Source organism: Dermacentor silvarum, chromosome 8, assembly GCF_013339745.2.
Source record: "Dermacentor silvarum isolate Dsil-2018 chromosome 8, BIME_Dsil_1.4, whole genome shotgun sequence".
Classification (NCBI taxonomy): Eukaryota; Metazoa; Arthropoda; class Arachnida; order Ixodida; family Ixodidae; genus Dermacentor; species Dermacentor silvarum.
Window position 1 is genome coordinate 145,378,282 of NC_051161.1, and position 72,089 is coordinate 145,450,370.

A 72,089-nucleotide genomic window follows, 5' to 3' on the forward strand; every position below is an offset into this window, starting at 1 on the left:
CCCCAACAAAGACAACTCGACGCTTTCTTTTCCCCTCACCGCCGAAAGCTGCCCCTGAAGTCACAATGCCCTCCCCTCCTTTCTTATCCTTGCCCTTGGCTTTGTTTTCTTCCCCGGCCGCGTCAGTGGTATCCCCTTCGTGACTATCACTGACGTTTCCGCCACTGCTTCCCGGCGTGGCGGGTTCGGCTGTCTCTGCACTCGCATCGGAGCCAGCTCCGTTCGCAGTGCTCGCCTCGATGCGTTCATCATTGCTTTGCAGAATGGTGGCGCTCAGCTGGTTTTCTGCGTTAGCTAGCTTTTCTGCTGCCTCCTTCCTCTGCTTCTGCTCGATTTTAAGTTCCTTTTCTAGCTTTCCAACCCGCTTAGCTAACTTATCCTTGTCTTGCTCTAGGCGGTCTAGCCGCGACCCTAGCACACACATCCTACAGATAAAATCTGGAGACAGGGAGTGTTGTAATGCCCTCTAGCGGGCGGCATGAAGCTGCGTAGCTCGGCCACTTTTAGGCTCGAGTGGCCACTCTTGTAATCCGTATGTTACTCTATGGCGCCTCTTCCTTGCCTTCTGCGTGCAGTAACACTGTTTCTCGCGCAGCCTGCTCCCGGTCCAAGGCTATCTTGCACGCCTTTTCAAATGGCAAACTTTCTTCAGCAAATAAGGCGAGTTGTGTTTCTTCGCGTCTTAAGCCTGCCACTAATCAGTCTTGCAGTGCGTCTTGCAGGTACAGACCGAAATCGCAGTTCCTTGCTAAATGCTTTAAGGTCACTATGAAGTCATCGACGCTTCCTTGTTGCTCTTGTGCTCGCCTGTTAAATTTCCAACCTTCGACGATGACCAAACAGCTTGGGCTATAGTGCTTCTTCAAGAGCACTGTCATCTCTTTAAAGGTTTCGTCCCCAGGAATGGCGGGTACTACCAAACTTTTGAGCACCTCGTACGTTCCTAGTCCTATCACACTCAAGAATACTGCCAGCTTCTTTTCCTCTTTGATATTGTTTGTTGGGACGAGATGCTCAAAGCGTTCTAAATTGGATTCAAAATTCTGATCCTTCACATTGTACTCGTCTAGCTTCCCTAGTAGCACCATTTCCAGTGAAGTGACGGTATACTTATCGGTTCGCTCTCCCGATGACTGCGTCACTCGTTGCCGACTGTTGACTCTGTGATACCGACGATTTTATCCATTCCGTGCCATGGCTGCCGCCGCTTTCCTTTCCGTGGCTGTCGATCGCCGATCGTCTATGATACTGCTTCCGTACTGAGCTAGTGGAAGCGGACGGATCCCACCCTCGTCGCCAGTGCAATAAAGCGGACACGCAGCATTCCAAAAATCAAAAAGGATGACAGTTTATTTGACAGTTCACTTATATAGACAAGGCATCACGTGATCCGTAGCAAAAGGAATGCCCGCACTGGGTGCGCAGTGATATGCGGCGTCACGCTATAATAGGTACTACTCGCCATCTTGTTCGATATCGTTGTCTTCGCCCCGGATCATGGATTCCGCTCTGACCGCGTTGTGGAGGTCTTTACTTGCGTTCTTGGGAGCCGTGTCGGTGTTTAGTAATCCGTTACGTGGTTCTGCTTGGCATAGGACAAAGTTGCTAACTTCTTGTAGGGTAGCCTGGATACGCGCCAGCTGAAAGGTGATGTGTTGCTGCAGTTCTTGTGATACGTTCTTTCCACAAGTGATCATGGCCTCCTGTATCTCTTTTCGAACCTCCATTGTTACTATTTCATTGATTCATTCTTTCATAAGGGCCGTAGGATGTTTGAAATTCCCTGAGGTTTTGAGGTTTGATTGGCGGTGCCTTGTTCTTTGCACCTTTGTATGAGCTTGTCAATGAGGGCTTGCTGCTTTTCGAGTTCTGCTCGCAGATCTCGTTCGTTTTTTGTGCGTTGTTATACACGTGTGTTTCCTCCTGCAGCGTCTGCATACGTGACTCGCTTTTGTAGGTTGGGGGCACGGGCTCCACACGGTGATCGTGACCGGGGTATGACGTTTGCTTTTCCGTCTCTTGATTTGGAGTCACGTCTGGGTCTTCGTGTATTGGGCAGTGAGGTACTGCTTGATTCGGATAGTTCCGGGCAGTCGGAGTATGAATTTCAGTTCCATCTGCGCTGCTGCTCTTGCATCTTATTTTCGCATTGCAGTCTGATCTTGTACGGTGATGGATTTAGTTTAAATTAAGTCGGCAGGGCATCCCCGCAGTCTCATGGGGTTGTTGGCAGATTTTACATCTATATTGGCAGTCAGGGTGCTCTGGTTGATTTTCATCCAGCATTTATAGCAGAAGTTGATAAGGGTTTCCCGGCAGGCATCTTGGCGGTGCCCGGGTTCTCCGCAGGTTCCACAGTGTCGCACGGATTTCCTGTATGGTTTGCAGCGGTATTCACAGCAATGATATACGATGTTGTGTGGGACGTGCTTTCCATCGAAGTAGATAACTGCCGTTGAAGATCTTCCCAGCATGCGCACTGCGAAGACCGCGTAGCTTGCGAATGAGCATAGCATTTGTAATAGTTCGTCGCTCGTGCCCGGTGGGATGTCGTAGATTGAGCCTTTGCTGATGTCCTCCAGTGTCCTGACATTTGCTTTACCTTCGTAAATAGAACCTCCAAGCTAGATAGTGGTTATCTTGAAGAGCCTCATGTACGGTATGTTCTTGTTTGGTGAATTTGTAAGGATTATGTTCTCGACATGTTGAACTTGGATCCGGATGTTGTCATAGAAGTCTATTTAGGACCACTTACTTGGAAAGTTGCAATACCGCCTTCGGTCATGGAAAATATCTGTGTGTCGTCCATTAGCAAAGGCGGAAATCTCGGTTTTCTATAAAGTGCCACGTTTCCCGGGGTAGGTATTGTTGCTCCGTCTTGCTGCGTACGTTGTTTGTCTGCTTCCACGGCTGTGGATTTTGTATGCGCCTGAGTCTTCTTTCCTCTCCTCTCGCACGTGTGCCATTTTTCTATGTTGTTTATTGTCTTCCCGCTGGTGTCGTCATACCTCCATTCCGCTTGCAGTTGTTGCTGCTCTTGTGGCGCCTCGAGGCGACTTGCATCTCCACGCGGTTGTTTTCCTGGGCCTCTATTTTGTAGCGATGCTTTATGCTTTATTCTATACTTGTCTTATCATCCACCACTCAAGGCCCGCTGATCCCGTTGACAACGTGAGCGGAACAACGCTCTGACCACTGATCAAGCGCGAAAAGGCATTAGCATCGGAAAGGTATCGCAACAAAATACAGGCCCGGCTCAATTCTCGGGCTCTTTTAAACAAGGAATGCTTCTAGCTCCCGTTTTCGCCGACCTTCAAGTCACCTTGAGCCAAAAGCCAGAGCCGTGATCTGGGCACTAAAACGAGAACATCCGGGCATTGTTGCGAGAACAAAATGAAATCGTCGGGGCAACCAGTCAAAAGTTAAGAACATCCAGTCTCTGGCCCCAACCCTAAGCTTGTACAGGACCGCATTAAAAACACTAGTTACTGCTCAAACAAGTGGCCAAAAAACATTGCTTCCGTTTTCTTCCTAAGGTTTGGTCACAATATAACGTAAGCGGTAGCTTCTGGTACGCTGAACATTTATTTGTCATTTCCAATAGCGACGTCAAAAGGCAGATACAGTGCATTATACACTTGATTGTCATCTTTTGGTGCGGAGACAAGGTTTCCTGCACTCTTTTCAACGCCAGCACCCGCGCGGCGTGGACGGCTGTTCGGCCGAGACAAGACTTGCTACGAGGTTCAGTTCAAAACAGCTTCATTTCGGCCTAGTAAGCTTTCAGGCCTGCGTCCGGCACTAATCTACTTTGCCAGTAGCCCATTCACGCTTACATGTACTCTCGGTTATGGGAGAACTAGCATTTTTGCTTTGTCGGATGCGTCAGTCAGTGATAGTAAGCGATGGCGCCGAGTCGCCCTCAAAAAGAGCGAGTGGCGGCTCACGAGTGCTGGCGAGCCACGGGTCACGGATCACCCGCGTTCGGCCGGCCTCTCACCCCCTAAGGATTAGCTCCGTAAGCGTGGCGTGAAACCTTCAAACGGCAAAAAATAACGGTATTTCCACGTACCGCTCATAAACGTGGACTTACCATATGAGGCAAAACAAAACAAAAATGTATCACATTGGTTAAAAAATACTATCTTCAGCAAATGTCCGCGGAACCTGTCTGAATATGTTCATCCCATGTACGCGACAAATAGTATGTACTAGTTTACAAATATGATTTGTATGCTAAGTTGCAAATGAGATTTTTTTTGTCGTACTAACCAAGTGTTCCATTCATTCTATACTGTTTTTTCTATATGCTCTATGTGTTCGTTATATTTATTTTGTGCTATAAAGTGTCACTGACAAGATTACTAACACATATTTATAAATGACCCCACTACTAGCCTTTGGCTAAGGGGTCATACAGTGTTTGCACACAATTTGTATTAACTTTGAAAAAATAAACTTGAAACTTGAAACTTGATACCCTCCGGTTCCACATCCCTTGCCGATTACACAGTTTCGATGAATAAAAGGCGAAAGCTTGCACTAGGCCGCGCAAAGCTCAAGACAGCGAAGCTGGCCGATTTATTGCGTATTTTAGTTGTAGCTACGTTTTCTCTGTTTCTTTCTTTCTTTCTCTATCTCTCATTATTTCTCTTTCTTTCGCTCTCTCGCTCTCATTTTCTGTTTCTCTCTCCCAAAGGAAGTTGCTGTTGCAATCATCAGTACAATGCAACCATATGGTTCCATAAATGCACGCTCTGCAAGCGTGGATGTATAGCGCATTCTGCTGCTGGACGTCGTGCGGTACAGACGCAGAATGGAGGGCTCCTCGAGAGCTGCGACAGCGGCCGATGTTGGCCGTGGTGCACCAGTGCTCTGCGTTGCCCAAGGATTACCGTGTCATCTTGCCTCCGTTACCAACAGGTGAAGGACAAAGGCGCTCAGTTGTATTACACTGCGACGTTACTGGACGCCCGTATAGAATCGACGACTTCCGGAAGCCCTTGAAGGATGCTGGAATAATTCAGCAGGTAGCGGGCATTGGTGCATACCAAATGTCTCACGTCTGGCTGCTGAACTTGAAGACAGATGAGGCAAAGCAAGCGCTGCTAGACGCCGGACCGCAACTGGTGAAGAATCGGCCGTGCCTCATTATTGACCCGGCACGGCAAGAGCTCAGGATCAAGCTACACTGGGTCGCTTTCGACGTCACTTCTGAGACCATACGACGAGCCTTTCGAGAGTAAGGTGAGGTAAAAGAAGTCATCAGCGATCGGTGGAAGGCGGAGGACTTTGAAAGTGCCGAGTCAACCACTCGTCTCGTGCGTCTTTTTCTGCGTGAGGGTGTCACACCCGACCGCGTCCCGCATCAGATGCGCCTTGGTAGTGGCACTGCGCTTGTGGTTGCACCTGGACGTGCGCCGTTATGCCTTCGTTGCCACAATACTGGACACATCCGACGTGAATGCCGAGTGCCCAGGTGCGCAGCTTGCCGAGCGTTCAGGCACGAGCAGGATAATTGTACTCGCTCGTACGCCAGAGTTGCCAGCGCAGGCGGAGACGTGGACCGGAGCGAGATGTTCATGGACGAAGAAGAAGCGGAGAGCGTGGCTGCAGTGGCGGCGTCTACCAGCGACGCGGCCACAGCGGTCGCGTCCACCAGAGACGCAGTCTCGCAAGAGAACACGGCCGCAGACGCTCGGGCAGGAGACGCCACTCTGGCAGGCGCATCAACAGTACAGCACGAAGAGGAAGAAGTTTCGCCAGAACGCACTTCGGAAACAGACTTTTCAAAGCAGCAGCCGCCAACAAGCGTGTCTGGGACTGATGGGAAAACAGATGCACTCAGAACTGCAGCAAGCGAAGCCGTCGCGCCGCTGGGAGACAATGACTCGACGGACGAAGCTGCAATAGACGCCGTGGCAACACCTGCGAAGCGTCGACTCAACGAAGCAACCAAGACATCCCAAGACACGCGGCTGCGAGCAATGGAGCGGCGCGAGAACGTGCCCGGAACCAAGAAGCCTCGTGTGGCCAGCCAACAGCGGTCGGCGTCGCTTACACGCGGCGGCGGCGGCAAGTCGACGCCCTAGGCGTCGACTGGACTGTGGCATACTATACGGCAAGCTATATGGAGGGAACGCCGTAGGCTCGGTCTGGTATCACTCACCAATATGGAGTCCTTGGATAGGTCGTTAAAATTGCTACACTTAACGTCCGCGGGCTTAATGCCAAGAGGCGGCAAAATCAACTTTACCGCCTAGTAACGGAGCACGACCTCGATATTGTAGCCATTAAGGAGACCAAAGTGGAGGGAGAGGACCAGACTACAGTGTACTAGACTATTCTAGTACACTGTAACCAGACGGAGCGTATGGTGCGTCCTTTTGCGAGACGCTATGGAGTTTGTGTTGCCCGTGCGGTAGGCTTGTCTTCGGGGTAAATTTTGTTAATTCGGCAGAGCCTTGGCGCTGTAGTGCAGTCGGTGAATACCTGTGAGTCAGGCCGTTTCATTGTATGTGACTTTTCCCTGTTATCAGAAAATTGGCGTGTAATTTGTCTGTACGCACCAACTAAGGCTCAAGAGCGAAGGGAATTTTTTGAAGAAATTGAGCATACTTGAAGTGTGACCGTAGACTAATTTTAGCGGGAGATTTCAATTGTGTCTGTGCGGGTCGTGACAAAAGCAGTAGGAAGAAACACAATGATGCGAGTACTGACGTTTTGAGAGATATGACCACCGAATTTCATCTAGAAGATGTGGGTGAATGTCTTTGCGGCGGAAAATCTGTCATTTTTACTCACTTTCAGCGTACGAGCCATGCTAGACTTGACAGAGTGTACGTGTCAGCTGAGTTTATTCCTTCGTGTCGGGATTACAGAGTCACACTTGTTGCGTTTAGTGATCATTGTTTGGTTTCTTTCTGTGTTGGAAGACAAAGAAGGAATAATAAAGTATTTTTGGGGATCTCTGGAAATTTAATGCAAGCTTGCTGAAAGATGACGAGTTCTGTAAGCAGTTTCTCGAGGCTATAGATATAATAACAACTCAAAACTTAGCTGGGAACATAAATGGGAAGTTTGTAAGCAAACAATTAAATTAAATGCACTTGAAAGGGCCAGTGTTTTGAGACAGGCGGAAAAAGAAATTGAGTCCCGTCTTAGATGGAATCTGCAGCAATTATTGGAAGCGGAAAGTATACACAACTCGGTTACTTCTCAGAAGACATAAAAAGCATAAAGCAAAAACTTGAGTTGATAGACCAAGAGCGATACAAGGGAGCATTGATTCGTGCCAGAGCTGAGTACTTGTACACAGGTGAAATGCCAACAAAACGTGCCTTGGGAGTCGAAAAGAAATATGCTTCACAAAATGAAATAACAGAAATAGAACATAATAGGTAATTGCTTACAAACACGGAAAAAATAGCAAGTTCTTTTTTCGAATATTACAAATTACTGTTTTCTCGGTCTCAAGTCGACGCTGATCGATTAAAAAATGACTTCGTTTCATTGATGCCAACATTAGACGACGAAACCAAGGAAATATTAGAAGTACCCATAACAGTAGAGGAGGTTAAGGAGGCGATTGATCGTTTAAATAATGGCAAGTCACTGGGGCCGGATGGCTTAGGCGCTGCATTGTACAAGGCGTTTAAGGGGGTTATCGCACCAGTTTTGACTGAAGTATACAATGAGTCTTATGAGAAAAAACACCTTCCGCCGTCCTTTCTGTCAGCACACACGGTCTTAATATCAAAAACTGAAGACCCAATCAAATTGCGTGATGTTACATCGTATAGACTAATTAGTCTGACAAACATAGATTATAATGTAATAATGAAAGTATTGGCTAACAGGTTGCAGACAGTAATGAAAGATTTAGTCAGTCCGCACCAAACGTGCGGAATAAAAGGAAGGACAATTATGACAAACATACACATAGCACGATCAATCCTTGAATGCTGTGACGCAATGCACCGCAGTGTCGCCATGCGGCAGGATGACCTTGAGAAGGCATTCGACCGCGTGCCGCATGACTTGCTTCTATCTATACTTGATTATGTGAATGTAGGCAATGTGATCAGCGAAGGTGTGCGGATGGCTTACGCCGGATCTACAACAATGCTGATAATAAACAAATCAGTAGGAGAGCGCATACTGGTACGTCGCTCAGTAAGACAAGGGTGCCCGTTATCACCGCTTCTCTTTTGTATATATATTGAACCTTTTTGTCTAAGCGTAATTAAGAACGAAGCGATACGAGGATTCAACTTATATAAAGCCAAGGTCAGCTTTCTTACTTACGCTGATGACATTGCAGTTTTCTGTGTTGATCATGAAAGTGTAATGCACACTGTCATTGGTGTAAAAAGATTTTGTCACGCAAGTGGCAGTGCTGTAAACTGGGACAAGTGCCTTGGGTTTTGGCATGGGGAATGGGACGTTGCTCCCAGGGTGTTTATGAACATAAATGGCAAGAAACACCGACAAAATACTTAGGTGTGCCCCTGCAGTACTACTGTGACAGCGAGCCTTATTGGAAAAAAACAAACAGAAGTGTTGCGTGGAAAAGCACAGAAATGGAAAGGCTGGGATAAGTCCATTTTCGCACGGGCCACGACTTGCAACATATTTCTCGTAAGCAAGCTATGGTATGTAATGCAGGTCTTACATTGCAGCAGGTTAAATGTACAAAAAATGCACAGAGTGTTCGCGGTCTTTATTTGGAGCTCTGTATGGGGAAAAACGAGCCGTACAAATCTATTTAAAAGAGTGCGTGATGGTGGGCTTGGTTTAGTACATGTGTATGTAAGACAACTCGTCAGTCGATTTGTTTTTCTCCGAGATGTAGATGACACGTTTCTCAGAACTATGATTCAACTAAGGCTGGGTAAAGTGCTACGGGAATTTGTTGTGTCTTCGGTGTGTGAGCAAGGACCAGTACGGGGATATTTAAAGAAGTAGTTACATCTTTCCGTTTCTTATCGGTACGCTTTTCTTTGCAATACTTGACCGAGGTGTCACGTAAGAAACTGTATAAAAACCTCGTTGATGTGTTATTTCCAGTGCCATTGTACCGCGAATTATACTGTGTAGGCCCAGGAAAAGATGTCTTGAAACGCGTTAAAAGAATGCTTGTTGCGCCAAGGGTTAAAACCTTTTTTTTTAACTGCACACGGGAACCTTACCCGTTAAAACATGGCTAGAATAGGGGTTTATTTGTTCCGTGGGGTACTAACTGTTTATTATGCAAAAAGCCAGAGACCAATGAACACGTGTTTTTAGATTGCTGGAGCGGGGTGTTCTTCTGGACATCTTACAGAGAACTCTGAAAAAAAGAGTTGCCATTAAATCCGCATGGAATCCGTTATCTCACGGTTGAAAACGACGACGGCGTGCCTTTTGATCTTGTCATGCTCCTGGGCCTGCACAGCATATGGCGAACGCGGACGGCTGTACACAATGCAGATATTGATGTGCGACCCGTTCGCGAACATTTTTGCGAATCTGTGTCCCATTTTGTCGAAGTGCAGAAGGTGCAGACGTTTGTACGGGAGTGGGTTCCTAGATTGGAACTTTTGTTGCACATGACGAAGTACTGATGACATGTAGTCGGCAAACAGCTGACGGTTCACCGATATAAGATCCTGTTAGTATGTTCTTCTGCGCTCGTAAGATCTGTGACATACGAGGCAATAAAGAAAAAAAAAAAAACTGGATGTATAGCGCAGTGGTTACGGCGCGCGCCATCGAACCGTAGGTACCCGGGTTCGAATCTTGCCTTGCCAAGAACGTTCATCTTGCTTTATTTATTTCTCTTGGGTGGCGAGCGCCGACGCGGCAAGATGACGTCACGGCGCATGCGCAGTACCGCGGAGCCTGCGGCAGCTCGGCGGAGCCGTGTCTGTCTAGCGTAGCTTGGTTGTCATGGCTACGGCGCGGTAGTTTCGTGCCACACGCCCAAATTACGGCAGGCTTAAACTGCGGAAGACAACGACGCTCGAGCCAATAGTGATAATGATAACTTCGTGGTACACGCACAAATTACGGCTGGCTTCAACAGCTTCGCTGTTCAAAAAGCAGGCATCTGGAAAATTGCCAGAAAATGCCGAAGCCCATGCGAAGCGCGTCCGCATTGATCAGTCCCCTAGCGGTTCAATAAGCTAGTTAAAAGTATTTTGAGTAAGAAAAAAAAGAGAACAAGATAATGCGCCGTTGTTTCGGAGCATCAATGCGACACATAATGAGGACTATCACCTGCGACGCCTGTATTTTTAACATTAAGGCTCTCAAGCAACTTGAGAACACGAAAAATGTTGAAGAGGTTTAAGATTCGCCTTTTGGAGTGGGACGCGATAGCATCCGAACATCCCTGTCGGCTTCGCACGCTTCCCGAAAAACGCCGTTTATGTCACCGTAATGTTTACCGGGAAACGCTGGACCGCGAGCGCTAAGCACGAAGGCGAGCTTTCTGATAGACACGCGGCCTCTTGCAAGGGCCGATCTTGTTATTGTTTCGCACATTTCATATTTCAATCTAAGATTTAACATGAAAGGCATGCGCTCTCGGTGTTTTTTGTTTCATGACAATTGTTTGATGGCGTTCATTCTCAAAATTCCGAGGAATAACTATGTAAGGAATGTAAGTCGAAAGTGCGAGTAACTTTAGTGGTAGAAGACGTATTTAGTGCCACGTAGAATATTTTTCGTTCAGTAGACGCCAACCTACTACGGCACCGGACACGGGAAGGCAGACGCCAACACCCGATTTTCTGCGACATGAGGCCCTTAACGCTATCGCGTTAATGTAGATGACAGCGAATGAGGCATGCTTGCCGTGATAGTCGCACTAATTTCTGGAAGAGCACCCTAAAAAGGAATAGGAAGAACAGTCTGAAAATATCCAGGAAAACAGGACGTCCTAGCCAAGGTCGCCTTCTATTTCCGTGCCTTTCTACAACTAAATTAGAAATAGTAGTGTTCATCCTACCATTTTCCGAAAAAAATGTAGTAAATTGCTGACAGGAACCCTTCCCCGGCCTTCTTTTAAGGTTGACTTTGGTGGCATTCGTAGTTGTCAGGTCGCGGCGTGTTTAATTTAGCGCCGCTCATAAAACGCAACCATAACGCTCCGGAGCGCTTGAATATTCAACTTACTCGTATTGCGCAGGTTGCAATTAACCAAAACACATTGAAATTTGGCCGCTCATAACCCGTAATGCGTGCGCTATTTTTTTCCAAACAGAAACTTTGTGTAGTATAGAGTAGTACATATAAAGCGTAAACTGACCATAACGTAAAATGACGATGTTTCTCTTTTTAGCACATGCGAATGAATTTTTTAAGGCTGCATTTGATCCACGCGCATTAACCTTCGCAAAGAAATTTGCGATAAATTCTCGAAAGCAGCGAGTTCAGAGCCTGTCCCATTGCTTCTTTAGTTCTTCCCTCCGTAGCTATATATACACCAACCCGTCCAAATGTACGTTTTGTTAAACACTCACAAAAGCTTATAGCAAAGTGAGTGTGCCCACTTTTAGTTCGGCAACATCGTGGCAGTATGGCTGATAAGAAACAATGTAGCAAAAATATGAGCCTCGCTTCACTGCTGGCCGTTCAAAATATGACCGCGTCATCGATCGTTGAACGTGCGCGTGCACCACGTCCTCACTGCTCTTGACATATTCCGAATACGGCTGCTACTTCACAGATCTTGGATATTCCTTGGAAAAGGAAGTTGTGGGTTTGGCGATCGTCACTGCAACGCACTGAGCACTGAATGGTTGATATCACGAGCTTATGTTCACTTATGTTCAAAATGACTAATACCCCTGCCTCTAAACACCTTGGCGCCACTTTACTCGGTCTTTGACTTCGTGTTTTCTAGACCAAGGCAGTCTGTGGTGGCTGATATCATCGCGAAATTGTGCAATCATCAGGTGCTCACCTTTTTGCGTGCCACGCTCGCGCAGCAGTTGGCGCATAAGAAATTGTTGAATACGTTGGAAAGCTCGTGCACAAAAAAAAGAGAACAAAAGAAAACAAGAAAACACGTTGCCGCACAGCTTGTTTTTGCTCCGCGTCGTAAGCGCACAAGCAGGAAAGTTAAACCGGCACGACGGTGTCGCTGGCACAAGAAGGATACACTTGACTAACGCGCCAGGGCGGTGCGGAGCATCGAACGTCCCCGCCGCTGTCGGTTACGCAACGGCGTTCTTTGAAGGTTGCTGCCGCGAAACCGCGTTCGCTCGTTTTAACTCACAAACTAGGCTGCGCTCTAATGGGCGCTGGCTCAAGGCCAGGTGTCGATAAGGTTTCCTGATAGACGTAGTCGTGCTTCTGCATTCTTATTCTTTTTTCAGGGGAAGGAGGGTAGTGACGATGTGGACGGGGAAGGGGACAATGCCACCGCGGCCCATTTTCGCTGTAGCTTGTCTAGTGAAAAAGGTTACATTGCACATGAACATGCATTGCCTTGCGGTTTTTGTTTCAAGCGAGGCAGTGGAATGAGCGGTAGATTTCCATCTGATACGCGTAGCAATAAAAGATGAGAGTGGGAATGGAGAGCGATTACAGGTACTGAAAATGTGATTGAGATTAAGTGTAAGAATAAAATTTCGCCATCTAATCCCCCTATTGTTTCTCAATGTACGTGTCAGCGCGCTCGCGTGGTCTTATCATGCACTTCAAGGCAAACAAAGAAAAAAATTAAACCGAACACTTCCCTTCGATTTTCTTTGTCTCCCGTTATTATTGTATTATAATTTGTTGTCCGTCCACGTGCACTGTGGCATCGATTACGAATGTTCATGTTGCAATTGTCTCGCAAGTAATTTATACCAAGCTAATATTGCAATATACTACAGCGATGCTGCATACCTCTAGCAGCCAAAGAAATTTTCGTGTCGTTGGTGTACGCAAAAAACGCTTACAAAATTGAATAGAAGCAGCATATCTCCTTTGAAATCAGGCACACAGCATACAGCTCAGCACACGTTCTCAAAAAAAAAAAAAAACCGAACAAGCATCAAAACCAGATGATGGATGTTAAAGCGCATGTGCGCAATGCATGAGAACGCCCTCTGACGCATTCCGGTAAACGTTAGGTTTTCAGGGGTTGACGTCATTCAAAACCCTCGTGTGCAGTGCAAACCGTTTAATCTATGCTGATGACCTCTGCGAAAAATACGACGCACGTTCCTTCTCCCGTGCGTGTTTCCCGCTAAAGATTACGGTTGCGTAAGCTACTCCGACGATTGGAAAAGTACCCAACAGCACAGAAATCACGTAGTGACGTCACCACTGTCTAGCAACTCATTCAGTTCATTTCAGACTACCGTGGGTAGACCACGGAAAGTGAAGACGCCAGAAGAACAGCCTGAATATAATGTCGTTGTGAAGTAATAAAGGGTGTGGTTAAGTACATTCAACTTGTCTATGGTTTCACTCTTTGTAGAGCCACGTGTGTCAATTCAAGTGACGTCACAATGGGTAATCGTTGTGGGTGTCGTTTACAGCTTCGCTGTCCAACCACCTTCACAGCGTGGATTGGAGCCACATTTATTTTTATATCTGTAAACTGCATTTTGTGCCTCTTAATATTAATCGAGCAAAGCATTATTAATATTAGGTAAGTATTTTTGTGCAAGAGCACTTAGGCAGCCAAGACGCATAAATACCCGCGTTTTACATTATCTTTGTGAATGTTTCTTTCTCGATACTGAACGCTCTCTTAGGCAAAATGTTTCCTATATATTTCTCAGTTTCTGAACACGTTAGGTGCTCCCGCCTCTCGGATGGCCGCCTTGTGAGCCCTTCAAGGCTTTGTATGTAATTTCGACTTATGGCTAAATACGTAAGGAGAGAGAGAAGACATGGCTATATAGTTTAGCACGCGCTATGTGCTAGGCATAGTTGTTTAGTGACAATTAGGAAAGAAAATGTAGCATTATATTTAAATGTTTCTGATATATTCGCAGCTAGGTCGCAGGCATTGATATTCTCTATTTTAAGTGATTACCTATCAGTGTTCAGTTATTATCACCTGGACAAAAGTATTTATTTGCGGACTTCTCATTTCGTGGTCATCGGCTACTTACGATCACTTCACGTAATGCGGGTGCCGTACCTTTTCCCAGCAAATTTAAATGAAATGGCCAATTACTTCGGTTAATCTACTTTATACATGTTTGCGCTTAGCCATTAACAAACACAGTTGCGTAGGGGAAGTTTCACAAGACCACTTCTCAAAAATGCACGTTTTGCAATGGTGTTTTATCGGCTCTGCTTTAAATTTAGGAGTGAATAAAAATATTTGAAATTAAGAAAGCATGTATAGTATGTTATTTGCTTAACCTACTTCTTAACATAACACAGTTGTTAAGATAGTTATTGCTTTATATAGTTCGCTCGAAAATAGAATATGCCGCCCTTATTTGTAACCCTAGTCAGTTATACCTAATTAACAAACTTGAGGACATCCAACATAAAGCAGCGCGCTTCATCAGGGGAAGATATTCACGGTCCCATATTGTGACAGCTATCGAAGCCTCATTGAATCTACCTACATTAAAAAAGCAAAAGCTCATCGCGCTACTCTCGCACTTTCACATATTATATTTCAGTGATTCGCCGTTTATACATTCGCACATCAGACCAGCCCATCTCATTTTACCACGCTTGGATCACGCATATAAAATACCGCTCATGTTTGCGCGCACTAACTTGCTTCGTAGCTCACCGCTGTTTCTTGCAATTTATCATCGGAAGAAGCTGCCAAGCGATGGTGTAACTGTGCACAATCACGATTCATTTGTTATTGCATTGAAACGCCTGTTTAACGTAGAGTTATAATTTAGCTATATTTTCCGATGCCTTCTTTTTATAATGTTTATAATGTCATGCCGCATTTTTTCTACTATAATATATATTGTATTCTGTAATATATTGCATTGTATTGTATCTTCATGTTCAATTGCACGCGATCTTCATGTGCTTTTTTTATTTTTAGCTTGTGAACGTAGCCCCAATGTATTAAAATCACCCCCCCCCCCCTTTTCTATGTAGGCCCGCAAGGGCCCTTAGGATATATGAATAAATAAATAAAAGATTTTCCGTTGGAACGTCGGCTCTCACGTTGAGTCACAGGAACGTTTCTAGCAAGAAACGTAAATATTGCTCAGTTATTATTTTGTAATTCCATTTGTCTCTTTTAAATTCGTGTAAACATGTCTTGTTCAATTTGATTTTTATACCATTGGCTTTTTCCCTTTATAATCACTATTTCTCCCTTCATAGTAACTGTTTTCACTAGTACAGCTTGTATGGTCAGCTGAGTACGTTTCCTGTACTTTTATGACTAAAGTAGCTTTACTACACCGGTTTTTCTTCAATAAATAGCAGAAAAAATTATATGAACGAATTTTGCATTTAAGAGTGCAGCATTGCATTCTCCAGGAATGGGCGCACTGCCTGTGAAAGATTGTCGTCCTTAAACTGTAGTGTATACAAATTCAAATACTTTCGGCTTCATTCCGGCTTGCTACGCATCTAGCAGAAAAAGTCTATTTCATGCGTCAGTTGTGGTTACCCTGTTTTCTTTTATTTTATTCTAACCACGTGCTTCTCGACCTCACGCGTGGTGGTTCGCAGGCACTGGAGCGCTGCGCTTCTCATCTCGGAGACCACGCCCCTAATTCTCAGCAGCGCCACTAGATGGCAGAGCGTGTCCAGAAAACATGCACTAGAGAGAATCCCGGTGGCCGCATGATGCCTTTCTCAGCGTTCGCACGAACCGGCGCAGCATGCATTTTGGAGGAGACTGGCAGGCTTCGTAGCGGTGTTGCTAGATGCCGGCGAGTGTTCTTAGGGAGACGCGAAATAAGAATCCCACTGCAGTGCACGCCTCGTACGTGACTCGTTTCAGTGATGGCAAATACGCTATGTCATTACATTGATTACATGCTAACGCATTACCGTCGGCGGCGTTCATGAGATGGGTTCACAGCCTCTTTTTTCCCTGATTTTATGCAATAAATGCTCTCCGTGCTCAGCTGTGATGCGTGCTGAGATTGCCATGAGCAAATATCACGGATCTTTAATTTTTTTTCTTTCGGTTCTTGGCTTTGCACTTCCTTTTATTCAACTTATCATGCCACTCAGGAATGCCAAAATGACAAATCTAAAACCACGAATTTATAAATATGTTATATTAGGCATTTCATTATTACGTGTCGAATATACGGCGAATGTATTTTAAAATTGCTTCCATACATCTTGGCATGTATATGAAGGCACTGGGCTGTGCATGTAATAAACATTGTTCCGTGAAATTTACTCATTTTTCGGAAAAAGTTCATTGTGTGTAATTTATAGCCATCATATTGCTTTGTTTTCTGTCAAGATATATAGTGCTTTAATAAAACGTCAAATAATCACGTGAATAAAATTATTCAAACTCGCTAGAGATAGGAGAGACAAACACTTGGAGGCGTCAACCTTCAGAAACGCATATTTAATAGAACCGTCAGCAATATGTCATGCTATAATAAAGTATGGCTGTTCTGAATGGAAATGCCAAAGAAAGTTGAACGTCCCGAATGAGCTTCAGTGACTCGCGGTAGATGTTGATGGTGCTCGGCATATATATCCTTTTGCTCTACTTATTTTGCGTGTCTCAGTGGGAGCAGAGTGGTTAAATCATATACTTGCAATACTATTCTGCTAAGCAAGTAAGTAGAATGCTATACATGCTAGTTGAATTTCCTCCCTTAGGGCTTTCACAGTCCTTTCGACAATTTATCCAAGTACTTCGAGCGCAGTTGTCTCCTCATGATCTTTCCGGTGTCCGTCTTGGGAATGTGGTCGACAAAGACAACCCCGCCGTGCAGGTGCTTGTGGCGCGCCGCTTGCTCTGCGTAAAAAGCCGAAAAGGAAGGAGCCTCAGAGAAATTGTAAGGAAGCTTTTCACAACGACTGTCCTCTTTGCATGCGGAGGAAATTGCAAGAGATGTTCTGCATTTTTAGGAAATGCTTTAAGGATTTTCGAATGCTTTGCAGGGCTTCAAAAATTATGGTGCGTCCTCCAGATGGACTCAGTATCGTAAAATTTGATTAACTTACATATTACACAGCAAATAACACTAGCTAAATTTAGGCTGAATGAACATGGCATTTTCACTATACCATTAAAGGACCTCAGATATTTTTTGAACATTACCAGTAAACACGCAAATCGAATTCAGAATGCCGTCACGATCAACGATGCCAAACGCTGCAGCGTTACGCGCCGCGGGAGCTCCACAAAATCAAAAATACAATGCCGTCGTCCTCCCCTCGCCTTTCCGGTATCCCCAGCGGTCGTCATGACGTCAGCAGGAGGAATGAATCTGGTGATGTCAACGGCGGAAACGATGTCCATTGGTCGAACAAGAACCTGCGACTTCCGGTTAGTCTGCTAGCAGGTACGCGCGCTTTCTGCTCTTCCTCGTCGTGTTGCTCGTTTGTGCGCAGTTGCGAGACGGAAACTACAGCCCGCAACGCAAGTGCTAACACTGTCTCCATCGTTCTGTATTATAAAACACGCATTTTCGTACCATGTTACCCTCTGAGCAAACTTTCCGAGTAATCAGTTTTAGGTTTCTTGTAATATAGCTCTTGAAGTTTGCAGGTCCTCAAATTTGTATATGCTACTGATATCCTCATCTTAGTTCGCAACGTTACCCGTCTAAGCTTTGTACCAGTCTTCTTAGCTTACGTCAACACTTATATACACTTTCCTTCCTTCCGTTCTGGGTTTTAGGTGCCAAAACCAGTTCTGATTATGAGGCACGCCGTATAGTGGAGGGCTCCGGATTAATTTTGACCACCTGGGTTTCTTTAACGTGCACTACAACGCAAGCACACGGGCGTTTTTGCATTCCGCCACCATCGAAATGCGGCCGCCGCGGCCGGGATTTGATCCCGCGATCTCATGCTTAGCAGCGCAACGCCTTAGCTGACTATGCCACCGCGGCGGGTCTTATGTACACTTTAAGCCAACCTATCGCATTGGTATTTCTCTCGACTTCGCTCCCAAGAAGCCGGTGACAATGGTCGATGAACCCCTTGGTTTTTTTTTCCGCGTCGGCACGTTTACAAGTCCAAACAAAAAAAAATCAGTTTTACAGCGGTAAAAATTTACTCCACAATTTTACTCCTGCGTCCAGCCAGTGCATAAATTCAAAGAATCCTATGTCGTATATGGAAAGGGCTAGTTTCTGGGGTTTAAGGTTCTCCGCTTTGGTAGCTAATCGCCGAGCGCATTTGATATGGTCACCAGTAATTATGACTTTCGTTAATACTGGCAACCACAGTGGCACTGTGCGCATCGCCAGTTTATAAGCACCTTTCCCTTGTAGGTTATTGTTCACGGACACAGATTTACAGAGAGGATGGAAACCTGAAGTGCTAGTAAAAATAACAGATGCCGTGAACTCCACTAGCAACGAGTATGTGTCCATGTCAAAAGTCGTAACTGGGTAGTGCCACACTATTCAGCAAGTACGTTTTTTTTCGAACAGTAAAGTTTGCTCCTTCACGATCTCTCATCCTGAAACAAAGTTGCTGTATGCTTCAAAACTCTTGCAGGTATGACAGGAGAAGTTGCAGGTGCTATTGTGCCAGCGTACTTTACCAAGTGTCTTGCCCGTACCAGCCATAGGCTGATAATCATTGATCTAGCAGAGCCATGACGTTTTGTTTCAGTTAACTTTGTTGTCGGTATAAAGTAGCAGTAGCAATTGCTTTGCTGTGACGTGCGTATATTACGTAGTGTTATACTGCGGTGTTTTCCGTCTGTCAGGTATTATTTGTATCGTTTGTGCCCCAGGCAACACGTGCAATTCAGCTCGTAGCATTGTGCATACCCTTGCTGGATCCATATACCGATCAGCTGTAGTTCGTTCACGCAAATGCACCAACCTTCCAGCATATTTGACACTGATGTGTTTACGCTTTTCCCGGGCTTCAAGTTTTTCACGCAGCCATAACATATATAGCTCATGTCCTCTGTGTTGTTGATAGAATACTAGTGCACTCTGAAGCTAACATTGCAAAGCGACCTGGGTAAGCTGAAGAACTTCTGGGCTCATTGTCAAATGAAAATATAGCAAGCAAGACCAAGCTCATGATATTTAGTATAGGAACTAATCTAGTTTCTTATGTATATACCATAGATTCAGCCTATAGAGGCAGTCGATCCTTTTAGATATATTTCACTACATCTGACTACAAATCATTCATGGCATACGCATACAGACGATATTTATTTATTTATTTATTTATTTATTTATTTACAAATACTGCAATCCCGTTACGGGATTTTCGCAGGATGGGGATACAACATTATGACATAATTTGCAGGGCAAAAAGGGCAAATTATACAGACGATATCTTTAATAATACTTGTGAAATTTTGTATTCATTCGGCGTTCCTTGTCTCGCACGAGCGAAGACGGTAAACTTCGTGCATACGCATCTAATATATGCCTAAGAATGGAATATGCTTATTTTATATGCAGCCAATCTTCATTTCACCTCGTCAACAAATTCAAAGCCTTGCAGAATATAGAAGTTAATTTCATTAAAGGACATTAATCCTCATGTACAAGTACTTAATTATTCAAAAGATGCCTTGACGTGCACACACTGCAATGTAGACGTAAGGTACACTATCTTGCCTCTACTTACCTTCTTGTCGTGTACTTACGAACTACTATCTTGCGTCTTATGCTTACGTTCTTGCATAAATTTTTCATCATTCTGATAACTACACGAGAAGAATAAAACGTACCCTGCGTATTCGGCACGTAATGACCAGGATTTTAAAGTTCAACGTCCTTTTGCACGTACTGACCTCCTGAGATCTTACTTCTTGCATTTACCTATTAACTAGTAGAACAGCCTTCCACTCAAGGTTTCCTGCGTTACTAACATTGGGCAGTTTATTGAAGAAATAACCAATGTTGAACAAGAAGGTAAGTACAAATATGTACTCAAATTCAGTGGTGAATTTACCATTGTTGGTGTACATTATTCGCGCATCCAATTTGTTATGTGTACTCAGATTTCTTGTTTTCGTTTTCTACGCTCTTATATCATGTGTATATAACTTCTTCATAATACCAACTGCATGTAGCTATACATTATTTTCTACTGCAGCTGTTTTGTTTTCGTTATCTGTATCCTCCTCTCCCTCTACGCTATAGAATGTCTATGAAGGCCTTTAAGTTAAATAACTGACATGAAATGGAAAAAGGACGCCTATTGTGAAAGAGTTAGGCAAATTGAGTGAAGTTTCGAGTGTAAGTCCCAGGAACCATGTTGGAAAGTCACCTGAGCATTATACGGAGTATACGCTGCCATTACAATATAAATATTTTCTGACCAGAAACAGTTTATCGCCATCTGCACAATATAGGAGAATTTATTGTCACATAAGAAGTCAGTGTGCGCCCCGCGATAGGAAAATTTGGTGCGTCTATCGTGACTCCGACAACACGGTTTACCTCTTACAAGGCAGCCTTCATACTAAAGGAAAAGAGAAGGCACTATTAGTGTAGCAATTAAATGAGGGTTAGTACGGATGCCATCGCAGTGCAGCCTTTGCAGGGAGGCATCATCGCGGCTGATGTTTGTGGTGGGATTAAAACTTCCTACATGCGACCTAATGATTGTCCCTCGTGGTATCTTCGTGCGTGTCAAAACTACAAGTTCGTGACACTTTTGACAGGGTAGCTGTTACGCCCACATGTTGCATCACTGTTCGCTTAAGTTAACTTCTATGATGTGTTGAAAACATTGTCCAAAAATTAAAAGAGCGTCGCTTCACCTGCTCTCATCAAATCATATTCCATCATCACAAATCTCAACACACCTGCGCCAATATATGGGTTATTAAAACGACACGTTCATATTAATTCAAGCGATACACTTCGCACGTAACAACAGTGACGAACGGTAACACTGGACGGTAACTGTGAAAATGAAAAGTAAGCAATCATTAGACCAGCAATTAGCAACACTATTGACTTTAAGTGTGACTTCCTCACCAGCTACCAGCTGCTTGAGCTCTTCCGCTTCGACACGGCCTTCGGCCACAACGAAGGCCGTGGGTGCTTCACCCAGGTCCGGGTGGTCAATGCCTACTACAGCAGCTTCTGCCACCAGGGGGTGCTGCGAAAGCAGGGCCTCCAGCTCTGCCGGCGCGAGTTGCTGGTCCAGGCACTTGATCATGTCCTTCAGGCGCTCCACAACGTGCAACTTCCCGGTGTCGTCGCGATAGCCCGCGTCTCCTGCGATTGCGACACGCGTGATACAGAGGACTGTAAACTCCATATTGAGGTGATGTCAACGTTCCTTGTACAGAGCTGATACCAAACTAAAAGAAAAAAAAAACATGTGTGCCTGAATTTAAAAAAAAATGTCGCAGCTTCGCTCGAAAAGTGACGCATCAATTGCGATAGCAAATTAGTAGAGAGTGATTTGGAGTAGGGATAGTAGGTTTATCGACTGCATAAACTAGGACACATTCGCTCACTAACTGAAGAAACAAGCGTGGTGTCAGCGTGCACAAGCAAACATGAATAGATCACACTGAATGACCGCAGACGGCTGTCAAAACGTTGGCAGCAAGCGCAGCCGCCGCTGCGGGCGAAGGTTCGTGCGGTCTATTGCTTCAACGGAAACTGACGGCGAATGCACGGCGCATACAAAGGTCAGAGCTGTGTGGAGATCGCTTTTAAGAGACGATGCGGGTGACTGCCACAGCGGGGCAAAGTACAAGCGCAGTTGTTAGCATAGTAGAAGGTGCCACCCCCTCCTCCCTCCCGCGCTGCCTTCCCGCTTTCTTGCTTTCGCGTGGGAGATAGAGTGGCCAGTTCCCCTTGCGCGCGGTGCAAGATAAGCATTTGGTGCCGCAGCACAGCGTCGCCCTGCCTCCCTCCCTTTTATACCCCCACGGCCTTTCGCCCGACGGTCGCGTTTGCTTTCCGCCGTGCGTTCGCTCTCCGTGAGCGCGCGCGTCCCCCGCGCGCTTTCACTAGCGCATACGGCGCGCGCCGACGATTTTACCGCCCTTGCAGTTTATACGGAACCTCACGACGACGGCAGAAATCCTTCCGCTTCGTTTGCCTAAACTCGGGGTCGGTGGCTCTTCGCTGACGTTTGGCCTGCACATCGTGCTCCCGCAACTCGGGGTGTGCGGCTCTTCGTTGTCGTTTCGCCTGGGCTACGGAAGCCCTCACACTAGAATCGGCACGCTAGAATCGGACTACAATCTTCGCTTACCCACATTTTCTCGACAGGGGAAGGGCTGATCATTTTGTCTTTTTGGGTCACACGTGTGGCAAGGGTAGTTCAAGGGCGCCTTACAGGTCCCCGAGCCAGCAGGGGTATGTGCCATTGAGCTTAGACCATTTCTGCACTCTCACCAGGATAGATAAGCCCACATAACAGGGGTATGGGCCATTTAGCTTGGACCCTTTCTGCACTATCACCAGGATCGGCACACTTTTTAGCGTGACACCACCACCACCACCGCTACCGACACTTGTGAGGCAATACAAGCTTCCCTTGAAACAATACAAGGCGAGATGAGGCGGGTGGCGTTCAACTTCCGCACCTCCGACATAATTTGTGCTGTTTCTGTGCAAAAAAAGACATTGAATGTCACCTACGGCTGCCTTTAGATGGTGTTACTGGAAACAGGCACTCAAATTCTCTCTTTCTCGAATATTGAACTAAACTGATAATGGAGTTCAAGCTCCATTATCAGTTTGAGCCATTATCAATTGAGCCTACAGTGTATGTATTCTATGTAGAGGCACACCTAGCATAGAATCCTATTTTCGGCAGCCTGAATCTGCTTCTATACAATTTCGTTGTTTTAACTATGGAACAACAGTACAATTGTAAAATCTTCCAAAAAGAAAAACCGTAATCACAAAGATACCTCTGAATGAGATCAATCATTTTATTCCACATAATTCGGCAGTTGTTAATTACTGGAAAGTTACCTGCTGACTGGAAGATAGCGAAGGTGGCGAGTCCACAAAAGTGGAAATAAAAATTCAACTGTAAATTCACCTTGAGTTGCATTTGTTGCAAAATGCTTGAGCACATCACAGCTTGTCATGTTTACTCATCTAGAATCTAACAGTTTCTTTTTTCTAATCAGCATGGGTTCCGTAGGGTTTTTCTTGCGAGACTCAAATCCTTGAATTTACTACTGACCTGCATTTCAACATGAACTCTAACGTACAAACAGATTGCATATTCCTTGACTTTGTTAAGGCCTTTGATCGTGTAGTTCATTGCCGCTTGTTTTTAAAACTATCATCGCTAAGACTACATTCGCTTACGCTAACATGGCTCCGTAATTTTCTAACTTGGCAGCAATTTACTGCTGGAAACAATTGTTCTTCCTTACTTTGTTACGTTTCCTCTGGGGTACCGCAAGGCAGCGTTCTAGGCCCCTTACTCTTTCTCATCTACATCAATGACTTGTCTGACAACATATATCGTCTTGTATGCGCATATTTGCTGATGATAGTATTATTTACCGCCCAATTAACAAAATAGTGACCATCTCGCCTTTCAACAGGACCTTGAACTTATTGGTGAGTGGTGTAAGACCTGGTTAATGACAATAAATGTTTCCAAATGCGAAGTAATCACCTTTAGCCGTAAACTTCATAATTCTATGTGCCTTTATAGAATTGGTAACAACATAGTGGAACGTACTAAGCAGTACAAGTACCTAGGCACCTACCTAACCCCGAATGTTTCTTGGTCCGCAAGTATAACTTACATCTGTGCTAACGCATCAAGGCCATTTAGGTTATCTACGCCGTAGTCTGTATAATTCTCCCGCCAGTGTAAGTAAAGAGGCTTATCTCGCTTTAGTTCGTCCTCAACTTGAGTTTGCCTCCTTGATTTGGTCCCCGTATCAACAATATCTGATCAACATGTTAGAATCCATTAAGGACAGAGCCAGTCGGTTCATTACGTATGATTACAGATACCCGTCCAACACAACACAAATTAAACAAGACCTTTCGCTTGAGCCATTAATTACTCGTCATTACATTGCTATTTTATCTCTATTCCACAAATTCATTCACACCAGTATGACGTCCTTTGCACACCTTAATCTCGGTCAGCGAACTTCACGCAGACTCCATAACAACTTTAGCTTAGCGCGCTTATACGCTGATACTGACTCATTTAACTTATCGGCTCTCCCACGAGCTATCCGTTTGTGGAATGACCTTCCGGATAACCTTGCATCAGAGGGAGATCGCCCAGAGTTTCTCGATAATCTTAAAAAATATGTATGCTCCAAAATCTCATGTTTCCAATTGGCCATTTCCGCCAGTGACCTTGCCTATAGTACTGTTGCCGATATATCAATTTTTTTTCAATTGTTCTTTTTTTCTTCGTAGCACTGTTGCGGCTGAGTTTCAATTACTTTTTTCTTTATTTATTCTTTATTCGGACATATCCCCGTTAGCCCGAAATCATTACAGCAGGGGGGTTACATGCATGAAAAAAATACATCTTGATTCACACTGCCCAACTGTCCACATGACAGCCCATTCCAATGAGCGATAGTTTTAACAAAAAAGGAATTGGCATACAGGCCCGTCCTAGCCCGGTATTCTCTAATTTTGCACTGGTGGTCAGTGCGTGCAGATATATAGTTTGGTGGTTTTACGTACATTTCCCTATCAATTCCACTTTTTTTCTGACATATTTCATACAGAAGCTTTAGCCACAGTTTCTTTCAGCGAGACGATAGCGATTCCCAATTGAGCTCTTCTTTCATTGCTGTGCAACTGTATTTCCTCCCGTAACTACCCAAGACGAACGTGGCTGCTCTGCTTTGTGTTTTTTCGAGTTTATTTATGAGACATATCTGTGACGGGTCCCAAAGTGTACAAGTATATTCCAAAATAGGTCGCATACAAGTTAGGTACGCCGTGCTTCTAAGGTTAGAATTTGCACATTTTAAATTTCATTGAATGTAATTCAAAGCAACTGCCGCTTTGCCAACCACATAGTCCACATGTGCCCACCAAGAGGTGTCGCCCGACAGCATCACGCCCACATATTTAGTCATGAATTTCTTACTTAAAATATTATTCATAAGATAGTAGGTGGCAACGATTACATTTTTCTTCTTAGAAAACCGCACATGGATGCACTTACCCTCATTCAAAATCATTTTCCACTTAAAGCACCATTCGAAAATACGTTCTAGGTCGGCCTGCAGTTTGAGCACATCATGTTCATTATCAATTTTTCTGTACACAATCAGTCATCCGCGAAGAGCCGCATGTTAATACCCAAGTTAATGTCATTAATATATATGACAAAAAGAAGAGGCCCCAGGAGAGATCCTTGCGGGACGCCTGATGTGACTTCAAGATAACCTGAATTAGTACCATTCAGGACAACACGTTTACGGCGATTTGACAAATAGTTTTTTATCCAGCTAAAAACACAGGAATCAATATTTAACATTCGAGGTTTACGAAGCAGTAAAGAATGGCAAACAGTACCATATGCTTTGCGGAAGTCTAGAAATATTCAGTCTATTTGCCCATCCAAATCAACTACAGAAGCTAGGTCATCATAAAATTCAATCATTTGGGTCGTACATGAAAACCCCTTGCGAAATCCGTGTTGTCTGTTCGTAAGCAATGCGTTGTCCATTGGATGTTTCATGATAGCCTTGTATATTATGTGTTCCATGATCTTGCACGAAATCGAAGTGAGTGATATAGGTCTATAATTAGTAACTTCTTTTTTAGAGCCTCCTTTGTGAATTGAGACTACATTTGCTATTTTCCAGTCCTGTGGCATCTGACCAGTAGTTAACGACTTTTCAAAAATTAAATAGAGGTAAAGCGAGACGGCGTGAGCACACTGTTTTAAAATTCTTGGAGAGATACCATCAGGACCAATAGCCTTACTTTTATCAAGGTGCTTTAGTAGAGATTCAGTGCCGCTAACGCTAAGTTCGATTGGTTGCATAAGAGGAACGTTGCTATTTGATGATTATGGGCTGCATGCACATTGAGAAAGAAAGACTGATTGGAAATATCTGTTTAGGCTTGTCGCTTTTTCTGCATCGTCAGAAAGAATGCGTTCATTGTAAATAATTTCATTTATTCTAACAGGATCAGACCCACATCCCTTCAAATACTGCCAGAACGGTTTAGGATTTGTTTTCATTTTGTCATTTAATCGTTTAAGATTCTGTTCATTTGCTTTTTCCGACAGGCTCTTGTATTCGCGTGTTAGTTCTTGTAGCCTTTTAAACTAAGCGTGTGATTTTTTTCTTTTATATAACATCCGTGTACTTAGATTTAGGTGCGCGTTAAAGAACCCCAGGTGGTCCAAATTTCCGGAGTCCCCCACTACGGCGTGCCTCATAATCAAAACTGGTTTTGGCACATACAACCCCATCATTTAATTTAATTTTCTTTTATATGTTTGAAATACATGCCTTCGTTTTTATCTAGCCTCAATACGCGAAAGGTGATCCATGGTTTTTTACGCTTTTGGAGCCTAGCCGATTCAATACTTGGTATGAACTTATCTGTAAGATCTAACAGCTTTTTTCTAAATGTGCTCCACAAATATTCTACTTAGTGTTCCTCCGCAAAGCCTTCAAAAACAGGTAGAAAATGAAGAATTTTATCAGAAATTGATGCATAATCGCTCTTTTCAAAGAAGAAAACTCTTCTACTGACTCTTCTATTGTGCGCTGTACTTTCGTTTTAATCCCTGCAACCACAACCCGATGATCACTAATACCTGGAATGATATCAACATTACCAACTAAATTTGGCGAATTGCAAAAAAGAAGATCTAGGGTACTATTTATTCGAGTGGGTTCAAGGACATACTGAAAAAAGCCGAAACTATCAGCCAGGTTCTTCATTTCTAGATTGGTACGGTTAGCATTCATTAACTCGCATGCGCCGTTTTCCCACTTTAAGTCGGGCAAATTTAAATCACCCGTAAGCAACATTATTTGCCCAGATGCCTCCGAAACGATATCGTACAGCATTTCCTAAACACGGAAATCTGTACTTGGTGGTCGATAAAACGCTCCAGTGACAAAGGAAAGATTGTTAGTCAGTGTAACTGTGCACCAAACCGACTCGAACCAGTCATGACCGATGTTCAGCATCGAAGACGAAAGGGACATTCGAATGAACTAACAGAAAACCACCACCGCCATGACCCGGCCTGTAGTTGCGATAAGCAGTATAGTTGCAGGGGAACACCTCGCTATCAGTGATGGATGGGTGAAGCCAGGATTCAGTACCAAACACTATATCTGCCTTTAATGACTCCACCAATCCAGCAAACTCATCTATCTTGTTGACTATACTACGGCAATTTACCACTGCAATAACTAAATCACGATGACCAAAGCAAATATGATTTGTATGTCAGTTTTGACAGGGCAACAACTTCTTCCTTCTCATCATCCCATGTAAACGCTCTGCCAGTTACGATAAGCTTATCGGCCTTCAACTTAACCTGGTTTTTTTATCCGCCTTCTTTACTTTTCCGTATTCCCAAAGTTTCTTTCGCACTGCTCGAGTTTCAAATGAAAAGTCCTGTTCTACACTGTAAGAGGAGCGCTTGAACTTGCTTGCATTTTTCAACACGGCCATTTTTTCTTTATCGGATGAATAATTTACAATTATAGGTCTTTTCTTCTGTTCATAAAAGTGACCAACCCGATGTGCCCTCTGAACCGACTGCAGTTGGATTCCCAAATTAGTAGCGCAGATAGCCTTAACCAAGGATTCCCAGGTTTCGGACCAATCATTGCCATCTATCCCGTAAAACACGAGGTTCAATCTACGGCTTCTGTTTTCGAGGTCTGCATTTTTCTTTTGCAGAATTCTTACTTGATGACTTAGATCCCTAATTACAGTTGCATGTTCTTGTACTACCTTCATAAGATTGTCTATCTGGTCTTGGGTTTTGTCAAGCTTGCTGTCCATTTCAGCCATTTTGGTATCATGATTAGTTATCCTGGCATCAATGTTATCTAACTTATTCATGATAGTATCCTGTAGATTCTTCAAGAAATTCATTTCGCCTTTATCAAAAGGCCCAGGGTTGACCTCAATGTCACCGGAAAGTAGCAAGAGCAGAACGAGCCATAAAACGCGGTTCACAACGAAACGAAAACGTCTATCACATCTAGTGCAATGTACTCGCACTGTACATGCAACACTCGGCGCCGTGGGAGGAGCCGGCAACGCCATGACTGCTTTAGAAGTTTCAATTAGGTGGAGAGCACTAACCTGCAGAAACAATAGGGGTTGTTCGTTGTTGCGTTTATGGTTTTTGTTTTTCCAAATTTGCCATTGTTACTCCCTTGCTTTTATAGTGTATCCAGTTAATTTTTTGATTAATTCGCATTTTTTGCACTAATCGATGCTGTACTTTGTTAAAGTGTTATAGGATTTTAATTTTTATGTATGCATGTACTGTTCTGCCTCCCTTACAAAATGCCCCTCGTAAGGTACTCAAAATATGTGAGGAACTTATAAACAAATAAATAAAGAAATACTTTATGACCTGTTGTGTCATTGTTTTCATATCGTGCGTTAAATGAGCGCATTATCACCCTTCTTGAACCTCGGTATTTAATGCATAATTCCTTCGCTTGACGAATATCTACGTATAGTCGTCCTCCGCGAGTAACATTGCCGTGAGTGCTCGCGGATTGGTTTCGAATGCAAAAGTGTAGTCTTACGAAGAAATAAAGGGATCGATTCGGTTATGTCACTGGTTGGCTACTTTCTGCCCACATAATGTATTACGTTTGCACATAATAATACATACTAATTAATCAACGTTCCTTTTTTATGAAATATTTCTTATTTCAAAGGCTGGCGCAGTGATGTGAAGGTCTTTGCTCGCTACGTTGTAGAGCACTGCGCCAACCCATCTTAATTGCTCAGATGTTCTATTTTATGTCCGGCTTCCCGAACTGTGGAATTTTGTATGTTCTTTCGATGTGCTTCCTCAAATATACAATTTAAAAGAAATGGGTAAATATATACAACTTGCCAGATGTATTACTTATACACGAATGCCTTTCTTAGGAGTTTGTGAAAAACTTACTCGGTGTATCACTATCGGCAAATTTAATGAGTGTTTCACAAAAACCGCATCAGCATAAGCAAACGACACGGCAAGAACCTTTGTAATATGTTTCTTTGAACTGCTGACGTATTCTCCCTAACTGGTTGCTTGAACTCTCGGATTTTCTCTTGGATGTTCTCACTCTACTCGCACAATTCCTTTTTGGCTGCTATATTGCTTGGCTAAACGTGCTTCAGCTACTTATTTCATAAAATGATCCGAGAGTGGAACTCGATTTACAACGATAGCATTAACAGCCATTGCCTAGAGATTTTTCGTCTACTGTCCAGCAAATTATATTAACGATGTTTGAGTTGTCCATTAAACTGAACTGTGCGTGCCACTTAAAGGGTGTTCTTACAACATTTCATGTTGTGTCCTCTTCTATTTATCTAATACTTACGATTGCACGTTTGTTTTGATTTTGAGCGTTATTATTTCAATTCGCATCTTTACAGGACTTTACGTAATAAATTACAAGGGTGTAATTTATTACGCCTATAGGTCTGCCGGTGATGGGACGTACTTTGATGTGATGAGTCCTTCTATAGCCTCAGAAAGAAATACACGTCGGGTAATATTTAACGCGATTAGCATTATTTTCCTGCTTGCGCAATTCGAGGCTGCGTGGCCTGCATGTCCCTATACAGCCTAATAGGCCGTCCCAATGATCCCAGTTGTCTATTCCCTTGGGCCACAAGGTATGTCGTCGAAGTCGCGATGTCATTGTGGTCGCTCCATCGTCCTCATTCTAGCTTCGTCATCCGACTATCGTCGTGTCGTCAACCTCATACGATTATCGTCATCCATGGTCTTCATGTTGTCGTCATCAGGATTTCATCGTTCCTTCGCAATCATTTCAGAAACGCCATCCAATTCTCTTCATGTGTCGTCCTCAGACTGTCTTCGTCGTTTTATTGACGTCATTACTGCTTCGTCATTCCATCTTCGTCACTGCGTGATCATAGAGTCATTTTCATGCAGCCACGGTCATGACAGACCTTGGCAAGCTAGCGCCATAAAATAGTGGGCCCAGCCCGGAGACGCTGTATGTCGCATATAGTCGAAGCAATTAAAATTTCAGAATGACCGTTACAGATTCTAAACAAATGTGTCTTCAGCAATTCAGTTCACCGGGAGATGGTTTCTACGGAAAGAATATTGTGCAAATATTTCGCGATGCTCTAGGCTTTCACTGTAACTAATTACAAGCATGCGTTAGTCCTTTCCTTTGTATGACGTTCGATGATATTATAAAGCAGATCACCTTTTGAAATTTGTAATAACCCACACGGAACTACTCATAATAGTTCTGTTTTTAATTTTTAGTTGACGTAGCTTTATTATGCCCGTATCACTGTACTAAAATGATTATAGCTGACAGAGATAAAACAAAAACATCGCAACTGCCAAACACACAACGTGGTCTTCACCACCTCCAGTCGATACGATAATGCAGTGCAGGATTACGGGGATGGAAGGAACCTGTGGTGCTAACAAAGAAACAGCCAATATTGAGAACCTGCTTCTATAAACAGATTATGGGGTTTTACGTGCCAAAACTAGTTCTGATTATGAGGCACGCCGTAGTGGGGGACTCCGGAAATTTGGACCACCTGGAGTTCTTTACCGTGCACCTAAATCTAAGTACACGGGTGTTTTCGCATTTCGCCCCCATCGAAATGCGGCCGCCGTGGCCGGGATTCGATCCCGCGACCTCGTGCTCAGCAGCCCAACACCATAGCCACTGAGCAACCACGGCGGGTGCTTCTATAAACAATGTTATATGCATAAATCATGGGGTTCAAGCAATGATGAAAGCCTTTGAGCTGCGGCATTCATAATTCGCTTCCCTAGGCGCCACTCTATAAAAGTTCCACTGTTCCTACATTCTTGTGTAAAATAATTCAAATGCATCTTCGGAGTGGCCAGTCTATAAGTGACCATATTAAGGCCGGTAAGGATAGTTTGCTAAGTAACCTTTCACGACCGAATTTCACAATTAAGCTTCTGCGGTGCAATACTACTGATATCTTAGAGTTGTAAACTCTCTGCGCATAGTAATCTAACCTGATCGAAACCACCCGTCTTCGTCCAGAACTTCCGCTGTAGCTTCCGGCTTGTTATGGTAGCCTCTCATGAGATGCGGACCTCGAAAAGTGATTTCACCAACTTCGCCGGCTCCCAGTGGAAGGCCTGTTACGCGGTCCACAATCTGCGGTGCACGATAAATATGGCCAGTTATTAGCCACAAACAGACTGAAGAAAAAGGGTTTCATAAGACAGTTAACATTACTCATGCTGAACAGGATAGACATATGGTAAATGTAAATGGACGACAATTAATAGGAAAGGTAAAAATAGATGATTAAAAAAGTACATATGAATGGTCAAGATGGTTTCCCAGATCCGAATACGCTGGCCAGCAGTGCTCTTATATGTTAAGTAGGGTTGCCACCCTTATCTCACAGTAACCGTCGCTTGAAGCATGCGCAACAACACCGACCCCGCAACCTCTCGGTTTCCATGCGTGGCCTGATAAAGAAGTGACTAAAAAAGCTCATATGCTCAGTTTGTATCCGGCTATCATTTCTTGCATTTGCAACTGCCAAGTCGAGCTCCTTACGTTAAACACAAATCGCCACATGTTGGCCGCAGGAAGGATCAGTGAATGCTGTATATCGCTAGTTTGTCTCTGAGCCTCCAAGCAATCACCTGCATGGTATTTAAACGGCGAACGCTACACAAAAACATGTTCGCCATACAATACACTTTACGAGTTGTTGTTAGACGCCGAGAAAACGCCATTTTTATTATACGATTAAACATAAGCCCGTTTCACAGAAATCTGCTGGCTGCATGGCTGAAACCTAAAGAAGGCGGCCACCCCTCGTTTATATGTATACCACGTAGACACGTTTATTATACTGATCTGAGACATTGGTAAGTCTTCTCATACCTTGTACTGCACCGATGGTAGAGGGTGACCTGCGTCGGAAAGACCTATCGTGTTTGGCGCTGTCATACAGGCATAGCCGACGATTTCAGAGAGACCGTACCCGTTCCGTAGGCTCTTGGGCTGAAATACCTGGGCGGCAGGGATGCGCAAGTTGTAATTATTGCACATACAGAGTAATAATTATGATGAAGCTTTTGCGAATAATAAAACGCGAAGGCTTGGCTTAATTTAAGTAATATGACAAAGAAGCGACTAGTACACAATGCGCACTCTCAGACCCCATTACCCTTACTGGCTCTTCTAACCATTCTAGCTGATATCCTAGTTGACATAACGGGGAAAATGTGGACCTGGTTAGGTAACGCAATGCGCACAACAGAAGACAGGTGGTCTATTGGAGAAGCAGCTTGTGGACTAAAGGAACGGATACGCAGTAGAGCACGGCCGACAATTTGTAGCTGTGCAATCACAGCTACGAACATCGATAGCAGGAAATTTGCTGCAAAGACGGGATTCATATCTCGCAAGGAAAGCATAACTGAAGATGGTCGGCGGATGACTTTCTTATGTATCTGACGTGACATGGGCTAGTGATACTCATGACTTAAAAGGGGCCCAGAAACAATTTTTAACAAATCATAGAATGGCCTCACTATTAAAGGACATCGTCTCACAAATCCCATCCACAAATATATTTCGAATCTTTCAAGTATAAGCCAAGTTATCGCACAGATGCCCGGCTTTACTCTGTCCTTTCGTCTCAGCTAGCGTGCTGGAAGATGCACAGCGGAGAAGCCAAGAGAGCAAAGCCCCGCCTAAAAGTTTAACGTCGCGGCGCCGCAAGGGCTCGTCGCGGCATCCCGTGGCTACCGCGATAGGCTACGTTACGCAGCACACCACTGCCATCGCAGAGGCTACGCACAGCCAGCGTGGCCTCCAAGATGGCAGATTTCATTTATGTACCTTTATTAGTTTTAAACCGCAGCTTCGTAGCTTTAGTACCTTCCCGCAAAAATAGGCAAAAGTAGGACCAGAATTCTAAATATTGCTTAATTTCAGTCTCATTATTAGAAAAACTAATGAAGGTACACGAGTCAAATTTTGCGTCCTAAATGGAAATTCTTTGAACTCTAATTTTTCTAAAATGTAGCTTTCTTGAGCGTGTAGTTGCCGGGCTGTTTACAACAGAAGTTTGCGATAACTGACAATCTTCAAAAGCAAATTATCCAAAAATTAAAAATTCAACATTATTTTGCTGCGTCTAGGAAAAGATAAGTATCTCCTATAGCTACAGAGCAAGCCGCAATGCAGTAAATGCGGCAGTTTCTTCTAAATATGATGACAACTGAGACACACTTCACAAAAACCATGTATCTCATGCAAACATTAATTTCTCAATCACCTTAATCAAATTCTTTATATTATATAGAGTTCGAACCTACAAGAATTAGGCTTTTTTATGGTATATACGACAAATTTATAGCCTAAGCAGAAGAGCCGCCACGGTTGCTCCAAATGAACTGAGAACGGGGGGGTGGGGGAGGGGGGGGGGGGGGGCTCGTTTCGCGGGAGTGGGACGGCCAGCTGAAATAGTTTCCTGCGGTACGCATGTTAGACACAAAATAACACACATGTATTATTTATTGCGATTACTAGGAGCACATAGCTCGAAGACAGCGACCTTTTATTATTAAGTTATGCTAACTGACGCACTTTCAAACCGAATGTGGATCACTTATGCTGGAGTAATGAAAAAGTACATCATTCCATCCGATAGTTCTGCGAAAAAATGATCGCCCCTCGATGACCACGTCAGGAAAGAGTACGCTGGCATTGCGTCGATCAGCAGGAGCAGAAATAAATATTCAGTGATGAATGAAAATGGAGCCAAAGATGCCCTTTGGATGCATGTTTTAGGAAAAAACTAAATACGCGTTTTCTTGCTGCAATTAGCCTGCAATAAATTGTCAAGGGCGTGTGGTTATTATAAATATCAAGAGTGCATTGAAGAATGTTTCTTCTCATAGAAATCCCACCCCTGAGGTAATACCTCTTAAGTGGGGCATTTGAGTTGTAAATAAATAAATAAATAAATAAATAAATGGTGAAAGAGCTTATTATTCTCAGTATTGCGCAAGTGCGTCAAGTAACGTCACCTGAGGTACAGTCCCCAAGGATGAGACGTATTGACGCTGAAAATAGGAGTATAAAAGTGATCGCATTGCAACTGCATGCGCTACACCCTGTATTCTTGCGAACGCCCAACTCTGCAAAAATTGTGTAAGTACTGCGCAACGGATAAAATACGAGTGTCCCGGTCGCTCTACTTAATGGTGCACATACAAGGCATGTTTGACAAACACTGCTCGTCGTACCTTCAGTACCCTCTGGTACACTTCCTCGGCAGTTGACGTGCCACACATGAGTATCCGCTTTACGGTGGGCACGGCGCCTTCGTCCAGTTCGAATACAAGCTTGCGGAAAGCCGTTGGGAATGCTGCAAGGGATGTCACCTGGAAGGAGAGTTTTGGTGAAGCAGAAATATTTAATGAAGACGAAGCTTCCTGCGCGATATCTGCTGCATAAGTAGTGGAGTAATGTATAAATCACTGTTTTTTTTTTCAACACTCAAATTTCAGTGTTGTAGCACTCGGCACTGCATATTGCTTCACATCAACATTCGCAATAGCATTTCCCTGGTTCGGGTGCAGAAGTATACCTTATGCTTGCCAATGCGTTTAAAAAGGTGTGCATTTAAAGCATCAATAAGGTGGTTCACATTTCACTGTTAATTTGTTACATAATACAAGCAGTGCTCTTTCTTTTGTTTTTGCTTCCCGCCGTTATGAATGGAAGATACTCTGTCCAGACGAAAGCAAAATAAATTCAATTAACGCCGTCTGTTGAAAAAGTAACCCTGCTGCTTTTCACTCTAATATCCTGCCTACGAAAATTCTTTGAACTCCGCATCTCCACATGATGCCGTCCATTACGAGATCTGGCCGATGTCGTCTCACTGATGGCTCGAAGCTGGGGACAAATTGAAATCAAGAGACATGAGCAATTTCGTTTATTAGAACTGAACTCATTTGCTGTGACAAAAGCAGGCTGTCATGGCGGACAACACCACACTTTAGCGAATAAATAATTTGCAATGCGAAAAACGGCGCCGTAGTGGAATGTGAAGCTAATGATTAGGTGGTAACTTCACCACCGAGGAGGAGCGATGTATTGACGTAAGAGAAACGCTGGACTGACAGGCACAAGAAATTCACTGTCGTAGTCAATCAGACAGTAAAAGTGGTACAGAACCTGAAGAGCGCGACGAGGACAGACTAAAGCAAGCAATGGCGCCGAGAAACATTTTTTTACCCTTAAAAAAACTCGGGCTTTACATACGAAAGTTAGGATATCATTATCAGGCACACCGTAGTGGGGGACTCCAGATTAATTTCGACAACCTGCCGTTCTTTATAGTGCAAGCAACGCACGGTAAAAGGACGTTCTTGCATTTCGCCTGCATCGACATGCGGCTACCGCAGCCGCGGTTTCATTCCGCGCCCTAGGGCTTAGCAGCGCCACGCCTAAGCAACTGCGCCACCGCGGCAGGTTCTATCCACACTACGACTGCACTTTTACTGGAAATGCATCACATAGAGAATAGTGCAAGGGAAGGCGGTAGAAACAAATAAACACATAGCAAGTACTTGGACACTATAGTCCATTATTTTGAGATAGTCTTATGATGTGCAGGGTGTTTCATAAACACTTTTAGCAATATTTAAAAATAGCCGTTCTGAAATAAAAGGATAATTACGTCGGAGACGAAGGTGGTGCCGACAATGTGGTGATGGGTGATACGTGGTGATTAGTCACTAAATAACAACCATTCAATAATTAACTTTTATATGGCTCCTTGCTCCGCGTTGTCGCAGAGCCCTCGCTCTGTGATAAACGGTGTAAGCAGAAAGTCATTTCAAGGGGCGGTGCTTTGCGCTTGCTGTCGCCGGCCAATTTCGTTTTCGCGCACTCTGACAGCCGAAATTGATCGTACCACAGCTTCGCAGGTAATCGTAGTTTTTTACAGATGCAAAAGTTTATGTGGCTTGTACGCATAGCTTGGCTTCACTTTCCCAGTTACGAGGAACCCGCTGAAATTAGGAGTTCAGGAGGTAAATAATATACTTGTTAATTTGCGGCAAATTACCCTGTAACGCCCATCACCTCGCGGTCGCCACCGCTGACGGCATTTCGCCACAGAAATCGCCCTGTTATTTCAAAACGGCTATTTGGAAAAATCACTTAACATCTTCGTAGAAATACCCTTATATCCATGCATTTTCACCTATCATACACGAAGCCTACAAAAAAAGATAAATAATTCAAAGTGAATAAATCCAAGGGCTTATTGATCATACTTCAGTTGAGAAACAGTTTATAATATTTATTATCGGACATCCAATGGACAATTAGGAGTAATTATCAAAGTTTAAACGTATCATTCGTCAAGATGCATATTGGAAGTTGCAGAGAATAGCAAGAAAATCTCAGAATTAGATGTTTCCAGCAAAATGCACACGGCATGTTTATTTTCTTGGGCAAGAAAGGAATGTCCTGTGAAGAATTAAAAAAAAATACCGTGTGACTGCGCACCCTCACACTCTGGATAGCAGCGTCATCGAACAGACTTAGTGTGAAAGCGAGCTCGTAATCTATTGCGGGTTCGAGCGGCAACGATAACAGCACTCGTGTTGTTTGCGGGACATGCCAAGTGCTTCCGCCAATTATTGTGCATCAAGATCAAGGGAACGCACGGCCCGGAGTGGCGAGCCTCAGATGAACAATTTGCTTTCTCGTAAAGACTGTCTGATGGCACCGCTATCCTGTGTTCGCAGGTGCACAGCGACACAGCATTTTTTATATTTAGCAAACATTATCTCTTTGCCACAAAAGTTAAACCCGTGATATGCACGTCACTGGAAGTATACCCCATTTCAACCTTTCTTAAGATTTTCTTCGACTCACTAATTCACATTTGACAATCGGAAGAATTAACAAGTTAGATATTTACTTTTAATTATTTACTTGAAAGTCAGATACAAAAAAATTGCTGAAGGTTTCTCAACGCGACTCCGAACAATATGCACTTGGTCGCATCAGCGTAGAACCACGTCTTTTTTTAAGTGAATTGTGCGTGATTGCTGGTATACCCTGCACTGGTACATTACCGATTGATAAACGACAATGTTACTCAGCGCTATCACATTTCAAATGTGGCTCGTGGCTCCATCACTGGTAATAAAGAAAGAAGCAACGTTCAGGATCGAATGCATCAATCACGACGGCGTCCAGTGCCGAATTGGTGCAAAGGCTACCTGGTGTTTGTTGACAGTCTGGACGAACTCCTTTGCAGGTAGGCCACTCCGCGATGGCACCACCCGCGCACCAGAACACAGGGCGGACGCGGCAAGAATGAAACCCGCGGCATGAGTCACAGGGTTCCAGCCGAGGTACACATCTTCCTCGTAGAATATTTCCGCCTCCCTAGTCAAAGAGGTAAGGCAAACTGTTTTCAACACTGCAAATAGCGCAACTCAATACTGACATAACCAGAAGCACAGGGCACCGATTCACATGAGTGGACATCAACACTGTCCTCTTTTGAGCGTATTGCTTATCTCTAGTCAAAATGCACCAATCTATGTAAATTTAAAACTGGTGAAAATTGTGGTGGATGCGTTACGGTTTAATAAACAAACGTTTTTAATTTGCTAGCTGTGGTAAAGGTAAATATTAAACTCATGTTTTCTAGCTGCTGAAGTGTCCATTGCTACGTGTTGCTAGGCTACGTGATTCATACTTCATGCAGTGGAAAAGGCGCCGGAACTAGTAACGAACAAGACAGAAAAGAACGTCACTCTAAACCTGCTGCCGGAAAAGCGCAAGCTAATTGTTTAATTTTAGCATGTGAAGTGTGTGAAGCTTGAGATCGGCATTTCCCTTCTATTTGGTCCCGTCGAACGGAAAGACTGTAAAAAAAGGGCGAACAGACGGCAAGTTGGTTGTGGCCAATGGTTCTTGCATGACGCACGGAGAACAATGGGATAATTGGTGGTGAGCGGCGGATGCCTGTCACGTTGACGGCGCCGAGATGAGTCAGGTGCGCAGCTCGACACTGCTCGATTATACTCGACACGGGGAGGGGCGATTGGAGCCATGTGGCGAGGAGGAAAGGCGGGGGGCGTATGATAAGGCGACTAGCATGAAATAGTGCTCAAAGCTGACGGCAAGAAAAGCGATAATCGGTGCTATATTGCCACCAGGTCACCAGGTGCGGCAAGCGCGAGGCTGCGTTCCGGCAAGTAAAGACGAAGAAATTGCTTTTTGGTCTGCCATCTCCTTCGCTAGTGTTCGTCTCTGCCAGTGTAGGACTTCTCGTCATAAAGGCCTTCTGTAGCACGTGGCCATATTCAATGCGCAGGCTGTGACAATTTTGACCATCGCGGAAACCCCTTTCTGAGATTGTGGCCGATTGCCCGTCGTGGGAACCCCTTCCAGAGCGAGTGTTTGGTCGCCAAGTATACGGGAGCCTGAAGTGTCGCAGTAACGGCTTTCGGATAGCCTGTTTCTACGCTATTAGTTTTCCATAACGTCGTACGCAGTTACGAGCGTACGACCGGGCGACACAGCATACGTCAATTACCCTGCCGCCTTAGTTCAGAAGTTTCTCCTGCTTATTCGTTTTATTGCGATAGCAATTATATGGACACTCCAAGCGGATTTCTGCCGTCGGCGTCGTCGTCGCCCTTATGTTCCGTATAAAGTCCAAGGGCGATAAACGCTGGATGCTGTAGTGCGTGTGAAAGCACTCGAGGGAGGCACGGTCTTTCACGAGGCGCGAACGCACGGCGGAGAGCAAACGCGACGTCTTTCGTTGCGCGAAAGGCCGTGGGGGATGTTAGGGAGGGGGGCGACTTGTGCTGCGGCACCAAATGCGTATCTTGCGGTGGGGCGCAAGGGGAACTGGAATCTCGCAGGCGAAAGGGGGAAAGCGGGAAGGTAGCGCGGCAGGGAGTGGGTGCGGCTTCTGCTGTGCGAGCAACCGCGTACTGGTGCTTCGCGCGGCTGCGGGCGGTCGCGCGCACCATATCTTGAAAGCGATCTGCAACATCGCTCCAACGTATGCGCTGTGCCTTCGCCGCTCAGTTTCCGTTGAAGCGATAGACCGCACAAACTTTCGCTCACTGCTGCTGGCGCGATTGCTCATGCCAGCTTTTTGACAGCGGTTGTGCGCGGTCATCGAGTGTTATCTATTCATGTTTGCTTGTGTGTGCTGACACCATGGTTGGTAATTCAGTTAGTAATGGAATGTGTCCAAGTTTATATAGCCGATAAACGTATTCCCGCTGCCCCGACCAAGCGTTCTATCCTTGCTGCTTTTTACTAATTTGCTATCGCAATTGATGCTTCGCCTTTTAGGCAGAACTGCGACTTTTTTATTTGCGCCCACTGTGCTGGACCCTATTGCGTTACCATACGCAGTTTAAGTTTGCATTTCGTTTGTAACCCTCTCCCTCGTTGCGTTTTTATGTTGTTTTTAGTGAGAGGAGGAAACACCTTAAACTGTTGTAAAGAAAAATGTGCGTGGACGATGCGCAATGCTTGAATAGCAGGCGGACCACCCACACGATGATCCTATAGTACAAGATTTGTGATTGGTGTGCCGGCGGACCATACTCAAAACCGCTCGGTGGCTCCGTCGGATAGAAAACGTGTTCCCGCTGCCCCGACCAAGCGTTCTGGACTCAACTTGCGGTGCTATGCACCATCGGCTCTGTCGATATAGCGTCGCCCTATGTGTGTCAGTTCCTACTTGCATTTCTATGTATATCTTGTAATAAGTTGTGAATACAAAGTGCCTTCAAGCTTCATCTGTGTCAGCTTCAAATCCATCGGAAGCCTCCAGTGAACCTATCGCCGCTATTGTTAGCGGCACTAATCTTCCCAAGCGGAGACCGTCTCTGGCGGTGCGTTTCGGACGCCCCAGTTGGGAAGCAATTGACACGCGTACCCTCGAGAGAGAGAGAGAGAAGAACCTGGAGTTAACTGTCACTTATAACTACATACAAAAGCTAGAAAGAGTTCAGAATTTTGCCGTTCGTTTCCTTTTTAATGACTATGGTACGTTTTTCAGCGTATCGAGTGCGAAAAACACTTTGCGCTGGCACACACTTCAAAAACGTAGGGAAGTTCTTCGGTGAAATTTTTTTATAACATATTTCATTCAAGAACTGGAATTGACCGAACCAAATATATATTTATCCCTGATTATGTGTCCGTCCGAAGAGACCATTCGCTCAAAGTTAAAGAATACAGGTGCGGGACTGACCTCTTCAAAATGTCTTTCTTTCCCAAAACAATTTCTGACTGGAACAAATTGCCTGAGGAGATAGTGTCCATGACATCAAATGACTCATTTTCTTCCTTGCTGTGAAGTTTTTATGTTTAATAATTTTGTGTTTTTCCTATCTCAATGTTATTTTTTTTTCGCCGCCTGAGCGCGGTAGTACATTGTGCACCTTTTCCTTCTTCAACCCCCCCCCCCCCCCACTGTAATGCCAGAAATGGCGCTGTGGGTACTGTGATGAATAAATAAATAAATAAAAAACTTTATTCAGACCCCATGCTGGGTACTTTTTTAAAGAAAAGTGCGAGTATGCGCAAGCACATTTGTTCACCGATAAGACATGAGGTAGCAATAGACTATGAACTGTCAAAATCCACCCATATTTAAAAAAAACGCAAGATGAATCGGTGTTGATTGCAGCGCTGAGCCACCGACGTATCACTGATAGCATTATCTTGCTTATTTCTGTTGTAATAAGCCTCCATTATATCACTGGCTAAGGCATCTTTGCTGTTGCAGATGATGCGGATATTAGAAAGACTTGACTCACAAGTGCAGGGACGACATTGCATAGGCAAGTGTGGAGAAGTATTGCTCGAAGTTGAAAGCTGGTGCTTTCTTGATCTGTCAATCCCGCAGCAACCTTGTTTGGTGTGTGAACGAGACACACAGCGTGATGTGTGTCACTTTTTTCTCTATATTTTGTCTCAGCGCTCGTCTTGCAGAATTTCAACTAATTTCAACTATGTTATAACAACGGGCCCAAGTTTTTACCCTACTGGAGTGTGCAAGTTGTTCTGATGCAAATTTGTTTGATCGGAGAACGGGAGCGTTTCCTTCATTGGGCTCTATTTGAATTTTATGTAATTTTTATAGATAATCTCTAGGTTTCCATCATTTGAATTTTTATGGACTGGTTAAGATACCCGCTGTGTCATGACGCAACGCTACATGTTAAAGAAGAAACATAGCTTCTTCGCAACGAATGCCGGACATGCATTTCGCGATAGGCAAAACACAGTCAGGTAGAAACCAACTGTCTGAAGAGTGCGGCATCATTTTTGGATATATCTATCCCTCATCATCATAACGGCGACTATAATTTAGAACATTCAGGACCACGTTTGCGATGCAATCGTAGTGTGAAAGATTGTAGAATAAAATTATCCGAAATATTTAAATTTTCACTCTGGTTTTGTCCACGGAAAGCGCCCCGACACCTCCCCGAAGGAGTAATTCATTTCTGTGACAACGGCGAGCGCCGAATCAAATGAAAAGTAATCGAATTTGATATCTATAAGTCTAAACTGATTTACGAAATAGGTTATCACTGTGTTGATATGAAAGGCACTTTTTTAATTTTTGGTAATTCTACTTCTTTTCATCCAGGATCAGGTGACCTGGCGACAACTACCCTCGCCCAAGCGTTGGCTCCTAGGGACGCGTTTCTTGTTCATCCGTTGTTATTCAAATCAACAGCTTCGTTTGCCTCTCTTTTCACGTGTCCACTACATTACAGTATTTTAGGACTGTTTTGTTTTGCAAGTGCCAATTTATGTTAGAAACATATAACAAGATTGACAAACAACGGATGCTTTTAAATGAGGGGCACATTGCAAAACGGCCGTAATTCTATGAGCTCTATACATCAAGTGCACGAAGAGACAATGGTTATTGAATGGGTGTCACGCGACGGACGATATCATCAGAACCATATCTCTCGGTCAAATGGAGGGCGGGTGCTCTAGTTCTCACAATGGCCTATTTCATGCTTTATGTACAAAGGCGACCACACCACATATGCTCAAACTCTGCTTGAAGAATTACAACTCTAAGGCTTACTTTATTGAGGCACGATTAGTTCCTACTTCCCGAAAATTGTGTCATTTTCGTGCTTGCTACCATGCTTGGATACAACAAATAAAACGTATATATTTCAAATTTCGCACCCCAGGTCTCCAGGGGGTGAGACGAGCACGCTTCTTTGAAGCCATGGCTGCTCCATGGTTCTCGCTTACTAAGGGCTAAGGGTGTGCGTAGTGCGTGCCGGATTGCACACGTCACGTGGTCACAGAGATGCGCTCGTGGCACTGCTCGCGCGTTCGTCGTCGTTTTCTTCCACAGCTGGCTCCGATGCTGCTCATCATGCCGACGTTCCCATGCTGCCCTGCCTCTGCGAAGGCGCTAACGGCACTGGTCCACTACCCGGTAGGTGCGGTGATTTCGGTGAGTTCTGTCGTGCGATCCGATGGACAGTTGCCGCAATTCTTCCTAAACCTGTCTTAATCATAACAAAGGTGTGACAAATGTGCAGTCAGGCTTTTGCTTTAACGCTTTAAAAACGCGTAACAGTAGCTTAACTTTTTTTTAAATATATCTGGCGCAGAAGCGTAGATCCCCCGCCTGTCGCATCTGCAAGATTATATTTGTCGCCACGAAGGAAGCGAGCGCCGGAGGGAAAATGTGCTGGAGAAGAGAATCGCCGTGTTCCCGCCGTTTTCGTTTGTGCCTCGACGGCGCGGTGTTCGCTATGCATGTTCGCGTCGTCTCTTCTCTGCATGTGTAGCAATATGTGATTTCCCTGTGGCACATTAGGTGTTGCACCATCGAGATCAATGTAGCGACCGTGTTCGCGCCCTTTCTATTTGTGTTTCGGCGCCGCGTTGCTTGGTGGGCATGTTCGCGGCTTCCATACGCTTGCGCGTAACCCGCGTTCACTATCTGTCACGCGCCAAATGTTCTTTTGATACTGTATTGAACTATAAGAAAGGGAACCGAGGGGCCCGATTTTTGTTAATCATATCATAAGAAGCCAACAAACAGTGACACCAAGGAAAACATAGGGGAAATTACTTGTACTTACTAATTACATTAAAGAAATGATAAATAATGAAAACGAAAATGGACGAAAAAAACAACTGGCTGCAGGTGGGGAACGAACCCACGTCTTCGCATTACGCGTGCGATGCTCTCACCATTGAGCTACCGCGGCGCCGTTTTCCCATCCACTTTCTGGGGTATTTATGTCTTACAACTAGAATTAACCCTGGGAGTGTTAGCCAGCGCCACCACTCACAAACCCGGGCGGCGGATGTGGAACATCCTTTCTGCCGCAGGCATCACGAGTACATGAGCTTTTAGTGTGAAGGCAACTGGTCAATAAACCCACATATGCTACCTGAAGGCATCAATGTTGCCGGATCAATGTTGCCTTGGTGTCACTGTTTGTTGGCTTCTTATGATTGGTCACTGTATGTTTTTTATCGTGCAAGCTATTAACATCTTCAATCGCATTGTAAGTTCGCTTCGTGTCATAATCTACATTGCCAATTGTCCTTTATACATCCGTTTTAACACGTTTGTGAGCAGCCCCTCTAGCGTCATACTATTTTTTATGTTTTGTTTCCCATGCTTATCTTAAACGTTTTTTCTCCACTGTGCGAAATATGAGCACTACATACCGGCAGATTTCTATGGACGCCATGTACGCGCTCATGCTGATCTCTACTCCCTTCGGAAGACCTGACGTTCCTGACGTGTAGGTGTAGACCAGCACGTGCGAGCGGGTGTCGTCGATCGATGGCTCGACGAAGCTTGTGGCGTCTTCGTTCTCGAAGTCGTCGATGCAGTGGAAGCCCTCGACTCTGTCCACACAGAACATGGCCTGCAGGAAAACACTTCTTAGAGGCCAAACACTTACAGTTGCTGACGAAAAAGACGCAATAAAAAGTCAAGAAACATGGCCCTAAGTTTGTCAGCAAATTTCTTTTAGCAATGTTTCAGCCTTTCCGAATTACCGGTCGTACCACCCCTGCACCCAGATAGGCCATGAGCAGGACAGGTGGTTAAGATTGAACTTGGGCTTTTACGTAATAGGCTTGTGTATGCACTCCCACATTAAAAAAATGTGTTTACCCAGTCTTCTTTTTTTTTTCTTGCGCGTTTTGTGTATGGCTGAAGTGCGGGTCTTGAAATTATTCCTTAAACATTAAACCAGAAATTCTCATTTAAACAAAATTATATTTACCAAGCCGTTCAAAGTGACGTATACATTTTAGCAGATATTTGCTTGTGACGAGGTGCTGACAATTAGAACACCACTACATAAAGTTTATATGAGTCAATACCAACCTTGAATGGCCGTGACTTATGAATGCTCAAAACCTTATTACAATTCTGTTTTTCTGTGAGAATGAAGGTAGCGCCACTGTCTTCAACCTGGTAGAAAACTTCACCTGTAATCAAAATAAAATGCCACGTAATAAGGTACCTCACAAGGTAAAGACTTTCACTTTGACTGCATTCAAAATGGCAGCAATACTACAACGGCGAAATATTGCTTATATTTACGGCCATAGATACTATACGTATGGGCCATAAATCTTATTACGACCAATAAAAAAACAATTCTATCGATGGCTTTCTTAGACATTTTTGAAGGAATGCAAAGGGTAATCACGAGCAATGCCATGCACCATATAAAATAAAGAGAGCAGCTTAACTTTTGGTCAGATTGGCAGTTCATGTAACATTGGGGAGTCAAAAAATGACTTCCACAGAAGGTATCGTCAAAACTGATTTCCAGGACTGCAGTAGCGTCGCAAAAGTACCTTCAATCTTCTTGCTTTCTGAACACCGCTTTTTCGAATGCTCTGATCATTATTACACAATACTGTACATTACTCTATAGTATAGTCGAAACACAGTGTGAAACACGTGAAGGATTAAGCATCAGTTCAATGTGCACAACTCGGCCAACATTCGTACAGAGTGAAGCGGGTAGAACATAATATATCATGAGAAAATCAGCGGATGTTTCCCAACTTGACAACCATTCCTTCAAGAACTAAAAGAACCGAGAAAGAAAGAAACCAGGCGCTTGTGGCAAGGAATCAAAAGAATGACAGCCTGCACAAGAGGTTCATATTCGTTTTCACATTAGTGAACTCGCGGATTTCCCCCATAGCATGGACATCACTATGATTAATATTCGTGCCATCAAATTTGCATAATATTTTTGGCACCATCAAAGTTAGTGAGATTGAAAACTATTAGAAGGGCACGTGTTTTCTATGTTTGAGTTTTCTTTCTCTTATTGATGTAAGCGAAAATTATGAATTATTCTATTTATTCGCGCTTATTGAGCATCTCTTTTAAATTTCTGATGAGAATCCTGGGAAAATCTTGGAGGAATTATCTCTGCTTTACTTCCACTCAAAACACATTTAGGCTGCGATGTATATGTTGCGAATACTGCGAGTTGAAATAAAACGATAAAACATAAAATCACATAAAATTGGTGACATTTCTGGCAGTAAGACGGAGTTAAAGAAGTCGCGCGGCAGGACGTAGCGCATGGCAAACGACCAAGTGAGCTGGCGCGAGTGCCGAAACGAAAAGTGACCACTGTCTTCGCCATGACGTCATTATACAAACACCCCTTGGGAAACGAAAACAATACTGGTTCTTATAAATCCTACTGTAGTAATTTATTAGAGCGCCCTGAGGTTGAACCATCATTTTCGAGACTTTCGAGGTCTACGTATGGGACCATAAATTAGGGTGAAAAATGGAAAGTAAGATTCTGGGCTGGCACACATGGACCACTTTCATCGGTCTAAGGATAAACCAGATTTTAATCATGTTAGACTGCGTGTTATGAAGAATTTTAAGTTCATCCTTTTAAGTTTACCTTAATAATTATCGAAACACGCGATTGTCACCCGATTCGGAGGAGGACTTCTTACGTTCTGTGAGCCCTGGTCTCGTCAGGACAACCGCTGCTCCGGCACAGCAGAGTGCATAGATGGCTGCAATGGCCTCGGCTGAGTTGTTCATGTTGACGCAGACGCGGCTTCCGCATGATACTCCGTGACTCTGGAACCCACTGGCGTAGCGCTCCATGAGTCTGAGCATGTCGGCGAATGTGAGCCACTCGCCATTGCGTTCCTGTGGGCACGTTTAGCAAAACCATAGTCTTAAAAGAAAGGTCGTAAGCGGTTGTAAAACAAGTTATCGGAGAATGCAGCAAACATTGCTGTCTTTTGGAATTACTTTTTACTTGAACTTCTGGAAAAACTCACGCAGCAACTATGTGTACGTAATTAAAGAAATCACTAATAAAAATGACGTCGTTGGAATTGTTTTAAAACAAGACAATTTTCCTCATTAACTTCAACGACGCAAAACAGATGTTATCAGACGTCCCGGCGTTACGATATGACCCATATCACGTTTCCATGGCTACACCATGCGCAATTATGCAAGTATTATTAGAATAATATGGCACTGTTAAGTTACAGAAAAACCTTTCTGTGGTATGGGTCTATGGCGCAAAACAATTTAAATTTGACGCTTCGTAGCCTGCATAATGAAGTGTCAACATTTGAGCTTATGAGCAAGTCATAAGGCAATGTAATGATTAGTGGCACGGACGTGCGTGGCGCTCAAAATTGTGCGAGAAGGTTATTGAGTTTGCGAACAGCAAAGAGCAGCAGCCAAAACCGTCGCTCCATATTAAGAGACATATTCTTCCTTGATTCAAGAAATAATTACACGCACGCTCCAATCGCTTCAGTCTTACATCGACATAGGCACGGAATAATTGAGGACGAAATGCTGCGCAGGAATAACGCGGCGTCAATGGCTGAACAGTGGTGAACGAAACAGTGGCGGTGAGCAAATGTTGCGCCAGTTAGAGAAGACAGTTGAGCTAGTTGTTGCTTCTTACGGACTTGAGACATCATTAACTTGCGCGAAAATGACATCGGACGTCAGCGAGAAGCACAAAGGACAGTACGCTAGGACATAACACGCTAGGACAGAAGCACACAGGACAGAACACTGCCCTGTGTACTTCTTGCTGTCGTCCGATGTCTTTTTCGCGCTTGTTAATGATGTTATAAGTCTGTCAAAATTATACATTTGCATTTGATCTCATGCTCAACACGGCCATGGTATCTTGATTGCTGAGCCTCAGGGTAAGTGCCGGATCACAGAAGTCGACGGCGTGGAGAAGTAGGTCTAACTCAGTTAGGGGACGCAGTTTATTAAATGGTAGAACAAATCGCTACCATGTAGACCGTAAAGAGTCCCACTATTTTTTTTTTTTTTTTTTTGCTGCTTACATGCTATGCTGTGACGTATGTGTCTCGATAAATTCTGGTGTGACATGAACTTGTCCTGCTACCATCAATGAATGGCACTCTTGTCTTCCTTGTGCGAATTAAACAGCGCCTTGCTACTGTGTCAGAGAAGACAGAATTTGTGTGAAGAGTTAACTTCATAATAAAGTGTCTAGCGCGATATACTGAAGTTGACCATTAAAGTATGTTTATTGTCTCACTCTAAGCGATAAAGCGAACTGCAACACGTACATATAGAGAAATTGAAGCTAGATAATAGATAGCGTCATTTTTCATTTTTATATGAAGAACTACAAGCTTTTGTGACTATTGGCGAACTTCACCACGTGCACCACATGTTGACCTGCTAATCGTGTAAGAATATAGCCGGCCACGAAAATAAAATAACTAGGCATATTGTAAACAAGGCTGGTGTTCGGGAGCGGAAACTTATATTACTTTTAATTTTGCTGGTTGACGTCCAATTTCAAAAACTTACCAAGAGTTCACAATTGATGATATTATCGCTAAATAGCTGATACATCCTAATTTGTTATCATCATAATTATGATTAGAGGCGCGGTTCTGCTCCTTCAATTCACGGTGACGTGAATTGAGAACGCTAATGAGAGAAAGTGGGGGAAAACAGTGGCAAGGCGACAAATGGAAACATTGAAAAGCAGCTGTTTTTGCGTGAAATCCTATTTAGCAGTGGATCTTGAGTTGTTTACTCTCAATTTCAACGAAAAATTTATTTCCCTTTTTAGTATTTTCAGTATACTGCTCACGGAGAAGTGAGAATGTTGAAGATATTCTTATCATTATCTTGAATAAGCTTGCTTCACATAAGCGGTTCACGCTCGAAACCAAATTTAATGACTTCAAAGCGGTTTCACTACGTCACGGAAGCCAACTGTTTGAAGCCAAGTCGCGCTGCACAATTGATTATAAACACCAACGAAGTCAAAGCACGAACGCACACAAGACGATGCACAATCTAGCTGAGTGTTTCGTATCAACTATGCGGCGTACCTGTCTTCCATGTTGAAGAACCAGCTAGCCTATACACAACCATTTACTGCGTCAGTATTCTCAAGATGTTGTCAATTCTTCTTGCTCCTTTTTTATTTCTTGAAGGAACTGTCATAATTAAACCAAGATAAACAAAATTGACTCGTGATGTGGCAAACCACCTAACAAGTGGATGCCGTTATACAAAAATTATAGCAAGGGTTTTGTAAATTATGCTTTTATCCAATACTATATTTCATACAATATATCGTACACATGGGCAAAAGTGGTAACTTTGCGCGAGAGTATCACGTGCCCTGGCGTTGGCGGAAGCGCGCAATGTTGCAACGTGAACGCTTGATACTTACCAATGCTGGGCGTTCAGCCCTTTCCAAGAAACATCTCCTGATGTACTGATAGAATGTCTTATCATCACGCAGCTTCAAAGGCGGGTAGGGTGAAAAAACGATGCCGTCCTTGATAGGTGCTCTGATATCCGGCACACGAGTTCCCTCAGACCCCTGCGTTGATAAAGGCCATCAGGTTCCAACAAACGCGCAGAAAATGTATTTCACTGCTGCGAATTGTTTATCTTGACGGATAAGAACATCTGCCAAACAAAAGGATGACGCAGTGACTTCGATAACAAGGTTTAGCATTGCACAAGAATTTATCGGGCGGTTTTCTATCTATACGCGGGTCCGACCAACTGTGCCGCGACATACGTGGATGCCCCAAAATTTCTAGTTACCTTAAATTGTTTAACACGCGTGTATTGTCTGTAATAGAGAGAAAGAGCAAAAACAGAAAAGGCAGAGAGGTCAAGCAGACGAGCGTCCGGTTGGCTACTCTACACTGGGGGTAAGGGGAAGGGGGAGCAGAAAGAGGAAGAATCTGAGCACTGCGTGTCCAGGGAAGCACCGTGACACGAAAGTCCCAAAGCTGGCGATGTGCGTTGAAGACTTGTGGCAGGAAACAAGAGCCATTGGTCATTGCACGAATAGGAGGCCACGGGTGAGTCATGGGGCTTACTCGAGACTTGCAAGCACTGGATCGCACAGGCGCCACTACGCTGCCTGTAAACAGCCGCCCCAGTAAAATTACATCACTCTCAGCTTTGAGCACTAAACTTCTTATTTGCAAGCCAACGCGAGCCGGGCCTCTGGAAACCAGGTATCCCTCTGCGCATGCGCTGTCCATAGCGGAAAATCATGAATGCCGAAATGCGCCTCGAGCGTCTGTATAACTGCTATCGCAAATAAAAATAACGACTTGCATGAAGCCACTCCATGACAACTCCATCCAGTCCGCTATAATATTTCCAGAAAGTTTGTGTTTGTGTTGCTTCCCACGTATTTCTGAGGACTGTACGAGTTCACTAGCGTTAAAAAGGCTTCAGACGCACTCTTCACACAGACTATAAACGGATCAACAGTGGCCCAACAAGAGGTGTATTGTTAGCTAATGTTTTTACACGGGGCTTGTCTTTGTCCGGATACCAACAGTTTCACTTGGCAGGGTTTTCTGTAATCAGCTGTTGTCTGCAGTCGTTGGCTTGACAAAGATAAATCCCCTTGTCGAATGTTAGCTCCAGAGATATCCTTCATTCGAACACCGCTTGTGTACACTCTATAGAAGTACGGTAGGAGTGCAGTAAACAAAGGATATTATCGCTGCATTTCACTTGTACTTGCTCAAAAGAAAGCCTTAGGAGGCGGGAAAAAAGTGCATAAGATTAAAGAGACTCAACACACGCTGACACCTACGTAATACGAAGCACGCACGGTGTGTGTGTGTGTGTGTGTGTGTGTGTGTGTGTGTGTGTGTGTGTGTGTGTGTGTGTGTGTGTGTGTGTGTGTGTGTGTGTGTGTGTGTGTGTGTGTGTGTGTGTGTGTGTGTGTGTGTGTGTGTGTGTGTGTGTGTGTGTGTGTGTGTGTGTGTGTGTGTGTGTGTGTGTGTGCGTGCGTGCGTGCGTGCGTGCGCGCCTGTGGGTGGGCGTGCGTGCTTGCGTTTATGGGGGGGCACTTACCCAGTGGCACTGGTTATGTGGAAGCAAGCTAAATGTGCGTCTCTAATACAGGGAAGTTTAATAAACAAATACACGGGGTCAGAACCCAAGTACTACAGGCAGGTTTGTGCGGTTTTTTCCAACTTGCGTCGGTATAACTCACACAAACGCGAGACGCTACGTCAATTACCACATGAGAACGTGCGCAATGTACACCTTCTAGAACTTCTGATGCTCTGCTGTGCAACGTGCAACCAGATGACAAAAAAGAATTCGGAGCTCCGCGCCTGAAAATGTATTCTACAGTTCCTAACTTTCCAAAACAGCTCATGCCATTGGCGTAGGAAGGCTTATTCACCAGCTGTGTCGAGCTGTTCGTCTAGATACTTGCCTATTATCATCTTAATCTGCTCTATTGCCGAGAAAGCGGCGCGTTGGGGTTCACATCGCACCTCCACCAAATAACAACGCGGCCACAATACAAAGAGAACGAGGGTGAATACTAAATGGGCGAAAATATTACGATCCCTTTGCCGTCCACCATGGGGTCGCATGTGGAAAAACGGTCTCAGGATGCGTCATATTCCTTCAGTGGCTGTGGATTCAAAAAGTGTGTAATGAGCAGTCTTACGCCTGACACGACTCGAACATCGGTCATTATAGGCACTACCGCAAAACGTCCGAGGCGCTCTGGAGTGCAGAGCACCCATCATCTTCGAGGCCAGTCGACTACGCCGGCTCATTTTGGTACGCGGCTCCTATTCCGCTGTGTCAATTTTCGCTTGTAGCTCTTCTTCGTATCTTATTGACTTATTAAGCTACTCACTAACAATGCCGAACTCCGGTGGGAACGTGATGATGCAACAGAGACCCCACTGATCTTTCAGCAAAGCTCAGCAAATTCATCGACCTAGTTTAGGCTGATGAAAATTCAATCATAATATCAACGTAATAATAAATTACATAATACTGCATATTATGAAAATAAAGCTCGCCACGTTGTACACCTTACCTCGCATCTTAGTTATTACAGTTAGTGTGAACCTAGCTGCTGCAACGACGTAGCTGCGACCGTGATATTCATTCGTTTGAAGTCAGAAGCAAAGCATTGTAACGCTTCAATCAAGTTAGAATGTCAGGAATTGTGCCATATCTCCAAACTGCCAAACTCATATCTCATAACTCACATCTGCGCAGAATTACATTCCAGCCTTGTCTCTGGAACAAGTTGCATTAGCCTTGATAACGTTATTTGGCTTGCGCCGGCTATATCACACGTATCATCCACCACCATATCTCACGTAAAAGATTGCACGGTTGGTCAATGTGTGAAGATTACGCACAGAATGCGAAGGTGCTAAATACTGCACGTGAGCAGCACGTCACTCTCGCTCCCCAGGATCACAAATACCTGTTCAGTGAAATGATGCCAAGCATAACTACGGCGTTCTTTATTTAGTTTCTCTATATATTATGTTCTAGATACCTGTTTTAAAATTTCTTACTAAGTTGTTGCGAATACTGATAAGCTCAAAAGTGAGATCACGCGGGCGAAGGTGAATGCGCAGAAGATTGGGCTAATTTCGCTTCTAGTATATACGCCAATTTAGCAATCGATTTCATGTACGGAAACTTAGTGCACAGTATTTTTCTAAGCTGGCATTTACTTCACTTTTTTAGTTTTTATGTTTTACGCAGCTGCATTTCGTGAAAGTACATTGCATACCAGCCACTCATAATATGATTTCCTCCTTTGCTGCTTCACGATGGAAGTAGGCAGAGTGGCGATATGACCGAGCCTCTACCCCTGTAGCCTGTCCTTTTGCTATCAGAGCCGCATGACTAAGGGTAACGAAGGAAAACACATACCACCCACTTGCACATATCGGCCGTGCTTTGGTTAAACGTTACTTTACGGCATTTCTGTCCCTATTAAAAAGAGTTCTATTCAACATGAACGCTTTCTTGATGCGTTCTAAGCAGTATAAGCGCAGCACGTCTATGTGCAACCATTTTAAGCTTGTGTTGTATCTTCACACTTCATAGTTCTATATAAAAGGTGTCAAGCTGGTCAGTATAGCACAGCAGGCACAATTATGTACGTGCATCTCGCTAAGAAAAATTCACGAGATAGTGTGATTACTAATAGAAATCATCGTGCCGGTCTGCTTTCCGAACCACGAATAGAGTATATGATAGGCCCCATATTGAACCCTTATTGGACGGTAACTAGTTAGGCAGAAACAAAACAAAAATGTTGTGAATAGATTGTATTTCAACTGCTTGAAAACACCATCTGGGGTGCGATCGCGCAAACAGCTCGCTTTCCGCACGTTCGGTTTGACTGCTACGTCACAAAGTGGGAAAGCTGCGCTATCGCCGCGCTGTCTCTGACGGCCGCTGACGCAATCACAATTCTGACCGATCACGAGAAGACAAGCGAAGGAACGGAAAAGCGAGCTGTTTGCGCGATCGCACCCCTGGAAGGGCATTAAACCGAACTCTTGACATTGTCATGCAGTATGCACTCGTTCCTTTCTTCACACCTACGGCCTATTTTCCGCCCGACGATCCTTCTTCAGCTGCTCACTTCAAAGTTCCAGTTCCGGTGTTGAAAATTATGGTTTATAGTTCCGCTCCGGTTCTCATTTCGAACATTGTAGAGTCTATGGTTGCTTAACCTTCAATCTCCCCACTTTTCATGCGGTTTTACAGCGCAGGGTAGAAATGTCTTTGGGCAATGTTTCTTGTAGCTAGCAGAGAAATAACACATATCGAAGCGTCTAAGCTAAATATCAGGCCAGCTGTACCGCTTGTCCAAGCTAAAATAGGTCCGAAATAGGCATACTTTGACGTGTAAACTTGATGGCTTTCCGGTGCGTGGTTCTGGCTTTATCTCATTGAAAAAACGAAAAACTAACAGACATATCTTCTGTGCAAATGCTATAGTTTCTTAAATTTTGCCATCATCTCGATCGAAATCACGATCTGCCAGTACTCCCATTTTTCTGAACACGAAATCGACCAGCCAAACGGAGAATTGTATGCAAACGTTCTAGCCCCTTTATCAAATTAGGCCATTATTATTCTAGGCGATGTCGTTTTCACAACGATTTCTCCCTGGCACACCGTATGTAAGTTTGACGATTTTAATGCTGAGCCTATATACCTTTCTAAGCTCATAGGCTCAGTCTGTTTTGCCCTATGCGCTGCTGATCGCGACTGAATTGACAATTCAGGTGGTGACATAGAAGGCTGGATGAGCGAGTCATTGTAAACAGAATGGCAAACGACAAGTAAATTATGTAGTAATGGCATACTTCTTCGCTACATTGGACAATTTCGTAAAAAATAAAATCTTCACTATCACCACAGAAAAATCAGATTTCTTGCTTGAACTTTAAAACCTTCTTCATTCGCCATTATAATTAGATAACAATTGAAGTAACTTTAAGTAACACAATTAGGTAATTAAGTAACACGTATATCTACGTCAGATGCAGCTGAGCGACGTGTGCCGAACATTTGAGAAACTTCGAAGTCTAATTCTACAACCATTTATTAAATAATTTCCGCGCATGTAGTCTTTTTTTAAAATACTTTCCTTTGGTAGTTTTTCCTGATGGTTCCTAATGATGCGTATCTTTAACTAATTGTGGTAATTTCTCAAGAAATCTGCGTTCCTATTGTTTGTAAATTGGTTTCCGCGACATGTTCTGATGTTCTAGGCTCAGTAAACTTGCACGTTTACGTTTTAAAATATATTATCCAGGCGAACAGCATAAACGCGACATCCCAGTGGACTGCTACATCACGTACGCCACACTCTCGATGAATTTAAGATGTCCAGAAAAGTTAGTCAAACCGTAGAATACAATTGCAACAACTTTAGCAAATTGTATAGTAAAGGAGAGAACGATCCAGACAAATATAGTAATGCATCTACCACATAAAATAACTTAAAGCCTAAGAAATATAATGTTTCATGATATAAATACACACAGTAATGCTACGCGAGCACATGGTGGAAATTGTAAGGACAAAAGAGGGGTGTTCTATGCAATAAATAGGAAAGAGAACAGTGTCAAAATTACTGGTTGATATTTAACACGCGCGAAAAATAGCACGTGAAAGACGTACACCAGTTAGAAATCGTAGTGAAGGCTCAGAGTTGCATAACGTAACGCTTGCACTTGTGTTATTAAGAATAGCCTTAAGTGTAGCCTACTCAAAATTAGGTGCATTTACGCCTTCGTGCCTGGAAATAGAATTTGTGATGGCCACATACCATAGTTTTTGATTCAGTGAAGAATTGGGAAGAGAATCAGCGTGCTTCTTGCGGACGGGCGGATCTTGCTCCCAGCTGATGTCTGCACTAGCGGTGAGCTCCACAGTTTGCAGAAGGCAGGCAGTCTATAAGTGCTTTGTCCGCCTATAGTTATCAGCACGTATCTGCGTTACATAAAGCACTCTAAAGAGCAAGGAATCATCGTCCAGGATATCATTTGTGGTTGGCACCGCCTCTGAGATAGGGGGAGAGTAAACGTCGATGAAAGGTCGACAACCCCAGCGCCGCGCTCTGCGTCGCAACGGTTTTGAAGACGCGATATTAGCAGGCGTGCTTGTGAGAATACAGACTTGAAAGCTACCATCCTGGATGCAAAGGCAATCGCGCTCTACGTAATGATTGACAGCCTGAGGTATCAATATCGGCTCTTCAGCGAAACATGTCCGCTCCTCGCTGGGTTGCTTTTCGAATAAAAAAAATAAATGTAGACCCAACGCATATCTTGGAATTTTTGTCAAAAGCTTCCATGCTGCCGTTTTCTAAATTTTAGACAGATGTTCATTTCCTACATACCGTTTTGCAGCATAGAGATTACGCACCTCTCAGGAAAGACGGCAAGGCGTGAAGAACCCCTCCACGTGAAAGAGCGTAAGATTGGGCGAGTTGGTATTCCATGTCTTGTACTTAATAGCGCATAAAAAGGGACGAGGCACAGATGGACGACGCGGACACAGCGCTAACTTCCAACAATCTTTTATTCTACGAAGCACTACGAAGTGCTTCGTAGAATAAAAGATTGTTGGAAGTTAGCGCTGTGTCCGCGTCGTCCATCTGTGCCTCGTCCCTTTTTATGCGCTATTAAGTACAAGACCCTCCACGTGACCCGAGTGACCATGGTTCACGGTGTTCGGGATAGGCCTATTTTATTACTGCACTATCGCGAGGATTAGCCCACTTGGCGAGAAACCAATCAAAAAGACGTGCCAAAACCCACAAAATAAGCCTTGAAAATTAAATTCTGAGGTTACGTGCGAAAACCACAATATAAATATCAGGCACGCAGTAGTGGGTGGCTGCGGAAGAATTTTGACCAGCTTGGGTTCTTGAAGGTGCACCCACAGCAAGGCGCACGAGTATGTTTTGCATTTCGCCCCCATCGAAACGCGGCCGCGGCAGCCTGGATCAAACCCGTCACCTCGACCTCAGCAGTACAACATCATGGCCACTGGGCTACCATGACGGGTAAAAAAAATTCGGAGAAGCTTCGATTTCATAAAGAAATTACGAGCTTGAAAGGCGGCTGTTGATTACCGAGGATATTTAGGTAGCGTTTGTTATTTCACTGTACAATTCCGCACAGAATACAATCGGCCGGCCACATTCACATCCGTAGTAATAGTACAGATGAACCATATTCACGATCATATTCATTACATGATGTTGTCCTGTGCTGTCGGCATGGTTCCAGAGAGAGCTGTCGCATGAAAAATAAAGACAAAAACCTGGGCATTTAACGTCCCGGAACACCACTATGGGTTATGAGGGCCGCCGTAGAGTCGAGGCCTCAGGAATAATTTTTTTACCCCCTGTAAGGTTTCAAATCGCTCCAGCAGCATGGTGCGCGAGAAGATTTGCATTACGCCCCAATTGGATTGCGGCCGTCAGGCCCACTATTTATTTATTCATTTATTGCGTTACCTCACAGGCTCCCGAAGGAGTATTGCATGAGGGGAGGATACAGACAACTAGCAAAAAGAAAGGAGTACAAAAAAATTATACATTGTTAGCGGGTAAACATGAAAGAACAAATATCTAACAATATAAATAACGCGATAATGAAACAAAACGACTGTGCGTAGCAAAAAAGGAGTGCCAAGAAATTAAACAAATGGTAGCTGGTGAAGATGAAAGAACAAGTCTCCAGCAATGTTAATGCAATACAAAACAAAACAAAAACTAACAAAAAATGTTCAAGTTCGCAAAAGGTAATTACTTAGGCGCGCAGTAAGGTCAGTTGCGATGAATTATGGAAATAATATGGATAAGGGGCTTTGAAGGATACAGGGTGTAGAATGTCAACTATGTCGGTTGGTAGGTTATCCCAATGCTGAATGGCACGTGGTAACGCGGATGAATTGAAAGCATTGGTTCGGCCAAAGATACGCTGGAAACAGATGATTATGCAGACGCCGAGATGTACGAGATGAACGAGTGAGCGGCAGGTTGGACGGGCGCGTGCTATGGGCTATATTGTGAGACAAACAAAGCAATGCTTTGGTTCTTCGTGATTCAAAAGATGAGAGGGATAAAGATAACTTAATGCTAGTCACGCTCGAGTCGCGGTGATATCTTACAATAAAGCGGGGGGCGTGGTTTTGGACTGACTCGAGAGTATCGATTAGGTACGCTTGATGAGGTGACCAGATAGGGGCTGCGAATTCCAGTTGTGGCCTTAGGAATGTCTGATAGGCTATTTGTCTGGCGAGGGCAGGAGCATCGCGCAGGAGCACGCACAACCCGTGGGTTTGTGCTTAATTAGCAGCGCAACCTCATTGCCGCTGAGCCATCATGGCAGGTCGCTCTTCGAATAACACTATGCACTCGAATAATGAAAGAAAGGGGCCTTTAAACACGTTTAAAGATAGTAAGGAACCATTACCAATCTGTAGAATGGGTTTCTGTGAACATGTCTTTCTTGTGATTACGTTACCTCCTTTCCCACCTCACAACTTAACCGCGTGGTTCTTGGCGTGTTATAAACCCACGCAGCCATACTGAAATTACACTTGATGATCATAATGCTGACACTCTTTTCGACATTGAAAGTGTTCAATTACTAAACATTGCATTTTATCTGTCTTTACACATGAGGACTAAACATCCAGCGCTTTAAATTCGTATTCGCACCGACATGACCACGCCTCAAATAACTATTACCGAAGGAGAAATTTACTCATTATTATATAATCTTAAACTCTCTTCCGCGTCGGACCATCTCGGAAACCCGGTTCCGATACTTAAAAATATCTCAGCTAGCCTCTCACCCATTCTGTGTGCCCTTTTCCCGCAATCATTATCATCCGATACAATTCCTCCCGACTGGCGGGTTACCAAATTCGGTCCCATTTCCAAGTCTGTGCTCGCTCAATGATCACCCCATCTCTTTAAGTGATACAATCTGCAAACTACAAGAACACACTATTTACACTCAAGTCACCAACTACGTTGAGGGGCACTGTATCGTCTGTAAGCCACAGCACGATCTATCAAAAAGATCTTCATGCGACACTCAGCTCGCTGGTTTTGTACATGATTTATACCCGTGCCACACGGGTAAAGTAAAGTGCACTTTGAGCGAGTGCACTTCAGCGCGCTGAGTGTCACTTTGGCGGTGTGCCGCTACACGAGAAAGAAAAGTGTTCTTTCAAATTGATGACCATCGCGAGCGGGAGTCAGACGGGAAAGCATATGTTTATTAATATAAACATGTGTGCACGAAAACAGTTTATTATTGTTAAAAACAACATTTACAATCCACCTTTATAAGCGCCGGCAACGACGGAAACTTGACCAGCAACAGTCAAAACGACTCGATTCGCCAAACAACTGCGCAGTCATTATCGGGCGTGGTCCTGAACAGCCCGAGAGCAAGAGTAGTTTTTTTGCTGTTCTTGGTTTTTTTGCGGTGTAGCACATTTTATTATCTTGTAACGTTAGCATTTTAAAACAATGTTATTAAAATTACTCCTGACTCTTCTTTCAATATCACTTTATGTATCTTCTAAACATTGCTAACGAGGCTACACACTTCGCCGCCGCGAAGTGAGTTCGCCGAAGACCCTCGCCGGCGAGTGCACTCTGCAGTGAGTGTCACTAAGCGTTCCCGTGTGGCAGCCTGGGAATGACACTAGCCGCGAAGTGCACTCGCTCAAAGTGCACTTTACTTTGCACGTGTGGCACGGGTATTACACTCGGCACTAGATTCTGCTTTGCTAGTTGAAGCTGCCTTCCTCGATTATTTAAAAGCTTCCGATCGTGTTCCGAACGACTGGCTTATACTAAAACTAACGCTGCTTAACATACACCCTACTATCGTCTTGGGGATTAAAGATTTTTTTTTTTTGCACAGAACACAGTTCACAGCCGTTAATAACTTTCATTCTTCTTATGTGGACGTAACTTCGGGTGTTCCTCAGGGTAGCGTTGTAGGCTGGTTTCTTTTTCCTATTTATATGAATGACCTGCCTAATTAATTGTGCGTCGTCCCGCATTAGACGTTTCGCCGATGATTGTGTAATATAGCGTAACATATCAAGCAATAGCGATCGTGAGCTCCACCAGTCCGACCTTGCAGTCAATATTAATACTTGTACGACATGGTTAATGGCACTGAATGAATCCCAAATAAAGTGCTCGTATACCAACGTCGTACTTTTTAAATAACGCCAAAATAGAACTTAGTACTACATATAAATACCTTGGAATTCACTTTCAATCTGATCTAACATGGCATATCATATTGATGTCACCCTTGCTATAGCTAACCGTTCACTCACCTTATCAAACATTCTTTAAAACATGCCCTTGCCCAGATACGTAAGCTCGATACATTACAGTTGTTCGTCCAAAAATTCAATACGCATCCGCCATTTGGGATCCACATCCGACATTCATTACACATTACATCAAAGCCATGCAAAACCGTGCTTTGGGCTTTATTTCTTTAGAATACTCACGTCATTCTAGCACCACAGCACTCAAAGATCGCACTGTGTTAGAAAGCTTATCACATCGTCGCTTAGCAGCTCCCTTTTGCTTTTTCATAAACTTTATCGTCATTCAATTTTCTCTGATTATTTCTTTCGGTCCCCTGCAGTCATTTTTCCTCGCCGTGGTCACCAGTGGAAAGTTAACCGATATGTCACAAAACGAGAAACTGTTCTCAATAAAAAACCACATAGGCGATTAGAATCTTTATTTCGAGTGTTTAGTCTGGCGCCGGTACTTTGAGGCAATGCTCAATGTTGGCCGTCATTATTTTTACGTAAATTCGCAAAAATGAACCCAATAAATTTCCAACAAGTTCTTTTTTCGGATATTTCAAAACGACGTCCTTTAGAGTAGTTTGAATTCAATGTTACTTGACTTATTTCGTGTACCACAATAATCTGAGCTAGGAATTATCTGAAAATGGTCCAATTTTAACAACAAGAGGACTTCATTACATTCAAAAATGACTGCTTTATATGTTTTGTTGAGTGCAGCGTGCTCAATACCACAAGCCATAGACTTGTACACCTTATGCTCTATTCATTTTTTTTCAACCTTAACTGTCATTGATACAAAACAAAGCTAAACGCCCAACTATAATATTTTCTGCAATAGATTTGTGGGCATTTTTTAGTTCACTGTTTATTTTAAGCGAAACTTTTTATTCGAATCTCTAACAGAACGCATCATCATCATCAGCTTCTATTTATGTCCACTGCAGGACGAAGGCCTCCGCCGGCGATTTCTAATTACCCCTGTCTTGCGCTAGTTGATTCCAACTTGCGCCTGCGAATTTCCTAACTTCATCACTCCCCCTAGTGGCCAGTTGTGGCCAGTTGTGGCCAGTTGTGGCCAGTTGTGGCCAGTTGTGGCCAGGATGGAAAAACAACTGTGGCCAGTTGTTTTTCCATCCGCTTTCATTTTCCTTTATTTATCATTTCTACAATGCAAACCAAACTACAAATACTTTCCACTATGCTTTCCTTGCTGTCATCGTATGCCGGCTTCTTATGACTGTGACTAACCAAAATCGGGCCACTCTGTTTCCCTTCTTCTGGTTGTTTACAAGATGAAGGAGTTTACGCAACGGTGCATGGTAGTTTTGCTTTCTCAAGTATCTGTAGTGGCGTTGAAAACGCAAACCTGCATTGGGATCTCGTACAGTCGGGTTACGGAGAAAGTTTTAAGCGAGGTTTGTGTATTTTATAGATAATTCTCTCTGGACACATTTAAGAAGGCACAACAGTTATCTATTCACGTAAGTACCTATTTTAACGCTTGAAAGGTGGAACCAGGATCAGACATACAAGCGTATAAATTTTGATAAAAAGTAATGTTTAATTTGTTAGAGGTCAACTATAATTGCCACTAGTGACTAGTGAAGGAATAAGCAATATACAGAGTGTTCATATTGACACGTGTACTTGTTTATCTTTCCCCGGTGACCGCTTTTCACCGGCTAACAAATGTTAAGGTGGTGGTCCGGCACCACCAGCCCCCCGTTACGAGTAATTTTGGAGCAACCGTGGTGGCTCTTCTACTTAGGATATAAAGTTGTCGTATATGCCATAAAAAAGCCTAATTCTTGTAGATTCCAACTATTTATATTATAAAGAAATTTAATAATGTGATTTAGAAATAAATGTTCAAGATCAAGCATGATATACATGGTTTTTGCGAAATGTGTCTCAGTTGTGACCATATTTAGAAGAAACTACCGCATTTACTGCATTGCGGCTTGCTCTGTAGCTTTAGGACATATTTATCTATTCCTAGACGCAGCAAAAAAAATGCTGAATTTTTACTTTTTAGATAATTTGCTTTTGAAGATTGCCAAATATCGCAACTTCTGTTGTAAACAGCCCGGCCACTACATGCTCTAGAAAGCTAAATTTTGGACAATTAGAGTTCAAGGAATTTCCATGTAGGACGCTAAATTTCATTCATGTACCTGTATTAGTTTTACACCGCTTAGCTTTAGTACCTTCCCGCAAAAATGGGCAAAAGTAGAACCAGAATTCTAAATATTGCTTAATTTCGGTCGCATTATTAGGAAAGCCAAGAAAGGTACATAAATGAAATTTGCATCCTAATTGGAAATTGCTTGATCTCTAATTCGTCCAAAATTTAGCGTCCTTGAGCGTGTAGTTGCCGGGCTGTTTACAACAGAAGTTGCGATATTTTGGCAAACTTCAAAAGCAAATTATCCAAAAAGTAAAAATTTAACATTGTTTTGCTGCGTCTAGGAAATAAATATGTCCTAAAGCTACAGAGCAAGCCGCAATGCAGTGAATGCGGTAATTTCTTCTAAATATGGTCACAACTGAGACACAGTTCGCAAAAACCATGCATCTCAGGCTTTTTCTTGAACATTTATTTCTAAATCACATTAATCAATTTCTTAATATTATCTATAGTTAGAATATACAAGAATTAAGCTTTTTTATGGTATATACCACAACTTTATATCCTAAGTAGAAGAGCCACCGTGGTTGCTCCAAAGGTACTCAAAAACCGCCACCAAACTACAAATACTTTCCACTATGCTAGTACCTTCTGGAAGACACGCGGTACCAGAGATTACTCTGGAACCTTCGATCCTAAAAGCCGACGCGCTTCGCCGCTGCTCGCCGATTGTGTTCGCCGCTATCATTGTGCTTCGAGTGAAATCGTCGCCCAATAAAAGTCCGTTTCGTCATTCACAGTTTTGCGATCGTAACTACTACGTGACAACTACCGGAATTTTAAAAATCGCCTGTGGCAGGTAGCATAATTCTTATCGTTGAGCGGTGGACATTAGTTCTTATGACTGTGACTAATCGCCAAATGCAAGACGCATCTACTTGGCCACTCTGTTTCCCTTCGTTAGTTACTTTTGTGCTTCAATGCATTTTGGTAAAAAATTAAGTGAACAACAATGTTGTTTACACTGGTGTCATTCTGGAAATTCATTGCAATGAAGCCTGACAAGATCACCGGCTACAATGCGAGTTTCGTAAAGTAATTACGCAACGGTGCATGCCTCATCGAATAACCCAGCTCAATGATAAAATTATGCTACCTGCCACAGGCGATTTCTAAAATTCCGTTTTGCTTTCTCAAGTATCTGTAGTGGCGTAGGTTTAATGCTGCCGGGTGAAAACGCAAACTGCTGCGAACCAAACATTATCGGCACGTTGTTGGGACGTGTTGACCCTCTCGAAGTAAAAAGCGAAGGAAAGTGACGGTGAGTTCGCGGGCTGATGTCTATAGGCGAACAAAAAAAAAGAACTTCTGAATGCGACCGTAGCGAGTCTTCGGTCCTTGTAGAAGTTTTTGAGAAATGCTGGCATTTAGGCTGCGGATTAAACACAAAGACGGCAGAATCACTGCCACGCTGAGTTGTGAAGCTTTCGCTTATGACTTTCTATTTGATACGTCAAATTGAAAAGAAATGTTTAATATGTTGGAATATAAAAACCCCGCAGCTCAAATGTTGGACGATAGTCTTTACAGTGTTACGGGAGGACGCTGAATATAATGGTGTCAGAAATTTGAGATTTACCTTATGAAACAAATACACACTAGAAACTAACAATAACATCGAGTCTCGGGTATGATAATAAGCAAAACAGAATAAGATAATTAATAAATTCATTAATTGTTTCAACACAGGGAGCAATTGAAGCTAACCAGATAGCAGAATCGTGTAGTTCCTACTAATATAGACTGTTACTGCACTCGTGTGGTTTCGTTTGATGTTAAGATATAGATGCCGAGACATAAAGGATTCACACTCAGAAAAAGAGCAGTTCCAATCACCGTAGTTGATTCGTGGCCCTTTGTAGTTTAGATATGAATTTTGCAAGCGATAGTTTTCGGGATGTCACTTTAATGCGCCATGAGCTGTCCCTTATAGGAAGTTCTACCACGGGGCCAACTTGAATTTCCCCAATCAAATACATGAAAGCGCATAAATGCTATTATTCGGCAACCGCTAGCATTTTCACTGAAACTGTTGCATTTATGGAATAAAGAAGACTGCAGACTTCGGTTAAGAGCTTTGAAGTTATAAGAACATTTGCAGGAAATTATCAAGTTTCAAAAGAAATTGAAGAACTATTTACAAATTCATTTCTCTGCAGCGAAATTAGATATCGCCACTTTTGTAAACTATGTAAACTACATCTATTAGAGCACCCATAGTGTACAAATATGAAACCTAAATATACAGTTTACGTGAAATTGTTACAATGCTTACTAGGGCTTAGGAAAAGATCTTACTCACAAAGTACGGTAGTCATAAAGAGATGCAGTTAGGAAAGTGTGACTTTACGTTGTATTTTGGGGGTTTCGGCAATTGTGAAGTTTATTTTTCGTTTTTTAGATAACGTGGTAATACCTTAAACAATATTTGTAATACAATTGAAAGCCAAACTGAAAATCTACTTCTACAATAGGTAGATCTTACGTTTGTATTTAATGCAGAAAAAGTCATAAAAATCGTTGCTTTGGATATCGGTAAAAACAATTTCTCCTTTCCCACATGTTTACATATGACAGCCTGAGGCAAACGGTTCCTCTTAACTGGGTTATCTGCCCGTTCTTTAAATTACAGCTAACAGAAGCAGAATGCACACTTCGTACTCACGCGCAACAGGCCAAACAGCAAGACCTCTTTCGCTACGCTGAAAAGTTATACGTTCCGAAACCACCAGTACAGTGACACAAAACTGCCATTACCATTACCTTCCGCGAGGCTTCGCCGGCCATAGAGTTTGAGACTAGAGGCGTGTCCAATATTCCTGACATTTGCCATTCGATGCGATACAAAGCTACTTGCCCTATTTTATACAGCCGTTCGCCATGTCACAGGATGTGGAAACAAAGGAGGATTGGAAGCAATGCTTGTTTTTCCGCAATGGCGGGGGAATTCCGAGTGTGCACATTCATCGAGGAAGTTTTTTATCTGCGGCGCCATTGCACCGAGCCTCGGACTTTCCTCTTTCACAGATCTCTTATTAAGCGTCATTCAGAGTAATCTGGAATTTCCGATACCATTACTGAATCTCGAGGAAATCAAAAGAAATAAAAGGTGACACTGGTAAGAAACCTCCCAAAATTCTCTTTTATGCATCTAATACGAGCGCTGCAAATGAAGGGAATGTGCTTTCAATTGGGACCTTTCAGTTCCAGGGATACATGCATGTACCTTCTGCATTACACCTTCAGAAAAAAAGAAATTCTGGCACAATCCATCTCACGATGACCGCCGCCGCCGATGTTAACGCAATTAGCCATCAAGAAATGTAGCGACACACCCCCCTGCCCCACATCACAGGATCGGCTAAGTTTCTGCGAGCTAATGTTTGTTTTTCTTTTTTTTTTCGAGACTCGGGCAAACCGTCCATGGGCACCTCCCATGGATTTCCGAATTGCCGTCTATTTCCGAGGTGACGCGTGCACATCACGGGCGCGTCGCTAGATGCCATCTAGAGGGAAGCGACAGACAGGAGCTCGGCAGCAGTACGCGGCTCATTGAGTAATTACACCAGCCGAGTGAAGGTGCGCCTCGCCATCACGCCACCGCCGCGCTATTGCCGCCACCACAGCTACACTCCAGAAAAATGCCGGGGAAAACGGGATTAACTGGCCTGTTGGTCCTAAAAAGGGCGCTTTCGTCCCTTAAAGGACTAACTGCAGGAGTGTGCGTGTCGTGTGCAAATTTTGCGGAGTAGGTGTTTGGTCCCTGGTCGAAAAGAGAGCAACGGCAGGACGAACGGCAACAGTTACTCCCCATGCACTTCGCTGTTTTCGCCCGTGTCTGAATGAATGAATGAATGTGTGTGGTTTAGTGGCGCAAGGGCCAGGTATGGCCAAAGAGCGCCATGCCAGTGTTTGTTAGTTCGCAGTGAAGTGATGAATTCTGAGAAGTAGATGTGACGGGGCTGTAAAGGGGCCTAAAATAATCGCTGTAAAGTGCGTAAAATATACATGTACTAAAATCATGGCAATGAATAATGAGGTGTACTATGCAATGAAGAATGCATTGAGAAAGAATGACACGATATTTAAAATATTTAAGATGAAGTAATTGGCAAGAAGCACTACTGCCTAGACAGAGCCCTTGAACCACAAGGGCCTGGAGGCATGTGCTATAAAAAATTATCACAGCGGCATCCTCTGGAGAGAGGATGCGCTACGAACTAGTTGGGCTAATAACATGCAGGACCACATCGTTCAAAAAATCGACGACTGCTTTGGCATTAAAAATCGGTTCTTCGCCAAGAAACATAATGGGGTGAAGCGGGACATGATATCGGTACGCTTGTGAAAAATATTTCTTTTTTCTGTTTCCGCTTCCCGGCACTCCACGAGGACATGGAGGACAGTCAGCCTCTCACCACATCTACCACAGGTTGGTGGTTCACTACCAGTAAGCAAAAAATTGTGGGTGCCATATGTATGTCCTATTCTGAGACGACAGAATAGGACATCAGTTCGTCGTGTTTTCGTTACGGGAGGCCAGAAACCTAACTGTGGTTTAATGAGGTGAAGCTTATTGTTTGTTTCAGCGTCCCACAAGCGTTGCCAGTGGCTTCGCAGTTTCTTTCGCAGGAAAGGCTTCAAATCTGTTGCAGGAACACTAGTTGTAGGGTTAATAGCCTGAGATGTCACAGATGTGGCCATTTGATCTGCTCGAACATTACCCTCAATGCCTCTATGACCCGGCACCCAGCATATAATCACATGCTGGTTAGATATATACGCTTTACACAGAATGGAATAGAGCTCATTAAGTACAGGGTTCTTGTGTTTACAGAGTGATTGCAATGCTTTCACAACACTTTGCGAGTCCGTAAATATGATAGTCTTTTTGAGTTTTGATTTCATTATAAACTTTACAGCCGATAATATTGCATAGGCCTCAGCCGTAAAGATACTTGTCTCCGGGTGCAGTACACCGGATTCCGAAAACGATGGACCGATGGCTGCATAAGATACCCCGGCATGTGACTTGGAAGCGTCTGTGTAAAACTCTGTACACGAGTATTTAGATTGGAGTTCTAAGAAATGAATTCTAATATGTGCCTCTGGCGCGTGTTTAGTGACCTCTACGAACGATGTGTCACACTCTATGAGCTGCCACTGCCACGGTGGCAACGGTTTCGCTGGAGCCACAGGACATTGTTCAAGAAGCGGAACACCGATTTCCTCACTGAGGTTCCTCACACGCAAAGAGAATGGCTTTCTCGCGGCAGGTCGATTATGGAAGAGTGTGGCAGCGGTCACGTTATTTATAGTTGAATAACAAGGATGTTCAATGTTTGCTTGTACTTTCAGGAAATATGTAAAACTGCTGTATGACCGTTGCAGATGAAGCGACCACTGATTCGACTCTACGTAGAGGCTCTGGATTGGACTTGTCCTGAAAGCACCAGTCGCGAGACGGGTGCCCAAGTGGTGAACGGGGTCTAGGATCTTTAACGCACTTGGCGTTGCAGAATTATAAATTATAGACCCGTAATCAAGGCGTGAGAGGACAAGACTGTTATAGAGGTTTAAGAGACACCTTCGATCACTGCCCCATGTTGTGCGCGATAGAAGCTTTAGGAGGTTCATTGTCTTCAGGCACTTTGCCCTCAGACGCTTAATATGAGGAATAAACGTGAGTTTTGAATCTAAAGTTACTCCAAGAAACTTGTGCTCGCTGCTTACAGAGAGCGCATCTCCTTTGATTTCAATAGTTGGGACTGGCGTTACGCCTCTCTTGTTTGTAAAGAGTATGCAAGTGCTCTTCTGGGCGTTAACTTTAAAAGCATTCTCATCCGCCCATTTGGACAATTTGTTTATTCCAAGCTGCACTTGTCGTTCGCAGATGGCAATATTGCATGACTTGAAGGCTATTTGTACATCGTCGACATAAATGGAATAAAACATTGTGCGTGGAATGACTGAGTGCAGGGAATTCATTTTTACTATAAATAGTGTGCAACTGAGCACGCCTCCCTGTGGTACACCGGTCTCTTGGGTGAATTACTTAGACAGAGCGTTACCCACTCTTACGCGGAATGTGCGATTAGATAGGTAACTTTCGATTGTATTTAACATGTTGCCACGGACACCCATCGTGGAAAGATCTCTGAGAATGCCGTAGCGCCATGTCGTGTCGTAAGCTTTTTCTAGGTCGAGGAACACTGAGAGGCAGAACTGCTTATGTATCAATCAATCAATCTGTTTATTTCCGTCTTTCGTGTACACGATACAACGAAAATAGGTGGCAAGAGAAAAAGCTGCTTTGTCGCAGCTTGACTGAGCTCTTGCCACCCGTACAGCAGCAAATATGCATGCTAATATTAGGGATGCATAAAAGCATCCCTAATATAAGACTCAATGCGAACAAGGTGGTCTGTTGTGGACATACCTTCCCTGAAACCACATTGCAAGGGGTCTAGTAGTTTGTTATATTCAAGGAAAGAGATTAGGCGCCTGTTTATCATTTTTTCAAATAGTTTGCACAGGCAGCTTGTTAGCGCAATTGGCCTGTAGCTGCTGGCTAGGGATGGGTCTTTGCCTTGTTTAAGCACGGGGATGACTATAGCTTCCTTCCACGAGGACGGGATATACCCATCCGCCCACATGGCATTGAAAAGATGCAGGAGTGTTTTCAGAGTTTCAGGATGTACGTACTTAATCATTTCATATATGACACGATCACCACCTGGCGCCGAGTCATTGCAGCAAGCGAGGGATGCCTTGAGTTCAGTTAAAGTAAATGGATAGTTATAGGCCTCACTCGATGAACTTTTACGTTTAAGGGGCTGTCGCTCTTCGCGTTCTTTGAACCTCAGAAATGCTTGTGTGTAGTGGGACGCACTGGATACATGTTCGAAGTGTTCGCCCAGACAATCCGCCTGGTATTCCAGGCTCTCACCTTGGGTACTGACTAACGGTAATGGGTGTACCTCCCGGCCTTTTTATTTATTTACTCGATTCCATACTTTTGTCTCATCCGTGTAAGAATTTATACTGGAGATGTACTTCTCCCAACTCTCCCTTTTAGCACGTCGGCGTGTTCTTCTACCCTGGGACTTTATTTGTTTGAAACTAATCAAATTTTCAGCAGTTGGGGAGTCGCGAAGTCGTCCCCAAGCTTTGTTTTGATTTTTCCGTGCTTGTTTACATTCTTCATTCCACCACGGGATGCGACGTTTATTCGCTAGTCCATTAGTTTGACGGATGCATTTCGTGGCAGCGTCAATTATAAAGTCTGTAATATACGCCACAGCGTCTTCTATATTAAAGGAGGCAATATCATCCGTGCTTAAATACGTAAGTTCTCGGAAACGTTCCCAGTTAGCGGTGTCAACCTTCCATCGGGGAATGTGTGGTGAGCTTATATCTTGTTTTGTTAAGTTTAATATAATAGGGAAGTGGTCGCTCCCAAAAGGGTTCTTGAGAACGGACCACTCTAGGTACGGCATTAGTGTGCTTGATACTATAGTTAAATCTATGGAGGAGTATGTAATATGCGCCACACTGTAGTATGTTGGCTCTTTCTTATTAAGTATACATGCTCCTGAGGAAAAGAGAAAGTTTTCGATTAGGCGACCTCTCGCATCGCAACGAGAGTCTCCCCACAGTGTGTTGTGTGCGTTAAAATCTCCGACAACTATGTATGGAGCCGGAAGTTCATCTATGTTGTTTTGAAATTCGGTTTTATTAAGGTGATAACTGGGAGGGATGTATATAGAGCTGATAGTGACTAGCTTGTGAAACAGCACCCCTTGGACAGCAACTGCCTCTAGGGGCGTACGAAGTTTTATTTCCCGGCAGGCAACACCTCTGTCTACTATGATAGCTACACCACCGGATGACACGACAGTGTCCTCGCGGTCTTTGCGAAAAATAGCATATTGTCTAAGGAAATTTGTTTGTGTATGTTTGAGGTGTGTTTCTTGAACACACAGCACCCTGGGACTAAACTTGCGGAGGAGTTCTTTAACGTCGTCAAGATTTTGAAGGAGACCTCTGACGTTCCAATGAATTATTTGAGTGCCCATATTAAAAAGAGTTTTGTGCTGTGTGTTTAAGAAAAGAAAGTTAGCTTACAGAACCCTTTAGAGGCCCTGTAATGCGGGGTTTCTCTTTTTTGGAGCGGTCGAGAGATTCTCGCCGCTCCTTAGGCGCTGGCTGCGCCGTCTGGCTAGAAGATGTGTCCATCGGCTCTTGCGGCGCGCTGGACACCCGCTCTTGAGAGCGGTTTGTTCGCGTTGAAGGCCTCGTCTCAAGAGACGAGACCCTTGAAGCCACCAGCCCGGAGGTCGATGGCCCCTTCTTCTGAGATGGCGGAGCAGCACTAGCTGCAGCCGCCGAGGGGGCGGATGGCGTCACGGCTGGCTCACTACGCGTGTGCCAGACAGCCGCCGAAAGCCGTTGTGGCGCAGCCCCCTGACGCACCACTTCGGCAAAGCTGGTTTTTGGCAGGTAGGATACCTGCCGACGTGCCTCTTTGAACGAAATGTTTTGTTTTACTTTAATTGTGACAATTTCCTTTTCCTTTTTCCAGGATGGGCAGGACCGCGAGTATGCGGCGTGTTCCCCATCACAGTTTACACAGTGGAGAGAGTTTTCACAAGATTCAGAAGTGTGTTCGTGTGCACTGCATTTCGCACAAGTTTGCCGACCTCGGCAGTTCTGTGAGCTGTGCCCAAAGCGCTGGCACTTAAAACATCTCAGAGGATTTGGCACGTATGGCCTTACACGAAGTTTGATGTAGCCGGCCTCGATGGACTCGGGCAGAACACTTGAATTGAAAGTGAGTATCAGGTGCTTAGTCTGGATTTCTTTTCCGACACGCCTCATTTTAATTCGCTTAACGTTGATAACATTCTGTTCACTGAAGCCCTCCAAGAGTTCAGCTTCAGTCAGTTCCAACAAATCGTCGTCTGAGACAACGCCGCGGGTCGTGTTCATGGTGCGGTGTGGGGTTACAGTTACTTGGATGTCCCCAAAGGACACTAGATTAGGCAGCTTGTCATATTGTTTCTGATCATGGAGCTCCAAGAGAAGATCACCACTAGCCATCCTCGATGCCTTGTAACCTGGCCCAAGAGCCTCAGTTAGGGATTTAGAGACTAGAAATGGAGAGATTGTTCGTACTTGTCTTCCTGCTTTTTCGGAGTGAATTACATGGAATCTAGGGAAGTTTTGTCTTTGTTGTCCAAAGAACTGGAACACGTCTTCGGTGCGCCCTCGTTTCAGACGGCGATCAGGGAGTGATGGGAAGGAACTAGCCATAAGGATATATGGATTTTTCGGCAGCAACGCCAGCCACCCACCACGGAGCCCAACAAGGGGACGCTGCAGGGCCTGTAAACACAGGTCCTGCAGACGCCAGCCGTACGTCACCACTATAACCAAATATGGAATATCCAAGGTTGGCTACCCACACAAGGTTAACCCTTGCCGCCCAGAAAATCAGAAGTAAAAGAAAGTGAGTAGGAGACAGGAAAGATTGAAAGTCAGAGAGAAAGACGAAGATTGAGGAGGAGGACAGGAAAGGGCGACTGCCGATTTCCCCCGGGTGGGTCAGTCCGGGGGTGCCGTCTATGTGAAGCAGAGGCCGAAGAGGTGTGTTGCCTCCGCCGGGGGGCCTTAAAGGTCCGAACACCCAGCATCGGCTCAACCCCCAGGATCCCCCTTTCCCCAGACACGGCTAAGCCGCGCACGGCTATACGCGGGAGGGTCCAACCCTCGTGTGCTCGGGTACGTGGTGGCGCAACTCACCAAACGCCTGCTAACGCAGACGCCCCTGCGGGGGCCCGTGTCTTGGAGTGGTACGCGGAAAACGGTATTGTCTATAAATCGTGAATAATTTGAAGTTCGTGCACTGTCCATTAAACTACATGCAAAGCAGCACTTTGTCTCTTCGCTAGAAAAATGCGTGAAACTTAAAATTTGGAGTGTGAAGAACCATGCAAGTGATGTGCAATCCATACGTGAACTATACACATTAAACGCGCAAGTCATTGATGGACTGCCATAAGTTCTTCGTCAATAGTACCTAAGTTCGTTCCGTTCCAAGGAGATTACATACTTAAGTAAAACGACACATAGCTCAAACGGGGCACGCTAAGTGACAGATAAGTTCGCCTTCTGTGTCGTCTGTGTGCCTCGTATATGCGCTCACTACACGTACGTACATGGCGTAATGCCTCATTGCATAATCGCGCAACTTTGTTTTTGCAATCGCGTGGTTGCAAATACACGCAGCGTTAGACTCTCCCCGCATAGCATACACAAAATGCTGAGTC

General features: G+C 44.1%; 1 protein-coding gene across 1 annotated transcript; it reads right to left on the reverse strand.

Moving 5' to 3' along the window:
• Nucleotides 1–16,511: 16,511 nt before the first annotated feature.
• Nucleotides 16,512–55,151, reverse strand: LOC119461747 (uncharacterized). The gene is made up of 11 exons (XM_037723121.2): nucleotides 55,024–55,151; nucleotides 49,096–49,248; nucleotides 46,340–46,541; nucleotides 44,724–44,827; nucleotides 44,054–44,256; nucleotides 37,561–37,729; nucleotides 34,561–34,698; nucleotides 32,186–32,314; nucleotides 31,297–31,441; nucleotides 21,093–21,335; nucleotides 16,512–16,915 (listed from the first exon to the last, which is right to left on the reverse strand). The coding sequence occupies exons 1-11, from the start codon at nucleotides 55,024–55,026 to the stop codon at nucleotides 16,782–16,784; spliced, it is 1,623 nt and encodes a 540-aa protein (XP_037579049.1). The 5' UTR covers nucleotides 55,027–55,151; the 3' UTR covers nucleotides 16,512–16,781.
• Nucleotides 55,152–72,089: the final 16,938 nt, after the last annotated feature.

Excerpts from the sequence above, each read along its gene's own strand:
- LOC119461747 (XM_037723121.2), bottom strand. Across the intron at positions 44,828-46,339 it reads GAGACCAGGGCTCACAGAAC|GTGAAGTTTTCTACCAGGTT; the intron begins GTAAGAAGTCCT and ends TTTTGATTACAG. Across the intron at positions 21,336-31,296 it reads AGACGGGTGGTTTCGATCAG|GAGACGCGGGCTATCGCGAC; the intron begins GTTAGATTACTA and ends TCGCAATCGCAG.